This window comes from Panicum virgatum, chromosome 9N (genome assembly GCF_016808335.1).
Source record: "Panicum virgatum strain AP13 chromosome 9N, P.virgatum_v5, whole genome shotgun sequence".
In the NCBI taxonomy this organism is placed as follows: domain Eukaryota; kingdom Viridiplantae; phylum Streptophyta; class Magnoliopsida; order Poales; family Poaceae; genus Panicum; species Panicum virgatum.
The window spans coordinates 59898373-59958903 of NC_053153.1; the positions used below are offsets into that span (position 1 = coordinate 59898373).

The 60531-nt window shown below is 49.0% G+C and overlaps 2 protein-coding genes, 1 long non-coding RNA gene and 1 pseudogene across 3 annotated transcripts; 3 read left to right on the top strand and 1 right to left on the bottom strand.

Moving 5' to 3' along the window:
* The first annotated feature begins 7626 nt into the window (after positions 1-7626).
* LOC120693210 lies at positions 7627-11406 on the top strand (annotated as a pseudogene).
* Positions 11407-15459: 4053 nt separating this feature from the next.
* Positions 15460-17953, top strand: LOC120690866 (protein TIFY 10a-like). Its single transcript, XM_039973728.1, has 6 exons — positions 15460-15776; positions 16109-16241; positions 16876-17117; positions 17208-17265; positions 17359-17502; positions 17538-17953. Exons 1-6 carry the CDS (start codon positions 15659-15661, stop codon positions 17539-17541), a joined length of 699 nt encoding a protein of 232 aa, XP_039829662.1. The 5' UTR covers positions 15460-15658; the 3' UTR covers positions 17542-17953.
* A 10905-nt stretch (positions 17954-28858) lies between these two features.
* Positions 28859-30399, top strand: LOC120691272. Its single transcript, XR_005682163.1, has 4 exons — positions 28859-29018; positions 29308-29352; positions 30042-30148; positions 30250-30399. It is a non-coding gene; the product is annotated as an uncharacterized LOC120691272 (long non-coding RNA).
* A 13849-nt stretch (positions 30400-44248) lies between these two features.
* On the bottom strand, positions 44249-45433 carry LOC120691216 (FCS-Like Zinc finger 13-like). The gene has a single exon (XM_039974237.1). It carries the CDS (start codon positions 45265-45267, stop codon positions 44650-44652), a length of 618 nt encoding a protein of 205 aa, XP_039830171.1. The 5' UTR covers positions 45268-45433; the 3' UTR covers positions 44249-44649.
* Between the last annotated feature and the right edge of the window lie 15098 nt (positions 45434-60531).

Consider the following 60531-nt stretch of genomic DNA (forward strand, 5'->3'; position numbering starts at 1 on the left):
GCTCAAGTCCACTCCGGTGGCCCGCTCTGGCGGAGACCGCTCGCCACGGTCGCTCAAGTCTACTCCGGTGGCCCGCTCCGGCGGAGACCACTCGCCACGGTCGCTCAAGTCCACTCCGGTGGCCCGCTCCGGCGGAGACCGCTCGTCACGGTCTCCCAAGTCCACTCCGGTGGCCCGCTCCGGCGGAGACCGCTCGCCACGGTCTCCCAAGTCCACTCCGGTTGCCCGCTCCGGCAGAGACCGCTCGCCACGGTCGCCAAGAGCCGGGTCCGGGGAAGTGGTGCTCGCTCCCTGGGCGATCCGAGGTCCATGTAGCTGCTTAGCTTGGTTCCGTACCCTAAGCCTACACCTTCACCGCCTTGTGGAGAGTGCTCTAGTACCTGAACCTGGCAACAGGTACTCTGGCCTCCAGTGGGTCCGGTGCACCCGCTCTCGACATAAGTACGCCAACGCAACCAGGTTGCGTCAGCACACGTCACGGTAATGGCCCCACCTGCGGATTAGTACCTCCCCCGAGGTGGGCCTGGGGGCCACTGTCGGTACCTCTGGACTAGGGTACCCCCTCTTGCTGTGTCTAGGCGAGAGCCTCATAGTTATTCTTGACTACGCGCTGACGGCCAGGGCAGCCGGACCCCGCGGTCCGAAGCCCTTCTCCCCCAGTCAGCGGCCTCAGACCCATTCCTTGCTAGGGAAGGGTCCGGTGACGCCGCGTGTCCTGGAGAAGGGAGCGCTCAGCAAAAACAGCCGGGGGCCCCGGACCTCCCACGGGGTCCCGGACCCCCGTATACTATCCGGACACCTCAGCGGGGAGGGAACAGACACTCCGCCTGGGGCAGGTCCGGAGCCGCTGTAAGGATCACCGGGGTGTCCGACCCTAGAGGGGGAGGGGGTGAATAGGGTCGCTAATCACTTTTTAACCTAGGGCTCAAACTACTTGCATAAGATAAACCTAACACGTCCTACACATTCTAGTTATGACTAAAGTTTATCTATGCTACCCTCTACTTACTCCTAAAAACTTGCAACCTATAGCCAATCCTAATCAAACTTAACTAGGAAAGTAAAGGCATGCAAGAGAGAGTAAATGCGGAAACGTAATACGGTAAGTAAAGAGGTAAGTGCAAGAGGGATGCAAACTCCCGAGTAGACATGGTCATGTAACGTGGTTCGGCACAAACGCCTACGTCCACGGGACACCGAGGCTCTTCCAATCACCGTCTTGCACTACGCCACCAAGGCGATGCCGGCAAGCAAAGGCAAGTGTCCACAAGACACCGAGTCTCGTGCACCGCCACCGTCTCTCTCGGTCACCCGGCCGAAATCCACTACGGAGCTTCTCCACCAAGGAGGGGGTCTCCTCTTCCCCCGCACAAAGTGTCGTTACCACTCCACACCAAGTCGGAGGGGCACACGACAGATCACAAGGATTGCTTGCCGCAGCAAGACTTCTCTCAAGGGAGCTCTCGTAAGAACTAATCCCTATTACAAGCACTAAGCACTCTCACAAGTGTGCTTAAGCCTATATGATGTATAATGAAGTTCTAAGGTGGTTGGAGATGATCTTTAGCTCTTGTATACTTCCTTGGTCTCCAGCACACTTCAAATGGCCGGGGTGAGGCGTATATATAGGCCACCAAGTCTTGTAGCCGTTGCTCCAACGGTCAGCTGAAAATCTGCGTATCACCGGAAGAACCAATGCCTCTACCGGGGTAGCGTCGGTTCTTCCGGTCACTCATAAACTGAAGTAGCCGTTGAACTTCTGACAGCTGACGCGGTGATCACCGGTTGAACCGATGCTTTGTACCGATGCATCACCGGTTCATCCGGTGCTTAAGAGTCTTCTCCTGGGCGCTGACATTATTGCACCGACGCAATACTCCGATGCACCGTCGGTTGAATCGGTGCTAAAGAATCTTCTCCTGGGCTCTTGACATCGTCTCTGGAACATAGGACACCCAATGCACCGATGCCCCTTTTTGACCCGTCGGTTCATCCGGTGCCCATAAGCTGACTTGGCATTGATTTCCTTCTGCCATGGCGTCGGTTCTTCCGATAACCATCGGATGCACCGATGCTTCATGCGTCGGTTCTTCCGGTGCTTCAAACCGAAGAGCTTTCAGGGCGCTGCCCTGAGACCCGCGAGGGGCGGCTCCCCCTCGACCCCCGTCCGCTAACCGGGTAATGGAACCCCCATAGGGGCGGCCCTTCGGGCCTTGCTATGCCTATCTTCTCTTTCTCTTTGTGATCACTTGAACCTAAAAGACTGAGAATGGTCATCTTAACAATCATATTAGTCCAAGTATTGTATTGTCATTTGATCACCAAAATCACTCGAAATGGCATAAATGGTGCCATGTTCGTTACAGCCGCCACATGTCCGCAGGCGCAGGCACGCGCGCGGCCGCGAAGCTTCCTCGGGAAGACTCGCCCACCTACTGCATTCAATACGGGAGATGTAAGTGCGCTCTGCCACAGCAGAACCCGAGGCGACTTTTGCCAGGCTGCACTGTTGATCGCGCGTTACTAAGGCACACAGTGCAGCCACTGGCGCCGCCCACGCCACGCATGTCAGTCTGCTACGCCAATTGGACACGACGGCTCGCCTTCGCCCATCATGACGCCTACGCGGTAGACCCAACAGTCTACGCCGCAACCTACACTACCTCAACGGGCGCCTCGCCGACGGGACAGGTGAATCCACTCCTCGGTCAGAGAGTCCACAGGGCGATGAAGCGTATCCGGGGAGAGATTCTCAGCCACTGTAGCATCATTAATGCCTTCTGCGCAGTATACTATACATCCGCGTTGGACCCACCTGTCGGGGTCTCAATGCCTGTGTACGCGTCCCCTTGGGCTATAAAAGGGAGACACCCGTTAGAGAAAGGGGGGCCGAAGAAGTCCCGGCAGAGGCCAGTACCCAGCCTGGGCAGAGGATAGATTCATTCATATGCAAGAGCAATACAACTCACAGTGGATGTAGGGTGTTACGCTCCGGCGGCTCGAACCACTCTAAATCCTCGAGTGTTCTTGTGTTCTTGCTCCCTAGGTAGACCTACCGAATCGCTTAGCGCTTCCCCGAGTACTCACCCTCTGGGATTAGGCGGGTGCACTACGCCACCCGGCTGTGGGTCTCCACAAACCACAACAAAAAAGATGACCAAGCAACTGTGGAAAGAAAAATGAGAGCAGAAAAGAAGGGGTGAGGAGCCAAAAAAAACTTCACTTAGATTACAACACCTGCCATCATTCCACGCCTAGAGTAGCAGGTCACGATTCAAACTATTGTTGCCAGTCAGGTACATCAGTTTACTGGTTCCCATTTTCTAAGCATATGACTTGCACTGTTCAATACTTGACCAACGAATGGATCTTAACCGACATAGAAATGGCTATATCAAAAGATTACATGAACACAACCAACAAAAAAATCCCCACCCGGTCTCCATTTTCATCAAGTGAACACTATCAGGCACTTTTGTTGTAGATAACAAGATAATATATCTCGCGTGTGATAAGAAATCACTCGACTTCTACCGAGTTCTTAATTAGCAAAGCATTTCTCGCGACTTATGCGTACTAAGCATCTTAAACTATTTATGCATACTAGTAAAGACTCATAGGTTTCCAAACAAAACCTTCGGGGCTTATGCTTCGTGGCTTGCCTTACAACTCAACGGGGTTAGTAGCTTCTAGGCTTTGGGCCTACTCTACTTGCACTTGCTCCTGACTGGGCAATCTTTTACCAAACTGACAAAGAAAACATACTCATAAAGGAAATGGTTTGGGTGCTGGTGTGAGAGTTCATGTATCAATTTCTTTTAAAATGAAGTGTTTCCTTCCCTTAAACCTTACTAAACTTGTTTACAAAGACCAGGCACATACATAATGTTAGAAGGAGTAAACTATAGATTTTTTTAACTAACAAGAGATTAAAAACCAAGTTATTTCAAATGCATTCTAATCTTAATTGCAATAACATAAAAGGCAAACTGAACCAAGTAATTTGCTGAAAATACTCATGCAGAAAAGAATTTACTTTTTTAAAAAATGGGGAGCTTTATTAATTTCAAGACTATTACATCAAGGTGATAAAACATGCAGCCATGGCCGTACGTCGGCGAGCACGTGGCGGACGTGCTCTGCCTGGTGGGGGCGAGAGAGGTGGGAGCAAGAGATATGACTAGCAAAAACTTTAAATTTTATATTGAAATTTAAAAGAGATCCAAAATGAAAGTTGTAGAGGAAGAGAAAAACTACAAGATTGATGTTGGACAAAAGTTGATTTAAACTTTAGATTTGAGAAAAGGGGGATTAATAGCTGGGCCAAGGTTTAAAATTCAAACTCATTAAAATATGGGGTTTGCCCAGATTTTGACTTGGAGTCTTGAACCACTAAACAAAATTTTCACCGGAAAGGATGGTAACCACATTGAAGTACTGATAAGTTTTACATGGGCCAAAAGATAGGTGTATCGACAAAATAATTTAAACATGCCTCGAACATTGTTAAAATATCATCCTATTTATAATCATAAAGTTTTAACAATTAGGTTAAGCATGTAATTAGCAAGAATTGCACACGCACAATTAATTTGAATGCATATCATGACATGAAAATGAAAATATTATTATGCATGCACGATTAATGCTAATGACAATGTTTATATTCATGATTAGCAACTAAAGCAAAAGATTAACACCCGGTGTTCCACGCAGCCACACCAAAAGTGAGTGTGTGACGAGGTAGTCTTTTCACCCGGTCATCCTTGTATGAGGATGCATCTCACCCGATTTATGTCCGCCACGCGCGGCACGTGATGCATTATTATAGCCCATACGAGTACCATTAGTTATTGAGAAAGAAAGAATGATTACAAAATCTACTAACTTGAATACAGTCGATTTACACGACGTAGGACGGTGCAGATTTGAAGCAGATCCTCGTGCAAGATCGAAGATAAATAGTAGTATTATCCAGTCAGGTGGCCCTCGCGAAGCCACGACAGCACGCATTAATACTCCGGTTAATGGTTGTCATTATCCAAATTTCACCATCCTCTCACTGCTAGAAAAACTAGTATTAGTACCGACTGGCTGGTACTAAATGGAGGATCGTTTACTACCGGTTGCCGCAACGATACTAAACGTGCCACTTAGAAAAAAGGGAAAAAAGTTATAAGTCACACGAAATTTTCATGCTTAAATGCGCATGTGCGGTCATGAGAATTCAAACCCACAATATTCGGCCTCGCGCGTAGCTTCTTTACCATCCTATCTATACATTATATGTGATTGGATGGGAGATACTTTCTTTTCGAAGTAACCCGCAGATGATCATTTAGTACCGGACCAAGACAACAACCGATACTAAATACACACTTTAGTACCGGTCAGTATCATTGACTGTCACTAAATGGCTGCACCGTACCATTTTAGTACCAGGCCAAAACACCAACCGGTACTGAAAGGCGAATTTTAGTGTTGGTGGCGTTATAACCCGTTACTAAAATAGCTTCGTGTCATTTTATTACTGGATCAAATTATGAAAATTACGACCGGTACGAGCGGGTGATGGGATGAATGGCCACTCCAACCAAACTCGCCGTTTGCCCAATAGCACAAATAAAGACGCTGAGCACGAAAGAGCCATTAGCATTCTGTAACAGTTAGTAGGTAGGAGTTGATCGTTAAATATCTATTCGTTCCTCTAATTTATTCTGCGATCTATCGATTGGTTCAACCCTCCTAGCTTCTAGCTGGTGCAACATCCGGGGACTCCACGTCGTACTGGGGCTTGTCAGTCGATCCTCTTGGTACAGCTCCCGGGATCTGCACGTCTCCGTCTGTACACGAGATGAAGCAATAGATGGTACTTTAGAATTGAAGATAACTTATGCAAAATTGATGAAGAAGCTAGCTGCTAAACCTTTTCTCCACGATAAAATTGCAAGCCAACAAAAAAAAAGACAAGGCAATCCGATTTAAAGCAAATTTAAATTACAACCAACACAACAACAAACTTCTTTGACTTACAAAGTATTATTTGGATTTTATTTAATACCTTTATTATCTCTAATAGTTTGCTAACCATTTGTATATGTTGTAGGAAAAATAAAGATTAATTCTATTAAAACTTTAGCCTATTTTAAACATTAGAGATAGATTAACCCGTTTAATTAAATTTGGATTCATCTAAACTATTCTAGCAACAATTTTTTTCTTACATCAGGAACACATAAATTTTTTATTAATGATTTTCTGTAAACTTTATCAACTATAAGACCCAAAACAATTTGCAAACTAATTTGAAGGATAACAAATATTCTAAGATAAAAAGTAATTATTTTGAAAGGTTTATAAGTTTTCATCCGTAAAACATGTCAACGAAAACCTATCAAAATTGAGTCTACTATTTATGTATTTTCCCATGAGTTTTTTTTGTTGAGAAAACCGGGATTATATTTCACATAAGTTTCTGGTAGTTTACATCCCAAAACTTACAAAGATAATTCTGAAAGTAAAACAAATTACATCCAAATCCTTGCAAGTTTGTCCCGGTTGTCTCCGTCAACGACGGTTGAACCTGCCGCCCGTGAAGCCGATCACCTTTCCGATGAAGGACATCAGAAATTTTCATTGGCACCATAAGCAGCACATCGGGGACACCAACATACTTTGTGATCGCTGAACGAACAAGCCGAATCACATCGCCGGTGTATGGGCCTGTTTGGGACCGCTTATAATCGGATTCTCGACGGAGAGAAGCGAGCCGACGAAAAAATCCCGCCAAACGCCCGGCGTTTTTCTCACTTCTGTCAAACGCAGCGGCAGCAAAACGCGAAATTTGTACTGCGGCCGGTGAAAAGCGGAAAGCGACTTCTGGCTCGCTTCTCCGTGCCGCGCGTCCCCAGCAAGCGCGTCTCCTGGACGCGGAAACAAACAGGGCCTATAAAGGATCTGGCGCTTTAATCACCAACAACCCCTGCACGCCGAACGACGAGTTACCCAGAAGGGGAAGCAAACCACCAGAAGCGGTAGGATATGAAAACCAACCCGATTTCCCAGCGAGCCGGTAGGCAAAACTCAAAGTGGACCAATGGAACGGACGTCGCCATAACCACCAAAGAGGAAGAAAAAACTCCGACCTCTCGTAGCTATGTCGCTGGCATCAAGGCCGACGAGGCTGCTAAAAGCATGGGCACACCCGGCAATAAGAAATCCACTGAGGATGGGAGCGCTGACGCATAAAGAAAAACCAACGAAAAGCTCGCCGGTGCTGAATCCTCTGACTGAAACACCGAATCTGCGCTCCACACTCTCGTCAACCAACATCAGACGCCCAACGCCATCGACAACTATGCCACTAGAGCATCCAAGGAGGAAACAAAATATCCCTGATAAAGATCCCCCCAACCCTACGATTCTGGAGCAGTAAGAATCATGAAACAGCAACTCATGTATTTTCCCATGAGTTGTAAAGCATTTAGTGCAGTAAGAATCATGGACGGCCCAAATTTAGTCCGAAACAAACTGTCCTTTAGCCGGCCCAATCTACTTGACACACACCACACACGGAAAACATAGCCTTCTGTCTGGGCCTTTCCTCCTCCATCTTGTTGCTGGCCCAGTTTGTCATAGCATTCTAGGCCCACAGGCACATACTTGTTCGCCGGGGTCATCTTCCCCAACTCGACGCACGGACGCACGCCGTAGACAGCTGACGCTGCCGCCTGCGCTTGGGGTGGGGTTCTCGCCACTAGCCAGCCGTTGGTGTGTCGACCTCTGTACCCATCCGCCCGACTTCGATTGGTTTCTTCCTCCGTAGGTGAGTTACCCACGGACCGGGTTGTTCACGAGTTGGCTTTGCTGGCTGCGTATTTGCTTGCTGCCGTGTACCCAACTGATATGTTCCATCCATGCACTGGCTCGGATTAGGTTCTTAAGCCAACGAGATCGATCTATCAAGGACAATTCCGGGGATTCTTGGGCTAGCGTGGCGATGGAGGAGTGGATTTGGCAGGCTGAGGTCTGTGCAGGCCAAGCGGAGAGCTGGATCCGTCAACAGCCCCTAGAGCAGATCTACGTTGCAGCCGTGGTGATTGCTGTCACAATTCTGGTCCTTACCGCAGGTGTCATATCGAACCTAATTTCCTGTTACCCTGCAACCTGCATTGTGTGTCTTCGGTTCAGCCTGAACCGTTCAGGAACCTTTAGTTGTTGTATTCTTTTTTTTTTAAAGGAAAGTTGTTGTATTCAGTTGATGTAACCCATGATGCACCGAAGACCATCCGGAAGCTGACATTGCAATTAAATGCATGCCTTTTAGTTAACTGCTTGGGTGAAGCACAATTTCCTCTCCATTGCAGGAAAGGTTATAGTTATAGATTGAAGCTGGCTCAACTTTTCTACCTGCCTTAGATGTTGCTATATTGGCAAATAAGTTTGTTTGCACAGTTAAGCTGCAGTATGCTGTCACAGATTTCATTTGCAGTTGAAGTGTGACTATGACCGTGCCCTGTATCCTAAGGTAACCATTCTAGAAAATGACAAAGATGTTATAATCTGTGCAACTTAGCAATGACTGGCCGATTGCTAAGATAGCAATCCACAGTGGACATTTAATTAGTCAAGAAACAACACTACCCATCTGTGGACTGTGGAGGGTGTGAGTGTTTATTAGTTTTGTAAGTATGATTCTGCTCAGAAGGTAGGGAGAGGAGAATAGAAATTTTGGCTTTTGTTGACCTTTTGTTTTCAGACCGTCACAAATTGTGTCCAGTGTAGTTGTGAAGTGTAGATTTATTAATATGGGCATGTTTGGTTTAGAAAATTTTAATGCTCTTAGATGATATAAAAAGGTTCTTAAACATTAAGCTATATGATGACATGTATGGTTTCATGAAACCAAGATGGTATTTGCTTAGAGATAACTTGTTTTAAATATATTTGAATATTGGGGAAGCCACCTTCGCCAGTCGCCAAAGATAGCCGGCCGACAGGAAGGCGAAGGGATCCGGACTGGCGAAGTTAGCCTCAAAGTCGAAGGGGAACTCGTCCGAAGACCCCCGGAGTGAAGACAGCCGAAGACCGTCAAAGGGACGGAGTTCTCGACGAAGACGGAAGGCGAATCGAAGACATTTCTCCGGACCTCCCTTCGCTGAAGTCAGATAAAGCTGTCGAAGGCCCCAACGATGAAGGGGCGCGAAGCGAAGCAGGCCCACTGTCAGGAAACTGTACGGAATATCGAGTCCATCTGTAATCCACTACACGCTGTCGGTTTTGTAACATTACTAGAATACCCCTAGAATATTCCTAGATGCTGGCAGTTAAGGGGCGTTTATGGGTTTTTAGGCCAACGAGTAGGTGAGCCTTTGGGCTATAAATACCCCCTGTAACCGTGTGATGGGACATTGAATACAGAAGTAATTTCTCCCGTGCATTGATTTTTGTGCTGTCACTGTGGTTGTAAACTCTCTTCTGGGGCTTCGCCCTCATCAACCGGGCTGTTGTGATACTCCTTCACCCCGAAGGGTATCCTCCACCAACAGTGAAGTGCCCTCATGTTTGATTTGTATGGCTATTACATTACTTGTCAAGGTTTCGGCTGTTATGAGTAAGCAATACATGTGTTGTTTTCCCCCCTCAGCTTCTTGTCTGAAATCTTCAAAACCGAACACCATAGTGCTATCTGGGCTCAATGGAAGTGGCAAAACTACTCTTTTCTGCTAGGTTATTTCCTTTTATTTTTTGTTATTTCTGTGATGTTTAGGGTCTTGCAAGCAATGAACAATGAAATTATCTAATTTGCAAAAATGATATCATCCAAGTTTCATTTCACGAATTTCGGTTCAATAGAACAGCGAATGGCCTCCTAGCTCGACTTTGTTTCTGCTTGTTATGGTTATGGTGATTGGACTTGGTTTGACTGAATATGATGCCATTTGAATTCTACTTATAACCATTAAAAAAATAAAATATCTGATTTTCTTTCTTTTAATTTGGATTTATTTTGGGATATGCCTATGTAACGACTAGTTGAGTACTATCTTCTGTTTCCATGCTAATCTGCCATTTGCTCCCTGTCAGCTTCGGGATGGATCATCACATCAAGGAACTGTGACTTCAATGGAAGAAAACAACGATAAATTTGTGCTGAACTCAGAGAAGGAAAGAGTAAGGCAATTTTTAAATATAAATCTTTCTGTTTTTTAAGGTCAACAAACTTGTGTTTGCTAACCGCAACTCTTACCCTTTGCGCAGAAGGGAAAAGTGAAACCTGTTCATATTGTTGATGTTCCTGGTCATGCAAGGCTCAAACCCAAGCTCGATGAAGTCCTGCCTAAAGCAGCTGGGGTTGTTTTTGTTGTTGACGCTCAAGACTTCTTGTCTAGCATGCAAGCTGCTGCGGAGTAAGGATTCTGTTTTTTAGTAAAAAAAAAAGAGTATTGGTGTTTATTTGACTGTTTTCTTCCCTTCAATTGCATGCTCAATTGAAATTTGCATTGTAACTAGTAGCATGATATCTGGCTGTATCCTACCCTACCAGTTTCATTTTCATACTAAAGTAGATATTGTGTTACCGTATCATGGTCTTTGTTGTAGCTACCTGTATGACACTCTGACGAAGGCTTCTGTAGTGAAGAAAAAGGTTCATGTGCTAATATTCTGCAACAAGACAGATAAAGTTACCGCTCACTCAAAGGAATTCATTAAAAAGCAGTTGGAAAAGGAGATGTATGAACTACTTCCAACATTTAAAGCACTAGCATATTTATAATGCATCAACATTGTGTGTCATTTAATTAAATGTTATTATATGTGATTTCGGTCTAGATTTTATTGTGCACCTTCAGTATATCCAATCATTTTTTTTCATATTTAGAGTTCATTTGAGTGATATGGACCATAACCACCTGTAAGGGTGCATGCCAGAACCATGTGGACTAACTTGGTGAATATCTGCTGATTTTTTCCATGTTGTAGAAACAAGTTTCGGGAATCAAGGAACGCCATATCATCAGCTGAAATCTCTGATGAAGTCAACTTGGGGTACTTGGAGAGGCTTTTGAAATCAGTCAATGCCAGAACAAGGTGACAGTTACCGAAGGTGCTTGTCTGACTGGTAATGTTTCGGCTGTTGAGCAATTCATTCGCAAATATGTGAAGGCGTAGTAGATTTCATTAGATTGTTTATCTGAGCTGTGAATGATTCACCAAATCACAACCCACACCTTAATAGCTTCTGCTGACCTTGTTGGGTACAATACATCTTCTGTTGATTGATTCTGCTGAGTGCTGACCTTGTTAGTGGCATTACATTTTGCTAACTCCTGATGAGAGTTGGATATGCAAATGCAGCCTGTTAATGCACTTTCGCTGATTATCTTAGTGCTGTGTTTGTTCCCAGTTTTGACCTTCGACTGCCTAATGCGGAAAACCTAGAGTGCAAAGGCTGGCGTTGGCACTCTTGCACGCTTCCCAGCAATCTGTTTGTTGTCTTCTTTTTTTTAGAGAGAGAGAGAGAGAGAGGAAATCTGTTTGCTGTCAGAAAATCTTCCTGCTGCTCGGCTTCATCGAAGCCTTATTGCCCGATGTCTTTGAGGGTGTGTTTAGTTGCTTAGCTCGCACCAAACCTGGGCTGAAACTAAACTAGGCTGGCCCAAACCAGGACAATACTATGGTTGCAATGTGGCTTCTTTTGGCCCAAGTTTGAATTGGTTTGGTTCACTGCACTAGAGCTTTCTTTTTTTTGAGGATTGCACAACCGACACTGGTAGGCCTTTGATGTAAAGATAGATATTTCTACGTTTGTTTGATGTCGTCACAGCATCAGGAGGAAATCCATGAGCTGGAATTCTTGTCATGTTAGGCAACATCTCTCGACTCTCGAGGATAGATGGTGGGAACTTGCGGCGTTGTGAGCCGCAAGTCATGACGCCGCTCAACTGAAACTGAGTGTACCGAATGAACGAATCATATAAATTCGGAATTTTTTTTTGAAACGTAAATTCTGAACTAGTACTATAGAGAGAAATGTTACAAACTGAAGCGGGAATTCGAGTTGCTCGTCGCCTCTGCCTCTCTTCCTTAAACTCGTCTCTGCCACTCGCCAAACCCTAAGGAGCATCTACCTTTGCTGGTAGCGTGCATTCCTCTCCGATCATCTCAGGTGACATGTAGGTATTGATATTTAGCTAGCATGGCTTCAAAACCTTTTTTTCGGACTGGGATAACGCACGATCGGTCGCGCAGAAGCCAATCGCGCGACACTCCCCTAGTCCGTGTAAGCTGAGCGGGCAGAAATGCATCTGTCATAAGCTCCTACTGGCGCGTGTCTTGTACGATGTTAAATAAGGACGAGTCGTGCGGGGCGTGCAGCACGCGGCCTCTTTTCCTTCCACAAGCAGGATTGTGCTGCCAAAACTATATTTAGCTTCCGTTCTAAGCTCTAATACTATATAGTAACTTTTTATTATGAAATAACTTTCTAAAAAATGCTTTATCTCATTCGTTCGAGCTCTGTTTTGAATACCGATTGCACTGTTGTATTCTGCACGATGAGACGGTCAAAACTAGATCCCACTTGCATATATTTTGAAGATGTTTTGCACTAATAGCAAGTTACTATATGTTAAGTTGCACAAAGACACAAGGTTTCATACACATGAGTTGCCACAAATATAAGATATAATTTGCTACACATAAGATAAAAGTTATCATAAAAAATCTTATGAATTATCACAAAAATAAGTTGCCACAAAAGCATAATCTATTATAAACATAAGTTGGCACAAAAAAAATTTGTCATATATATAAGTTGTCACAATCATAAAATATCATACATATAAGTAGTAAAAAAAAGTAAGTATCAAGTTTATATATAAATTGTCATAAAAGTAAAAGTTGTCATATACTAAAATAAAAGTTCTACAAAAATAGAATTTATTATGCACATGAGTTGCCATGTATGTAAGATATAAGTTACCACACATATAATTTGTAAGTTGTTACAAAAACAAAGTTGGCACATAGTATAATTTGGTGTGAACATAAGTCGTCATAAATTAAAATTGATCATATACGTGAGTTGTCACAAACATAATATGTCATACAAATAAGTAGTAAAAAAGAACAAATTATCGTACATATAAATTTATATACAAACTGCTATAAAATTAAAAAATTTCACACATGTAAAATAAAAGGTTGCTATAAAAACATTTATTATACACATGAGTTGTCTCATATATAAGATATATGATGCAAGTTACTGCTAATAAAATCGATCATACACTCACATACATGAGTTGATAACAAAACAATACTCGTTATACACATAAGTTGTTACTACAGCAAAATGATATACACATAAGTTACTAGAGCGAAAAGAACAAGTCATCATATAAGTTGCAACTAGTGTAAAACATCATGAAAACATATGTAAGTGTGGTCTAGTTTTGTTCGTCTCGTCGCGTAGAACATATTAATGCAATCGGTTCTCGAAAAGGAGGTAATATGAAGTAGATAAAATATTTCTTAGGATAGATTATCGTATAAGAAAGTTTATTTTCTTCTCAGCGGGTGCATCCTGGCAGACCAAAGCATCACGCGGGGCGGCGGGGGTGGTGGGGCGTTGGGCCGCAAGCGCGCAGATCAAAATATAGGAGAATTGCTGGGTTGGGCCACAGGTGCCCCGGCGCGCGGTCGCGCACTCGCGTTGGCGCGCGACTGGTCGTAGGTTAGATTTTCCCCTTTTTTTTCCTATGAATATTCACAAGACTCTTTAAAAAATAACTAAAATAGATGCTTTGAAAATGGTCCGTGTAATTAAGATTTATTATTACTCCCTCCTTCCCTGTTTATAAGGCATACACGTATATCAAGATTCAAACCTTGTCATCTTTGACCAATAATTTGACTATTAAAATTTTATTTTTATAATGCAAATTTCATATGATTGGATTCATAATCAAATATATTTTACAATGATTATAAATTTATAATCAAAAGTGATATAATATATGATAAATAAATGGTCAAAATGTTGTTTAGAAGACCGTGTCATGTTCCACCATGCCTTATAAACGGGGAAGGAGGGAGTAAAATACATGGAAGAAATTAATCTTATTTAATTAGACATGTTGTACTTATCACTTACTTTTATTAGTCCTAGATACTTCATTAATTTCGGTGGGCGGAACACAACAACTGGGTTTCTTTAATGAAAACACGCACGTTGCAAAATGGAAATCGACACCCCAACACAATATACTAAGAAAAACAATGCAGCCCTTCATGACCACTTAGCCTTTGAAAGCTACCTCACGTGAATGCGAATCCTTTTGTTACAGCATACTAGTTTATACCTTCATTCTTTTAATGTTTTGCTTTCAGTCAGCTGTGTAACTTGTGTGGAACCCTAACCACAATTGTTATGCTGCCCATATTATTTTATCTAACGATGCAGGCCCATGTCCATATAAGCGGCACAAGAAATCTGCTGGTGTGGTATGATGGTGACGGTGATCCGATCACGGAACGATCGAGCGTGCTGCTCCGAACACGAAGCACCAACCTTTGCCGAACCATCAGAAGCTTGCCAGCTGGGGCATCCCCACGCCAGCCGCCGCTCAAGCTCAATCGCCATGGGAACAACGTGCTCAAAACATAAACTAACCGAGAAATAGTAGGGAGTACAACTTGCAGCTGCAGCACCGAAATAAAGGTCCTGTTTGGATGAGAGTAGCACAAGTAGCACAAAAATTTTGACTAATAATTAGATATACTAAATAAAAGTAATTTATAAAACTAACTCCACAGCCTTGTTCTACTTCGCGAGACGAACCTAATGAGGTCTTTGACCGCACGATTAGAAGATGGTTACTGTAGCATCACTGTAGCCAATCATCGATTAATTACTATCATTAGATTCGTCGTGAAAAGTTGCACCCATCCGTGAAAAGGTTTTGCAAATAAACTTCGTTTAGTATTTCATGCATATAAGATTTTTTTCTCGGGAATTGTGTGCTATGTTTTACTAGAGAAAAACAAACAGGGCCAAAGATAAGCTCATCCCTTCTGCCATTAGTCTTGTTTGGTTTCGTAGAATGTTACGAAATTAACACTTTGACCGTTAATTACGGTGTCAAATTAAGTTATTTATTTAAAACTAACTTCAAAATCCCTGTGCTAGGAACCCTAAAGAATCTAATGAGGTCTTTGACTGTGTAATTAGAGGACGGTTATTGTAGCATCACTGTAGCCAATCATCAATTAATTATCGTCATTAGATTCGTCGTGAAAAGTTACATTCATCCCTAAAAAAATTTTGTAAATAAATTTTATTCTGAACTTCATTCATCCCTAAAAAAATTTTGTAAATAAATTTTATTCTGAACTTCATGCATACAAGATTCTTTTCTCGACTTGTGTGCGGTAGGATTGTGGAATGAAACCAAACAAGGCCATTTATACACGCCGATCGCCAGCGACGACGGCCCAAGAAAGGGGAAAGGACACCAGAGGGGAGAGCAAGAAGAACACCTGGAGGCAAGCGAACCGGGGCGAATCGAAGCAAGTTTCGTGCTGATTCCGGTCGGTTCGGGGGCTTGCTTCCTCCTCTGCTTCCGTGCAGATTTGAGGTGCGCGCGCGGGGAAGATGGCTCCTGCGAAACCCATGGAGAGGGCCACCAGCTTCGCCATGGCCTGCAGCCTCCTCAGCCGCTACGTCAGGGAGAAGGGCGCCGCCGCCGGGGAGGTCGGCCTAGGCATCAGAGGTGAGCCCCTGTCTCCTAAATCTCGAGGAGGAAAAGTCGCAATCTTTAGGAGCTTGGGTCCGTTTTCTATTTCTGTCGGAGTTTAGAACTGCAGATGTTGGGGAGAGGTTGTAATTTGAGCTAGGTGCGTGCAATAAACTGCGATTTTAGGTGCTCCGGTAGTTGTCTTATGTTAGATCTGGACCCCAGTAGTTGTGATTTTTGAAGCAAAACTCTACCTTTTGGTTTCCTTCAAGAATTTGGGCGTCGATCAGCTCTAGTGTCTTGAATCTGACAACTTTTTGTCCATTTAGTGATCTTTTTGCTAAAGAAGTGTATTTTTCTGGTTTCAGCTGAAGCAGCAGATGCACAGAGGACGTCGGCAGACGCAGAGAAAGGGGACGCGAGGAAGGAGACCATGGATCTCTTTCCCCAAAACGCTGGATTCTGCTCCGATGCCGCAGGGCAGGGAGCCCCAGATGCCAGGTATTGGAATCATGAGATAAAGCACCACCTCTCGATATGTTTTGCTTCAGTTTAGTGCTGTTCTTGTTCATACAAACAACTGTTGTAGTTATTTAATTGACTAAGTAAATAAATCGAACTCTTGTGAGTAGGAAATGCTCTTGAGGGATCAAATCTTGTTTCAAGGAGCTATGGTTCCAGTCATGGCCCTAATTCTTTGTGTGAACTAGGTGATTCATTCATAGCAATATGGAGATCGATGTCTAGAAACGAATCAGTGATAAATATGCTCCCTGGTAGTTTCTGAATATATGATCTGAATCCAAATGCTAAAGTTTCCTACGCATGTTAGGTTGCAAACTACAATTTACCAAATTAGACATTGCAAAGTCTGGCAGTCCACAGTTTGTGCGCCAAACTTTCTTGTTATGAGGTTTGTGTGCCAAACCTTCTTGTTATGAAGTTCTAGTAAGTAATTCATTCATGGTGCGTGCTGAGAAATTAATGGATGATAAATAAGGGCAGCCCTAGTTCTGAAACATAAAACTTCAATTCAGTGAAATTGTTAGGCTGAAGACGATACATGCATGTGAACCAAAATTTGTGGTTCTAGTATCCGGGACTCAAAACTTTGTCTTCTCATGACTCTTATCAGGGAGAAAGAGAAGCATCAGCTGACTATCTTCTACGCCGGGAAGGTCCTTGTTTTCGATAACTTCCCTGCTGAGAAGGCGAACGACCTGATGCAGATGGCCGGGAAGGGTGCATCCGTGTCTCAGAACTCTGGCTTGCTGCCTTCTCCAGCAGTTGCAGCTGTTAATGTTACTGACAGTACTAAAGTTGCAGCTGTGCCAGCTGCACCGATTCCTTTGGTCAGTGCCCAGAAGTATGCAGCAGGTGATTGGTCCACCTCTTTTTCATATGTATTTGACATCTGAATGATCAATTTCTGTCTTGCTCATTGTTCCTGAAACGTATGTGCTGCAGATATACCCCAGACTCCGAAGGCGTCTCTTCGCCGGTTCCTTGAGAAGAGAAAGGATCGGTAGGCTTCTCTTGCTGTTAGGATGAAACGAGTGTTCGTTTAAATTTCTCAACTCGTTGACGATGATCTAACTTGTGCTCTTACCCATTTCAGCCTTGCTGCGAAAGCACCGTACCAAAGCTCCCCTTCAGATGCTGCGACACATGTGAAGAAGGAGATGCCGGAGAACCAACCATGGCTCGGGCTAGGACCTCAGACCGCCAACCCTGACCTGAGCTTGCGCCAGGAACGCAACCAGTGATCCGCGATCCAGCATCACCATCTTCAAAACTGTGATACCGATACTCCTGTGACCGGAGGACAGGATCACGGAGTCTCACCAACTACGTATCAAGTGTTTGTGTTAGGCCTATGATGATTCCGTTTTGTGATATCTTTCGCTCGGACACATAGGTGGTTTGGATGTAAAGAAAGTAGGTGATGATGAAACGTGCATGAGGATTACCGGTGCCGGGGTAAGCTTGCTGGCTGATTGACCCGTGCCGACCTGCCTGACCCATATTATACCACGGAAGAAAGAAGATACTGTGATGTAGTTGCTAGAAAAACTCCGTATTTTATTTTGGGCTGATGGGTCTGTGTCGTTTGGCTTTGGCACCGCAGCGTGCTACAAAGCTAGTGACTGTAACAGATACTACGTGCCGTATGATTATTTTAATTTTATTTTCATGTTAATATTGTTATCTTCTGATTGAGGGCTGGCTTATGAAGTGCCCCCTGCTCTAATTTTCATGCTCATATTGTTATCCTTTTCTAATTATTTTATTTTATTTTTCATGTTAAGTAATGTTTCGATGACAAGGAGCCCCTGATCGACGGCTGCCGTATTATTTTTTTGGAGTGCATATTATTCGTGGGCAAAAAAGAGTAGTACGTAAATAAAGTCCAGCATCCAGGACAGTCGCTCTTTTCCATCCAGGCTGATCGGTTCTCGGCTTATTTTCTCTCACATAATACTATTTATTCTACTAGCCGAATACTATTCATCAGATCAGCTGAAAGTGTTGCAAAACTACTTGATGCGTTTGGTACCCACCAAATTGAAGGACCAAGAAATTGCATGGAGCACGTTGAACATGGTTGGTTTCTTGGTTCTCAATCGGTTCTTCGTCCTCTCGCCGCAAGTCGCCGACGGTAGATCGAGTTACTCCTTGCAAACTGCCCGTCCCGCCGGGAGGGCAAGGTATGCTGCCGCCATACCTCAAATTTTGCTAGGAGTACATGCTCGACCTTGGAAAATATTCCTTCCATCTCAAAATAAATGCACTTCTAAAGTTTAAAATTTATCTGAAAATATATGCACATCTATAAATAGAACAACTTAGTTCCAGTTGTCTTTCTTTACTTTCTCTTCTCCCAACGTGCAATGATTACATCTTTATAGAGGTATATACATAATTTCTCACTAGCATTGATTTCCACATCCAAACTCTAGTTATTTATTTTATGACGAAGGGAGTATATGTTATATAGAAATGCGTCCGGTGTCTCAAAATTTTCCACTATTCAAAAGCTATCGGCATCCAATGCATGAGAGCGCCCACGCGTCCCTCGTCTTCACATCGGGCGTCGCCTCCTTTAGTTCTGCTGTGTGCTCGCATTTCATGGATTCCAGCCTCCTCCAGTCTACTCTGTTACTTCCGCGACCCATCGATACTGCACCGAGGAGATGGGAGAAACTCCTGCTTCGTGCTTCCATCCCGAGCATTAGAGGTGTTAATTAGTAACCTTTAGATCCACCTTTAACATTTTTTAGTTTAAAATTTTGTACAACTTCTCCACAATCATATCTTATTTTAAAAAATTAGTACAAAATTTTGAATTAAAGAGGATTAAAAATACATCTAAGAGTCACCAATAATTTGCACCCCTACAAAGCACCGATGTCTTCATCTGCCCATGCTTGATGCTCACCGCTAACTATGGAATTTGGCGCCTCTACACCTCTCCCACTGTGCCTCGCTGGCTGCGGCCGGCGCCGACGCAGGAGGAGCCCCCCCTCCGATGAGCCACTTCAATTTCTCGTAGCTACAACTTCTCCTCATTCTTCTTGACCGATTGGAGCCCTCACCCCTCCGGTTCGCCGCCTTGCAGGCCCTCCCTAGCGACGAGGTACGCCGCTACCGTCCGGAGAACGTCCTCATTGCCAAGTCTCCCCACCCACGAGCCCCTAATTGAGCCTGGTTGTGTCCCCGCGCAGCCATGGGTGCGCCCCTACCGTTTGAGCTGTGGCGGGCACGAACACGAGACAATGATGGAGAGATGGCAGTACCAGCAGGCAGTCGCGGGTGGGGCAAACGATGGGAACGGAAGGTTGGCCGTGCATGACTGCGATGAGATGAGATTCACTCTGTTCGCTGTGGTGGTGTTGATGGCTGGTGCTGGAGTGGTGTGAGAGAAAAATACTGTTGGCTGGCTGGTGGTTAGAAGCTGGTGCTGGAGCTGTATGAGAAAAAAATACTGTTAGCTGACTGGAGGAACCAAACAGCGAAGAGTGATTCACGAAAGGTAGACTTCAGCTGGAGCCTGCTGGGATGGCGCCATCCCGCCATGACGGTAGTAGCGTACAAGTGTGTGATTGAGTGCCTGCATATATAAACGTGCCTCCTGCGGCTCCTGGGCAAGACCGAGTCGAGTACGCAAGCTTCGGCACTGTTTCGTGCTACTATCTTGTTTAGTTACTCTAAAATTCCAAAATTTTACAAAATTTCACATCATATCGAATCTTTAAATATATGCATAAAATATTAAATGTAGCTAAATAAAATAATTAATTACACAGTTTGTCTATAATCTGTGAGACGAATTTTTTGAACCTAGTTAACTCATATCAGAACAATAATTACTAAATACAAACGAAAATACTACAATACTTTACATATCAGCAACCTGCAAAACTTGCAGGAATGATGAGTGCGAACTCTAGAAAAAAAAAGAATAATGCACCAATGGATAACGAAAAGGCGGGTTGGGCCAGAAACGCGATGGGGTGAACAAAAAAGTACTCCCCTCGTCCAAAAAAATTGCAGTTCTCGCTTTTCAATAAGTTAAACAGTTTGAATTTTGACTAAAGTTATATAAAAAAATAATAATATTCATGATACAAAATAAGTACTATTTGATTAGTTATAGAATATATTTTCATAATAAATTTATTTGGATATATAAACACTAATACTATTTACTATAAACTTGGTCAAACTTAAATTAGTTTGGCTGGCATGAATCTTATAATTGCATTCTTTTGTGGACAGCGGAAATAATTCTTATTTTTCGGTAAATCAAAAAGTTTTAACTTTGATCAAAGTTATATAAAAATTAATAATAATCATGATACAAATATGTAACAATACATTAGTTATAGAAAATATTTTTATAATAAATTTATATGGAGATACAAACACTAATACTATTTACTATAAATTTGATTAAATTTAAAATAGTATGACAAGTACGAGACTCATAATTATATTTTTGGACGGAGGAGAGCGTCACCAAAAGCACAGAAGATCTGTACCAAAAGGAGAGTGCAGAAAAACGTGGAGAAACTAAAGAAACCCAACCCGATCGGTGGCAGCTTTCGCTGTCCGATTGCCGATGATGGCCAGCAAGCAGCACTCCATGCCGGGATGCAAGCAGCTGCGGCCGGCGAGACCAGACCAATTCGATCAAGGGGCAAGAAACAGGAATTCAGAGCGACGACTCTCTGCTGCCGCTGCGGTTGGAGACAGAGACGCTAGACGGTACAGAATCAGGTAAACAAATGACCCGCGTGTAAACTTAACAATTGCGCACCGTTTTCCATCGCCACTTGGCGCATGCTTTTCGACCATGTGCACCGCGGCGGTCCCGGCCCACTTGCGATTGGTAGGGCCTACCCGTGTGCAGTGCATCGCCTTTTCTTTTATTTTTTTTTGAGCAAAGTGTGCTGTGCGTGTAGGCAAGTTCGTCCAATTATTGTCGAAAATTTTCTCCCATTATATTTAGATAAAAATAGGTAGCATCAAGTCTTAGAGAAAAGTATCCGAGCTGATGACAAATTTTATTGACTAACAACTCAAGAAACCGTTTTTTGGGTTATACTAGAAAAGGCCGCAGCGTTGTCGCGGGTGGCCAGTGCATGTACCTGTGGTACATTTTTTATTTCTTATGTGTAATCTTATAAATATTTTTTTTTGAAAATGAATGCCAAAGCACGTTGAATTTGAAAGTGGAAATATTTTAGATCTTTTGAATATTGAGTAATTTTTTTAAGTATATCTTCTGTTCAAATGTGAAAAATTATGCAAGAGAATTAGAAAATAGCATTGAATTGTGTTTGCTATGTATGAAAGTTATAGATTTCAGAATTTGGAGCAACATTTGTGTTGGAAAGTTTTTAATTTAAATGCGTTTCGGTGCTCAGATGTTAGTTTTGACGAAGGAATTAGAAAAGAGATTTGGATTTTTCAAGGCTGCTCTATTGCGAATTTGTTGGTTTTGAAGTTTTGAGCGACGTCCATGCTCAATGTTTTTTAATTCGAATATGTTTCGGTGTCCGAATCATATGTGCAACAGATGTCGATAAGCATTTATGCGAACAAATTATGAAAATACTTTGAATTTGAAATCTTGTTGTGTAGCAAAGCTTTTGGTTTTCAAATTTTGATTGTTTTTGTTTACTGAGCACTTTTTAGTTTGAGGATGTTTCGGTGTCCGAAATCGTTGGTGAAACGGTCGTATGTAAACATTTGGGTGAATGAATGGAGGAAACATTTTGAGTTTAAAATGTACTCTATAATAAAATTGTAGGTTTTGAAATGTTAAGCAAATTTTTATATTGGTCACATTTTCGTTCGAACGCGTTTTTGGTGGTCGTGTTGCTCGTGTTGAAGTTACGAATGGAATGAATTGTTACGTAATTTAAGTAAAATCCGAGGGTCTTTCTAACAAATTTTATAAGAGAAGATAAGGATGGCGGGTTGATTATGAGAAAACTCAGGGTTTGTTTTGTAAATTTGGTTGGGCCAATTTTGTTAGATTGCGGGTTGATTTTGGAAAACTATGAGGGCTTATGAGCAAAATTTCCTGAGAGAGAGGAGTGGACGGCGGGTTAGATTACTACGAAACCTGAGGTTTTTTTTGTAAAATACTGGGGGACGGCACGATCTCGGTCGTCCACGCGCCCGATCCGATGACCAGTAATGGCTGGCGACGTGGCGCAATCTTTGGCGTCCGAATTGGCCAAGAATAGTAAGTGAAGATATATATAAGAAAACCACTAGAACATGCTTATCCGGGCTCGGGTTTCGAGTTGCTCGGGTCCTCCACTCGAAACGGATACTCGTATTTTTCTCATATACGCCGCAACTCTTTCAATGGTAGGTGATGTGCCGGTCAAAAGCAGAACGTCTATAGTGATTCCATCAATTTCGATAGTCTGCTGGTTTAATCTCTTATATGTGCTCATAGAGGTAGGGTAGCATATATATCTATGTGTCTGTACTTTGTTTCGGAAAAGAAATTATCAAACTGGTTGGATCATTGGTAATCTTTTAAGGATCTATTTGACATGGCTCTAACTATACTGGAGCAGGTCCACTCTTCCCGAGTCCGCCAGCCTGCCGACGGCCCATCATCGATGCTCTCCGCGCCGCCGTTGGGCTCCGCCCCGGCGCCTCCCTGCACAGTTACCACACGTTCTTCTTCAAGGCCTTGGATGATGAGAGGCCGGTCGGCATAGCCCAGAGCCGCCAGTACATTCATCGCTGTCTCCATTGTTTGGGCCAATTTACCGCCAGTAAATATTGGGCCGCTAGTCCTTTCTGGGCTCACGGGCCCAAAATTTACTGGGCTGGCACCGCCCAGTCTTCACAGAACCTGAGCTCAACGTCAACGGGCTGGGCTCTTGTCATGTTGGACGGAAAACCCATACGGTCCATCCCTCAAAAACCGAAAAGATAACACCGGTGCCGGTCAGAAGAACGAAAAATATTCTCTTGCCGTCTCGTCAGTCATCAGGATTATTGGGTTAGGCTGGTTTTCCTGTAACTCCGTGCGGCATGACATGAGAGCCGAAGATTTCTTTTTTGAAATTAAAGAGCCGATTATTCGGAGGGCAGTGATTGGGTGTGGGCGTGTGCAGTTTTCCTATAGAGCGCGCGCCGCAAGCGATTGTAGCGAACGGCCCACGTGTTTCTACTGCTTAGAGATGGAGACGGTGGCTGGCTTTCCAATTTCTACCGCTTCGGATTCCACCGTCATTTTTGAAAATTCCAGACACGCTTTGTTTTATTCCCCTTTCCCCTATCCCCTTCCTTTAGCCTCGATGTGCAGGCGAAAGGGGATCCAATCGCCGGATTTGAGGTAGACAGGGCGGCGAATCATCGGAGACCCGCGTTGACTTGACGTCGTGCGCCGCGCTTGCCGTGCGATTCATCCGCGCCGAGGCGGAGTGCGCACGAGAAGCAAGCGGAAGCTGCGACGAGCTTGCCGCGCCTCCATTTCACCTGCTGCATGGGGAGTACGCCGGGGACGAGGAGGTAGCCACGCCGAGCTCTGCCGCGCTTCGGTCCCCTGCATCGTGGGGTACGCCGGAGTCAAGGGGGCAGCCACGCCGAGGACGCCGCCCGTCGTTTCGACTACATCGAGGCAGAGTACGCAGGAGAAGAGAAGGGAAGCCACGCCTCCGTTTCGTCTGCATCGAGCCGGAGTCCACTGGAGAAGAGAAGGGAAGCCACGCCGAGCTCGCCATGCACCGTCATTTCACCCGCACGTAGTGGGTCGAAGGGGATCGATGGCGAGGTGGAAGGGGATCGCAATTTCAGGTGAGCTGAAATTGACCGCCGCAACCGTCGCTGGCCTTCAATTTCAAGTGAGCTGCATCGCCCCCATCCTACCTGCCCCTCGAATCCATGGCATGTTTCTCCTGCACAGCACCATGGCATCTTCCTCCTGCACACCACCACGACAGCACCCTGCTAGCAAGGGGAAGCAACTGCACGCATGCACCCGTAGGATTTTGATTTTAGGTTTCCGCATCTAATTTTTTTTATCTTATCTTATCTGATGAGCTGCATGCGGAAGCCTAGGTTTAGTAGGTAAATTTTCATCACAGTGTTCTACGCATTCAGGCTTTTGGTAATTTCACTAGAGAGATTAAATTCAACATACCATTATACATATTGTTCAAACCAAGGATCATATGTTCTTTTTATTCACTCACATGGATGCCATCAAGGGTTTTTTTTCCAGAAACAAGCATGCATAGTTGTTTTCTCTGAAAATTTCAACTAGAGGCATCATATATTTTAATTCTGACCTATACATCACCTGCTACATATAGGGAAAGAAAATATCTGAAACTTAGAGAAAAGCTCTTGATTATCAGTATTCTAAGTTTCCAAGTAGTGTGCGCTGAATGTGTTTTTAAGCCTGTGGCTTCAAAAGCATGTGACATATGAAGTTTTTAGAATATGAGATTTTAGTTATTCAGTTTTCAGTTACAAAGTTTTTGTCATGTTACTTGAAAGTTCGCAACATCCAAAAATTTTTATTGTATCATTGTTCGGAAAGGTTTCTTCAACTTAAAAAAAAAACACCAACATGTTAGCATGTTCCCATTTTTTTGCTGGATTTTTTTCCTAGGCAGCTACAAACTTTACTGCTTTTTGGGAGGAGCAAATGCAATGTGCCATGGAGAAGAAGGTACATATGATTTCTTCCATGTTTTATAAAAATCTTTTCATTTGCCCTCAGGCTGGGATTTGCATAGATTCTCTTTTGTATATGCTATTTTTAAAAAAATATTTTCTTATTGATTATGTGCAGAATTTTAGCAGCAATTCAACATTACTTGTTCAATTGCTGCTAAAATATATTCTAGCCCATTGAGTATTGGAAAGATTTTAATTATATGTACAAAACTTCCTACTCGTATATCTGAAACTTACTACTAGCATATATTGAACATTATATTTGTAGACTAATAAATTTGTATAAAAACTCATTATCCTTTTAGTTGACATGCAGTAAAAAAATAGCCTAGTAGTATCTTGATATCTGAAATATACATCTAGCTAGTCCTAATGTCATGCATATGACAATGAGGGGGTGCTCATATCAATTAATCCATGATGCAGTAAAATAGAGATGTCAAAATAAAGGGAAAAAACTACTGTCGTAGCTGAATCTCATATATAACTTGCTTACATAGATATCTGCAAATCTAATATTGTAATTGAATCTTGCACATAAATCAATCTAAAATGAGAATATCTTGCATCCACCTGACGCCCAGATGTATCTTGCATCCACACAACTAGTAGTAGTACCAAAAATAGATAAACACTGACAAAATCTAACCTCAACAGAGGATTTGCTGATGGTCCCAAAACATGTTCGACACACACAGGCTGCGCCTCAATTTTTGAATCACCTTAGCTCCCAAAACTCTTTCAGCCTAGAACCTTGAAAACAATGTCGTGATGAACCTTGAAACAATTATAAGACTAGTCTGTCGGAAAAGAATTGAAGATTCGAGGGACACGGACCCAATAGATTGACGATGGACACTGAGCGTGAGGGAGTTCTAGATCCTCCCCTTCCGTCTCTAGTGCGAGCATTGGCCCTTCCGCCTCGTCGTCAAAGTTGCCAACCAAAATTAACGGGAGCTAAAATTATGAGATGCTTCACAACAATAGAAATCAAGAATACTGCCAAATCAGCATGCCTTTACAAGACCCTTTTATCATTGCTGATGTTCTTCAACAGAATTATGAGAAGAAGGTACATATAATTAAAATCTATCCTCCTGCTCGTCGACATCGACCGCAACAACCATCGATGGCCTTCAATTTTATGTGAGCTACATCGTGCCCCTTCTGTCTGTCCCTAGAATCCATGGCATGTTCCTCCAACACAGCACCACGACATCTTCCTCCTGCACACCACCATGGCAGCACCCTGCTAGGGGGAAACACCTGCACACATGCACCCGTAGGAATTTGATTTTAGGTTTCTACATCTGATTTTTCATCTCATCTGATGAGCTGCCTGCAGAAACCTAGCTTTAGTAGGTAAATTTTCATCACAGCATTATAAGCTTTTAGGCTTTTGGTAATATAACCAGGGAGATTGAATTCAACATACCATTATACATATTGTTCAAATCAAGGATCATATGTTCTTTTTTTGAATTCAGCATTATTCAAGGATTAAAATAGACAACCCATGACCCATTTAAGGTCTTTTCTCCACTATGACTTATGACCATGAAATTTCATTTTCATGGTACATTCCATTATCAACATAAAGCGGACTGTTTTAAATATTATGCCCAAAGCTGCCCCTAAAAAACATGAATATGGCTTTAGTCGTACCAGGGTAGAGTTCTGAATTGATAGGGTCAAAGTTCTATGTCACGAGCTTGATATATTCATTGTTTCCGGACTGAATTTTCTGGAATTCATTTTTTTGCAAAGTTTTCTATACATGATTTGAAAGTTACATAGTATCTGCACTCAAAGTTTTCAAGTAGTGGGTTCAAAGTTTTCTGAAATGAAGTTTTAGCATTTTTCCAAATTTTAAAATGCCCTTTGTAGAAAGTTCTAGAATTGAGTGTGCAAAGTATTGGACTTTACAATATAAACTTGAGAATGTTCAAACTAAAGTTTTGGATTTGTGAGTAGAAAGTTCAAAATTGGCTGCTAGCAAGTTTATGTATTCAGGCCCTATTTGTTTTGTTAGCGTAACTTGTGCTACAAAAAGAATCTTTTATGCATGAACTATCAAATAAAGTTTATTTGTAAAATCTTTTCACATATGAGTGTAACTTTTTGAGATGAATATAATGAGCCAAGTTCCACCATGATTGGCTACAGTAGTGCTACAATAACCATACTCTAATCATGCGGTCAAAGACCTCAATAGATTCGTCTCGTGGAGTAGCGCAGGGGTTGTGAAGTTAGTTTCATAAACTGACTTTATTTAATAACTTTAATTAGTGGTTAAAATTGTCTACAGTAGCTTGTGCTATTCAACTAAACAGGGCCTCAGAATGCAAAGTTTTGGAGTTCTACTTGTAAAAACTATTTTTTCCAATTGTTCCTAAATCAACTATCACATTCGGTGTGTTCTATTTCAATTCCTTAAATCTGGCGTGGCTTTTCTTGCATTTTGGTAGTAACGGTAATGTTATCAGCTACCCCCACTATCTGTTACAGAGTAACGATTCCTATATTTTGTTTGGTTTCCTCAGGTAATGTTAGTCAGTTTCTTTTCTGAGTTTGACTGGGAACAACGGTAACGGGCGATAGCATGCTGCTGATTTGAAATAAACCTTGCATAGCTGCTAGGGTAGTGCCATTCTGTTAATCTTGAAGTTGTTGGTCTATTACCAACTTGATCGAATGCTAGCACTTAGCATTTTTTTGTTGCAATTGTCCTAGAGTTGTTGCTTGGCATAATATGAATGTGTTAATATGTGATGATAGTTTGATGTTCATTACTGATCTCTGTCAATATGCGATGATAGTTATTAGTATAGATGGTTTTCAACTTTTCAAGGAAAATGGCCAGTTTATGTGTATATAAAATGTCAGTCTGAATTTCTTCTATCAATGTATATTTGTATAGTTGGATTTAATGAAATCTACTTCTTCACAAGATTATTGGGAACTCCTACTGACGAGCAGCTGCCTCTAACTTTTGAAAGTTAGATATGCAGATAGTTATCTAAACCAATATGTATGAATTTTCTTACTTACCCACATATGAAATGTAGTTAAAAGTTTCTAACATTTGTTTATAAAGTTTTATGACCTGCGGAGCACAAAGTTTGGCATGTGCTAGTACAAATTTCATGCAACTGTGATTGCAAAGTTTTGAACTACAAAGTTTTTGATCCAGGTGTATAAAGTTTATAATATGATAGTATACATTATTTCAAAGTTAATTAGTATCCACATTCAAAGTTTTCAAGCAGTGGGTTCAAAGTTTTAGCATGTGTCTTCAAATGTTAAGACAAACCAAGTTTTTGCTCATTACTTGCAGACTGAATATTGTGAAATTCTTTTTTTGTCCAAAAGTTTTCTATTCGTGATTTGAAAGTTACTTAGTATCCGCATTCAACGTTTTCAAGTAGTGGGTTCAAAGTTTTAGCATGTGTCTTTAGAGGTACAAAGCAAGTTTTTTGGTACGAACTTTTGTATCAGTGACTATAATTTTTTTATATAGTTGGATCATAAATTTTAAAATGTGCTTTTTTTGTACAAAGTTATTGAATTCAGTGTGCAAAATATTGGACTCGAGAATACAAATTTGAGAATGTTCGAACTAAATTTTTGGATTTGTGAGTATAAAGTTCAAAATGGACTGCTAGCAAGTTTATGAATTCAGAATGCAATTTTTTTTTTATTTTTTAAGATACTACCTTGTTGTGGCTTGCTGTTTTTGATTCTGCAAACACAGAGTCTATGAATAGTATTTTTAGATTTTTGAAGATCCTACCTTGCTGTGCCAAGCACTCTCCATCAGAAAATAAACTCATGCTTTGAGTTGCTAGTATTTTTGGCAATTTGTTAAGGCATTTGCGCAGTAGGGTTCCTTTTTTATTTTTCACTAAACCATGATGAAATTCATTTTTGTGAGACATGACCATGGTGTGTCAACATTAACAAGAAGCTTACCAAACTATCATTTTGTATAGGTGACACCAAAGCTCATTTAAAGCTTTGAAACAAGACTTTGGAGCACAACACTTCTCAAGCATCCAGGTGAGACCAACGCATATTGATTGCTGTGAAAAAAAATATTCTACACATGATTTTCTAAGTTTATAAGTTCATAACGATATATGCATGCCCTTATACTAGAGTCACCCGTATATGTTATAATAGAGAAAGTTTGAAAATATGTTAATAGAAAAGTTTTGAATTTAGTGTGCAAGCTTTGAATAAAAGTTTCAATATCCATGTATAAAGTTTCCTATCTAGTAGTAAAGTTTCTGAATTTTTTGTGCCCTTTTTATTCCACCTCATGATAGTGGTATATTTGTTTATGAAGCTCATGCAAAGCCACGATGGCAAGAAGCAGCACCTGTTCAAACCAGTGAGTACACTTTTTGGTACCCATATCTTTTTTTTATAAACCATGCCGTAAAGTAGTGAATGTAATTATTTCATGATTTTTTTTTTCATTCACAGTTCATGAGCAGTCATAATATGCTTTTATATACAAAGACCATACTTCGATATTTTCAAGTTCTACATCACGAAGTTTATTAGTGTGCTAGTATGAAGTTCATAGTTTTAGAATTGAAAGTTTTTTAGGAGGATGGGGGAGGTTACGAAGTTCATTACTGAGCTAGTACAAAGTTCATAGTTTTGGTATTAAAAGTTTGAGGGGGGGGGGGGGTGCACTGCAAAGTCTACTACTATGGTAGTACAAAGTTTGTTGGTGTGCTAGTACAAAATTCATAGTGTTCTGATTTTCAACTTTTTTGAAGCTGCCGATTCTATTACAATTCATTACTCAGCTAGAACAAAGTTCATAGTATTGGATTTCAAAGTTTTGGGTATGCGACTATAAAGTTTACTACTGTAGTAGTACAAGGTTTAGTGTGCTAGTACAAAGATCATAGTTTGCAGTTTTCAACGTTTTTTTAGCGGCTAATTCCATTACAAAGTTCACGGTTTCTAATTTTCAAGTTGTGGAAACAACAAACTTATCTGTGGCGTGTACAAAGTTTATAATTTCAAATTTTATTTTAAATAGATTTGTCTTTTTTTTTGCTACAGGAAGATGCAAAACCACTACGTGAATGCACATTCTACTACCTACTGACACACGCATGCAATAAAAAGTACAATACCCTTGTAGACATAAAAAAATACTAACCATGCATGTAAGTTTTCCTGTTGATATTTTTTTTGTTCATTCTTAAAACCAGTTTATATAAGTTGAGCACAAGAGTTACAAATTTTCTCATTTTTTCAATCTTTTCAGGGTGTCACCATTGGATTCTATCAGTGAAGATGTTGTTTATGGTTTAAAATAATAGCTATATTCGATGAAGAATATGAACAGAGCTATTAGTTTTTAGATTATTATATGTTTTAGAATGACAGTCAATCAGTCTTCTTTTATTTATTTCTACTGTAAACCTAAATTTAGAGTTTTTTTTGAGATTTACTTATAAATCTGAGTTGTTCTACATTCATACGGATGTGAAACACCCCGCCCATTCACTCACCCACACACCCGCTGTCCCGTAAAAAAAAATAGAATAGATTAGAAGGCAAAGTAGAGCACGGAACTAGCAGTGACAGACTGTAACACTAGAGCAAGTCAAATGCTCGTTCGCTACTACCACTGGCATTGCACGTGCGCTGCTTGCTAGCTCCAGCGCTCGTTCGCTGCTTTGTTGCCGCGGCGCACGATCGTCAACTAGCGCCCCCCGGGTGTGTGGCCGTGGAGTCGAGTCTTGCTAGTGCAGCCAAAACTCCAAGCTGATTTTCGCCTGGGCATGGCTGCTAGGCTCTTGCAGAGAAAAGAGAAGGGCGACATGAAAGGGGAAAAAAACTACAAGCTCGCCGAGGGCTTTGTTTGCTCTTTGCAGTGTGGCGCAACCATCTTTGTGTGGTACTGCAGTCCCTGTCGAGAGTGGGCATGGCGTCCGGGGCACACTGACACCCACGTACAACGGCGCGACGCGTGTTACTCGGACGAGAGCATGAGGAATGAGCAGTACTCACTCATGGCTGTGATGAGTGAATTGTCAACCGTGCGGTGTGATCGTGTGCTTGGTCTTTGGTTGCAGGTACACAGGCGTTGAGTGTCGACGGTGAGCTGCCGTGGAGGTGCTGTGGCCGATGGACCGTGCGGTGGACGGCGGTGAAGGGCAGCCGGGACCGGAGCTCGGGCCGGGCGGTAGCTATGGCGTCCGCTCCTGGATCGAGGGCGCAAGCACCGGTGGATGGTGGGTTTCTTGGTTTGCGCCACAAAACCAAGCTGGCGGATGGCGGTTGAAGACGCCAAGTCGTGGAGGCACGGGCGTCGGTCTCGGAACTGGCGGAGGTGACGGGCGTCGATGGCATTTAGGGCCTCGCTGCGGGCGAGGAGGTGACGGGCGTCGGGCGGCGTCTAGGGCCATCAGAAGGCCGAGGCGGGAACGGCGTCAAGGGCCACGGAGTGGAGGCGGGAATCTTCCCGCGCGTGGAGTTTTGGCGGTTTTCTCAAAACCGGCCACCTCACCAGGTTTCGCGGACCCCTCAAAACCGCGGATCAGATCTGCATCGACGTGGCGGCATCGCGGAGAAGGCTTCGAGTCGAAGAAAGAAACTCCGCTGTCGGATGAGATCTTGTACCCTTTTCGGTTTTGCCCCTATGGGCGTTTTAGTGTTCGAGTCAGGGTGGAGGATATTTTTGGGAAGGGACCGGTCTGACCGGTCTGTGAGACCGGTCTGACCGGTCGGCCCCGAGATGGTATAAATACCTCTCACCTGCCCCCTTGGACAGGTGAGCCTCCAAGCCACGAGTCCTTTCTGTTTTTCCTTGCTCCTCTCTCTGTTCTAGAGTTAGGCTGAGGTCTCCATGGCAAAGTGGTCTAGATTATAGCTAGGTCCACAAATTTGAGAGAGTGGATGAACGGGTGGAGATCTAGCTCTTGTATAGGTGAATTCCTCTGTAAATCACGATGAATTTGAATGAAATCGAGGACCCTTTTGAGCAGCTCTCTTGTGTTCCTGTTCATCTTTTGTTCTTGGATTGATTTCCTCTCTTTTGGTGGTTTTTGGGATCAAAGCTCTCTCTTGGTGGGTTTAGGGACTCCATGATTTGCATCTTGACCATCTAGCCTAGAGCTAAACCCCCGAGAATCACGAGTCCCTCGGATTGAGGTTTTTGGAGATTTTGGAAGACCCTCTTTTACCTCTTTCCCCACGAAATTCTTGTGATCCTTTGCGTTTTGGGTTGATTCCTTTTGTGAAGAGGTTCGTCTCTATCCCAGGAACCTCCCTGCAAATTTTGAGACCATTTGGTGATGATTTGAACGAGTAATCTTGAAATCACCTTGAGTTCGCGGGCTGAAATTCTGTTCTGGGCATAAGCGGTCTGACCGGTCGCAGAAACCGGCCTGACCGGTCGGAGCAACCGGTCTGACATGTCTGGAATTTCAAATCCAGCCAGACCGGTCTGACCGCCCAGAGCGAGCGATCTGACCGGTCCCTGACTGCTATATCTGCATTTTTTCTCGATCGCTTCCGTATTTTCTCTCACTCATTTCTGGGGGTGATTTTGTGTTGGTTTACCTCTTCTATAGCTACTCCATACCTCATCTAGGATTTGAGGGTTTGAGGTGATTTTCGGGATATAGGCCGATGGATCGATTTCAAAAGAAATTTTGATCGGCTCCCATTCACCCCCCCTCTGGTCGCCAGTTTCGGTCTCTCAATTGGTATCAGAGCAAGGTTGAGGTTTTCAGTATCTTAACCGGTTCGAAAACCACTTGGCGACCATGGCGAGTCTTGGTAAGATCCCAGTGTTTTCCGGCGAGGACTATACTTATTTGAAGGTTCGCATGCGTGCCTTCTTGCAAAGCATGGGAGCTGAGGTCTGGGATATCACCAAGAACCAGGCTTACGAGTTGCTTGCCGTTCGGACCTCTCCTCTTCAGGTGTCCGAGCACGAGGCGAACGCCAAGGCTGTCAATGCCTTGTTCACTTGTGTTTCTCATGCGGAGTTCTCACGCGTCCAGGGTTTTCAGGAAACCCACAAAGTTTGGACGTGCCTAGAGAACTACCACGAGGGTACACCTCAGGTGAAGGCTAGACTGTTCGAGACTCACCGGCGTGAATAAGAGAACTTCACACAGGGGCCGAGTGAGAGCATTGGCGACATGTTCAGTCGGTTTCAATCGATTGTGAACAAAGTCGGTGCGAACAGATCTGCTGATGCCCTTGACTACACAGAGCACGAGAAGGCTCTCAAGTTGCTCTACGCACTTGACCGCTCTGTGTGGGATCTCAAGGTGAACACGATCATCGAGTCTGCAGGCTATGAGACTCTGACCGTGAATGAGCTTTTCAGCAAGCTCAAGGCCATTGAGGTGGATAACCAGACGCGAGCCAAGCTCAATGGTGCCCCTCCTTCCAAGAGCATCGCTCTTGTGACTGGCCTAGGTGGATCGAGCTCTAACGCTAACTCTGCTCTTGGCTTTTCTCTTGCCTCTTTGCCTTCTGTTACAGATGAGCAGTTAGAGACGCTGGGCGATGACGACTTGTGCCTCCTCATCAACAAGTTCCAGCGTGTCTACCACAACAGGCAGAGGAAGAAGAACCCCCGGTGCTACCACTGCGGCGATCTGAACCACTTCATCGCCGACTGCCCCAAAAAGTCTGGCGGTGGCCAGAACAACAACTTCGACTAATACCGCCACCGCGACCGCGACGAGGGAGGCTCCAACAAGGAGCGTCGGTGCCACAAGCACCGCAGTCGTGACCGGGACAAGGGAGGACGCTTCGACAAGGAGTCGCTCAAGTAACGCTTCCAGTACAAGGCCAAGAAGCGGGAGAAGGCTTTCCTGGCGCAGCTCAGAGACCTCGACAAGAGCTCCTACACCGACCACTCTTCTTTACCGACCTCTAACGACGACGACAAGAAGAAGAAGAAGAAGAAGAAGAAGAAGAAGAAGAAGAAGAAGAAGAAGAAGAAGAAGAAGAAGAAGAAGAAGAAGAAGAAGCGGGACAAGGATGCCACCGGCTTCATCGGCCTTTGCTTGGCGGCCGGTCAGCGCAAGGGTTTCTACACCATGGCGGGTGAGGCCAATGGTGCTCGTGCGTCTCTAGGTGGACATGCTACACCGACACACGATGGCTCTTCTCCTGGATCCGAGAGTGATTCAGAGGTAAACTCCACTGTTGACCTGCTTGATACTGAGGATAGGGAGTTGTACGCCGCTCTCGACAACCAGAAGAGGCTGCTTAAGGAAGCAGCTAGAGAGCGTAGAAAGCTTAGGGCTGAGCTAGCTTGTGCTAGAGAGAAATCTGGTGAGGATGAGTGCGCTGGCTGCATATCTCACATGAATGATCTTGTTGATCTCCGTGCGAAGCATGATGAGAACGTCGCGAACTTAGATGTTGCTAAGACTTCGCTTGCTGACGTGTCTCACGAGCTAGCCAAGGCCAAGCATGAGCTTGAACTGGTCAAGGACGCTCCCATAGTTAGTGATGTGCTTGAATGTGATGAGTGTCCCATCTTTAAGTCTGATCTAGCTGCTTTGCAAGCTAAATTTGCTACTGTTGTGTGTGAGCTAGAGGAGATGAAGTCTAGGCCAGTTTTGCTTGGTGCGTGTAAGTTTTGTCCCACACTTAGGTCGGAGCTAGATGAGAAGAACGCCTTGATTAAGTCTTTGGGGAAGACTAAGCTCGAGGAGTCTAGCCCACCTATTGATTGTCATGTTTGCCCTGGTCTGATTTCTGATTTGGATAATTTTGCGGTAGAGAAAGCCAACTTGGAGAATGAGAACACATATCTTAGGGCGATTCTGAGTTAGGTTTCTAGCAGTGAGCCGCAGTTGGGCATGATGATCAAGCAGTTTAAGCGTGGTGATGGTTTTGGGGTCGGTTACACATACACGAAGTCAGACTTTGACAAGTTGTATGGTAAGATCGGCAAGGCTGCTGGAGTTTCAAGTGCTCTAAACACTGCTAGCACGAGCACGCAGCCTTCGCTTGTTGACCCCGTGGATGGTGTGCTGAAAGAACCACAAAAAGCACCTCCACAGAAGCAGGTTTGGGTTCCAAAGGCCAATGAGCTAAGGAATTCCCTCGATACGCTCCCTGCTGCCGCAGCCCAGGTTGCCCCGAAGAAGGGGGCTGCTCCTCCCCGTCCAAAGGCGGGGCCTCCACCTCCCAAGAGAGAGGTGAGGTACCACTGTGAGTTCTGTGACAGAGATGGTCACTTAGAGGAGTTTTGCTTCAGGATGAAGCAGGCTGTGAGGCGTGAGCAGGAGAGACGCAACTCAGACATGTACTCTGCTCGGGTGCATGGTCCTCCTCGGCGTGGTGGTAGGCAAGATGCTAGGGCGCGCCGTGTAGGTGGAGGACAGGGAGACGGTGGTGATTACCGTGCTCCAGCGGATGGTCGCTTTGCCGGTCATGTCCTGGTTGTCCTCAGTACGGCCATGGACCACGAGACCGAGGCTTTGTAGGAGGTTACGATGCACCATGCTTTCCTCGCGGTGGTGGTCATCAGCCTCGCGGTAGACGAGACGGGGGTACGCTTTTCCTGATTTTGCTAACCCTTCTATAGAGCAAATGGCTCGACACTGGTTTTCTTCACACTTTGCTAACCCCAGTGTTGAGACATTTGCTCACCCTTTGTCTCACTACTGATGTGCATGTTGGAGGCTTGGAGAACAGGTGGATCATGGACTCCGGTTGTTCGCGCCATATGACCGGGAATGACAAATGGTTCTCCAGCCTCACCCCAACGCGCCACAAAGAATACATCATATTTGGGGATAATGGTAAGGGCAAGGTACGTGGTGTTGGCGCTGTTAGAGTTTCTGATCGCTTCACCCTGAGAGAGGTTGCTTTGGTTTCGAATCTTGGCTTTAATTTGCTTTCGGTTTTGCAACTTCTTGAGGATAGGTTTGAAGTTCGCTTCAAGGAGGGTTGTTCTCGAGTTTTGGATTCCAGAGGAGACCTGGTTTGCCGGATCGTTCCTTGTGATCGAGTTTTCTTGGTCGATTTCTCTGGAACTCCTTTTGGCCCTTCTTGCTACTTGTTGGCTGGTCCTTCTTCTGATCTGTGGAAGTGGCATAGGAGACTTGGACATTTGAGCATTGACTTGTTGTCGAGACTTAGCTCACTTGGCCTGATTCGAGGATTGCCCAAATTGAAGTTTGAAAAGGACCATGTTTGTCATCCGTGTCGCCACGGGAAGATGATTGCTACTTCTCATCCGCCTGTTAATCAGGTGATGACCACTCACCCAGGAGAGTTGCTACACATGGACACAGTTGGTCCTTCTAGGGTGATGTCAGTTGGTGGGAAGTGGTACGTTCTTGTGATCGTCGACGGCTTTTCTCGCTATTCTTGGGTTTTTTTTCATGAGACCAAGGATGAGGAGTTTATTCGAGACTTGATCTTGAGGTTGAAAAACGAGCTACCCCAGGCCATGCGGGCGATTTGCAGTGATAATGGCACAGAATTCAAAAACGCTCGTTTTGACACTTTTTGCAGTGATCAAGGGCTTGAACACCAGTATTCTTCTCCCTACACTACACAACAGAATGGGGTTGTAGAGCGGAAGAATCGGACGCTGGTGGAGATGGCTAGGACGATGCTCGATGAGCATAGGACTCCTAGAAAGTACTGGGCTGAGGCGGTCAATACCGCTTGTTATGTGTCCAACCGCATTTTCTTGCGTGCTTTCATGCACAAGACTTCTTATGAGTTGTGATTTGGATGCCAGCCCTGTGTTGACCATCTCAGAGTTTTCGGTTGCCGGTGTTTTGTGCTGAAAGGAGGAAATCTTGATAAGTTTGAGTCTCGTTCGTCTGACGGCATTTTTCTCGGTTATTCATCTCATTCCAGATCATACCGTGTGTTGATTATTGATACTAACATCGTCAGAGAAACTTGTAAAGTCACTTTCGACGAGACTGCACCGTGCAATGCTTCTGTCTTTGAAGTTGCAGGAGATGATGAGCTCGGAACCCCCATCTTTGAAGATGAGGAGGAAGAAGGTGCGGAGGGCGATGCTGTGGCTACCACGCGTGCTGTGGACCCAGTAGCCTCCGCCATGAGCTCGGACGATGATAACGGCCCCGATCCTACTACGTCTACTTCCCGCGGGCCGATCGAGTAGGTGACTCAGCCTTCCCCAGCTGCACATGAGGAGACACTAGCTTTGGTTGAGGAGGAGGAGACTTCGACAAGGGAAGCACTGCGACACATTCAGCATCGTCACCCACCTCAACAGATGCTAGGTCACCTCAACGAGCGAGTCACACGGTTCAAGGTAACAAGTATCGCTGGCTTTGCTCATTCAGCATGTGTTGCCTCTTTTGTGCCCAAAGATATTGGACACACTCTTTTTTATTCTAATTTGGTCAATGTCATGCATGAGGAACTCGAAAATTTTAAAAGAAACCAAGTTTGGGTTTTTGTCGAGCCTCCACCTGTTTGTAATCCCATCGGAATGAAGGGGGTTTTCAAAAACAAGCAGGGTGAGGATGGGTTGGTTGTTCGAAACAAGGCTCGTCTTGTTGCCCAGGGGTTTTGCCAAAAAAGAAGGGATTGATTTTGAGGAAACTTTTGCCCCAGTTGCTCGTTTGGAAGCGATTCGGATTTTTCTTGCATTTGCTGCTTCTAAGGGTTTTAAAGTTTTCCAAATGGACGTTAAATCTGCCTTCTTAAATGGTTTTATCGAAGAAGAGGTTTATGTGAAACAACCCCCTGGTTTCGAAAATCTCAAGTTTCCAAACCGTGTTTATAAACCTCAGAAAGCACTTTATGGTTTGAATCAGGCACCTAGAGCTTGGTATGATAGACTGAAAATATTTTTGCTGGCTCAGGGTTTTAAAATGGGATGTGTGGATAAAACTTTGTTCCTCATGCGGTCTGGCACTGATTTTCTATTAGTTCAGATATATGTGGATGATATTATCTTTGGTGGCTCTTCTCACGCTCTTGTCTCCAAGTTTTCTGAGCAGATGTCCAGGGAGTTCGAGATGAGTATGATGGGTGAGCTACAGTTCTTCCTCGGGCTGCAGATTAAGCAAACTCCTCAGGGCACGTTCGTCCATCAAGCCAAGTACACCAGGGACTTGCTGCGGAAGTTCGACATGAGTGACTTGTCTGCTCAGCCGACTCCGATCAGCACATCGACGGCGCTTGATGAGGACTTGGACGGTGAGGCGGTGGACCAGAAGGTGTTCAGGAGCATGATCGGCTCTCTCCTGTACCTGACGGCGACGCGGCCGGACATTCAGTTCGGCGTCGGCCTTTGTGCGCGGTACCAGGCTTCTCCGCTCACCTCCCACAGGCAGGTGGTGAAACATATCTTCAGGTATCTGAAATTCACCCCTAAGTTTGGTCTTTGGTACTCTGCGGATTCTTCTCTGGTTTTAGTGAGCTTTTCCGATGCCGATTTCGATGGGTGTCGGTTGGATCGCAAGTCGACATCCGGCACTTGTCCATTTCTCGGTACATCTTTGGTGTCTTGGTCCTCTCGCAAGCAGGCTACCATAGCGCTTTCTTCCACAGAAGCTGAGTATGTTGCCGCTGCTAGCTGTTGCTCCCAGATACTTTGAATGAAACAAACCTTGCAGGATTATGGACTGAGTTTTGATAGGGTTCCCATCTTTGTAGACAACATGTCCGCTATTAGCATTGCAAAGAACCATGTCCTACTCTCCTGAACCAAACACATAGATATCCGGTTCCACTTCCTGCGAGACAATCATGAGAGAGGCCACATAGACTTGATCCATGTCCCTTCAGAGAGGCAAACCGCAGATATCCTCACCAAACCACTTGAGCAGGACACCTTTGCTCGCTTGCGAGGGGAGCTTGGGGTTTGTTACCCCTTTTGATCGCTGACTTTTCCTTGGTTAGTCTTTGTAGGACTTTGTTTTTATTTCTCTTCGCTTTTTAGGTTCTGATAGATGCATTTGCATTGTACATGCTTGCATTCTGCATTACTTCTCTACACTGGCATTCTTGTATACACTACTATGATTCTCTAGTGCTTACTAGTGTAGTTTCTTAGACTTGATCATGTATAGCTTGCTATACAGTATATGTCATATCATCTGAGTTAAGCTGTTTTGATTTGAAAATCTGAAAACATGGTCACCCTGTCTTGGCTACTAGCATGTTAGGATGTATTGATATGCTTTGCTATCTTATTCATGCTAGTGTGGCTTTTGATCTTTGACATGAGCGAAAATTGTTAAATTTGTTTAAAATTTGTCTGAAATGGAATGAAAAGATCCAGGTGGGATTGCTTGTCGCACTGATCGAGCTTTCGGGACGGCTCACATAGCACTAGTGAGAACCCGGGCAAGGCTGTGCATGACTGAAGCGAGTGCCTTAATCTCCTGACTGCCTTTGGCATAGGCTTGGCCTCGCTGCTAAGTAAAACATGACAAGCTTTCAACCCCTGGCAGAATCACTTGCTTGATATAACTTGTTAAAATTCTCATGCAAGTTTTAAGATGCAGAATTGATTCATGATAAAATATGTTTGCTGCTTTGGATCACCCTGTATGAGTTTGGCTAGCACTGCTTTCTTTCTCCTACTTGCTGTTGCTAGATCATGGGTGATGCTTTTATTTTTGCTGAACTGAACTTGCTAGCTCTAGACTTGATGGATATACCCTGTTGAGCTAGATTCATTTTCTGTTTATGAAGCACACATGCCTGTCACTAGATGATCATATATGTGTATGCCTGAATGTTTCCCTTACACCCTCTGCACGACATTCATTGCATAGCATGATTTCAGGAGGAGATTTAGGCATATTTTAGGCTTGATGTGTGCATGTGCCAACAAGGGGGAGACGTTTTTGGGGAGAGAAGTGATCGAACAAGGGGGTGTTTGATTTTTGAACTTGTTGTGCACAGGGCTTTGAGAGTGCATCATTTTGTGAGAGTTGCACGTGTGAGGGGAAATGCATTTCAGGGGGAGTTTCTGCTTTGTTTGGCTCCTCGTATCCTTATTTCCTTGTCATTTCTGCATGACTGTGTCGAGCCCTGCCTCTGTCTTTGAGGAGTCATGTTTTGGCTTTTGATCGATTGCGTCGAGTCGTTACCCTTGTCGTAGGGAATCGATCTTTGCTTGAGTAAGTGACTGTTCTTGCCCTTCTAAGCTTTTTGTCACTTGCTTGAGTTCTTCACTTTATTCTTGCCATTTTTTATTTTTCACTTCTCTGGTTACAGGTGGTGTGTTGACAATGCACTCATCAAGGGGGAGATTGAGGAATGAGCAGTACTCACTCCTGGCTGTGATGAGTGAATTGTCAACCGTGCGGTGTGATTGTGTGCTTGATCTTTGGTTGCAGGTACACGGGCATTGAGTGTCGATGGTGAGCTGCCGTGGAGGTACTGTGGCCGATGGACCGTGCGGTGAAGGGCAGCCGGGACCGGATCTCGGGCCGGGCGGCAGCTGTGGCGTCCACTCCTGGATCGAGGGCGCAAGCACCGGTGGATGACGGGTTTCTTGGTTTGCGCCACAAAACCAAGCTGGCGGACGGCGGTTGAAGACGCCAAGTCGTGGAGGCACGGGCGTCGGTCTCGGGACTGGCGGAGGTGACGGGCGTCGGGCGGCGTCTAGGGTTGTCAGAAGGCCGAGGCGGGAACGGCGTCCAGGGCCACGGCGTGGAGGCGGGAATCTTCCCGCGCGTGGAGTTTTGACGGTTTTCTCAAAACCGGCCACCTCACCGGGTTTCACGGACCCCTCAAAACCGCGGATCAGATCTGCATCGACGTGGCGGCATCGCGGAGAAGGCTTCGAGTCGAAGAAAGAAACTCCGCCGTCGGATGAGATCTTGTACCCTTTCCGGTTTTGCCCCTACGGGCGTTTTAGTGTTCGAGTCAGGGTGGAGGACATTTTTGGGAAGGGACCGGTCTGACCGGTCTGTGAGACCGGTCTGACCGGTCGGCCCCGAGATGGTATAAATACATCTCACCTGCCCCCTTGGACAGGTGAGCCTCCAAGCCACGAGTCTTTTCTGTTTTTCCTTGCTCCTCTCTCTATTCTAGGGTTAGGCCGAGGTCTCCATGGCAAAGTGGTCTAGATTATAGCTAGGTCCACAAATTTGAGAGGATGGATGAATGGGTAGAGGTCTAGCTCTTGTATAGGTGAATTCCTCTGTAAATCACGATGAATTTGAATGAAATCGAGGACCCTTTTGGGCAGCTCTCTTGTGTTCCCGTTCATCTTTTGTTCTTGGATTGATTTCCTCTGTTTCGGTGGTTTTTGGGATCAAAGCTCTCTCTTGGTGGGTTTAGGGACTCCGTGATTTGCATCTTGACCATCTAGCCTAGAGCTAAACCCCCGAGAATCACGAGTCCCTCGGATTGAGGTTTTGGAGTTTTTGGAAAACCCTCTTTTACCTCTTTCCCCCACGAAATTATTGTGATCCTTTGCGTTTTGGGTAGATTCCTTTTGTGGAGAGGTTCGTCTCTATCCCAGGAACCTTCCTGCAAATTTTGAGACCATTTGGTGATGATTTGAACGAGTAATCTTGAAATCACCTTGAGTTCGCGGGCTGAAATTCTGTTCTGGGCATAAGCGGTCTGACCGGTCGCAGAAACCGGTCTGACCGGTCGGAGCAACCGGTCTGACCGGTCTGGAATTTCAAATCCAGCCAAACCGGTCTGACCGCCCAGAGCGAGCGGTCTGACCGGTCCCTGACTGCTAGATCTGTAGTTTTTCTCGATCGCTTCCGTGTTTTCTCTCGCTCGTTTCTGGGGGTGATTTGTGTTGGTTTACCTCTTCTATAGCTACTCCCTACCTCATCTAGGATTTGAGGGTTTGAGGTGATTTTCGAGATATAGGCCAATGGATCGATTTCGAAAGAAATTTTGATCGGCTGCCATTCACCCCCTCTGGTCGCCAGTTTGGGTCCCTCGGACCAGAAGATAAACCCGGGGCGGTTGCTGTCAGCACTGCTGATCGCCACACGGCGACAGTGACGCCTGCTTCATTTCCTCCTCCTTCCAAGTTCCAACCATGTGGCCGCTGCAACTGTTGACCAGCATAGTATATAAGAAAGAAACCGCAGGTCGATCGATCAATGGCGACGATGATGCAGGCCGTCCACTGTTCGATGACGCCACGATCGAGCTGCGCGTTCCCTTTCTTATCAGGTCTGGCGGGATTAGATTGACTGATTCCACCGCTTCGTTGTTAAGTATGGTCAGGATCGTCATTCGTCCGCTAGTTGCTTACTAGATAATTGACGGGGAGACCGTAAGATGAAAGTGACGGGACAAGCTAAAGCGACGCGGTTGAACTCGGAGGTGTCAGGGCGTAGCGGAGAGAAGAGGAGTCGATCCTTTCAAGTACTAGTCAGCATTGGCTAGCTTTTTGGTCATGGATAACCCCAGCTGTACATGTAGCAGGATCTTTTTTCACGATCCTGAAAGTTAGGCTCTTCGCCCCTTCTTCCACTTCCACAGGTATCATCGATCCTAGTGCTCGGATGGCGATCATATATAGAGAGCCTGGGAGCATGGAGCTCAAGCAGCAGCAGCTGTGCCTGCTAGACCATGCGGGCATCAAGGTGGGAACTCAGAGGCTGTTCGGCTGATCTGATCTATAGTGCGGTTTGGTTTATTTCGGTTTATTTTCTCTCACACAATACTATTCATTATACTAGTTGGGCATTATTTATTCTATCAGCCGAACAGGACCTCAGCGAATGAAATTCGTCTCATGGTAGGAAGTTACTAATTTGTACATGAGCTCATCGCGCAACCAGCATTGTATTAGCTACCTTCACTAGAACGGGCTGACCACAAATCACAAAATGGAAAGGGAAGTATAGTGAATTGCCTGTCTCTTTCTATAATGTTAAGCTTTTGAGTTGAATTAGTTGGTACATACAACTCAATAAAAATAACAGAAAAGGTGGTCGCTTTCCTCCATGACATTCAAGCAGATTGCGATCTAATTTGCTTACCCATCAAGAGCAAAACAATTCCTCCCTATTTTTCGTCTTCTTGAGAGAGAGAGAGAGGAGCTAAGTCGTACTGCCCATGTCATCCAAGTCCACGCGACTGTTTCTCACAGCATAGTGCCGTCAGATACAAATGGTAGCCCATCCACGCGTGTGCATGCGTAGTATTAAGAAGATCAATGTCATGGTTGCGTCTGAACTGAAAACGGTGTCTGCAGTTCAGCAAGAAAAACGACCTTCCTCTTCTAAATCCAAAACTTTGCAGCGCTGCAAGTTCCCTTCAAACACCCATACACGTAGGCATACATAAACCGCAGCGATCGAGCGATGTCAAAGAACCGTAGTGTTGATCCCTCGTAGTGCCAGTGCGCGCAGGCGGAACTGAAACAAAGGTTCAGAGACCGATGCCGTACAGATCAGAGGCCCATCTGCAGGCACACGGTTCTCGTCACCTTGGACACTGGCGTGGCGTGGCGCTGAAAGAAAGGGAGAACGTACATGACGCGGGTGAGGAAACATCCAGAGAGATTCCGCGCCACGCCGTCACTGATCTCCCTGTTCCCCAATCCCCATCGGCAACCTCCTGTTCCCTTGCCTGAATTCCTCCGATCCAGCTGCCAGACGCGCCAGAGAAATGTCGATGGATCCACCCATACGTTAGTACAGTAGCAGACTCCCCAGTGCAGTAGGTGTACACGAGCAGATCCCATGGGAAGACCCAACCCAACCACCCTCTCCGTATGGAGTATGGTGCCATGGTAGATGCGTCCATTCAATTATTGGTTGGTTTGGAAAAAAAACTCTCCTCTTTTCTCCAACCCAGCCCTCGTTTAGTTGCGTGGGTAAATTTTTTGAAATGAAATCTTTTTATATTTAAAGTATTAAATATAGACTAATCACAAAACTAATTACAAAACTCGTCTATAAACAACAAGAAACAACGAGACGAATCTAATGAGCCTAATTAAACTAGCATTAGTGCAAGGTTACTATACAAGAGGCCAACCAGATGCAGCAGCTTGCTTGACTGCAGGGACCATTATGCTCGATTAAAGCAGCTCTGCTTCTGTTCGGGCAGGAAAAACAAGCACGGGAGCAGGAGCAGGACCCTCAGTTCATCGGAGCGTCAGATGAGATCTCTGAAATCCTACTGCCATCCGATTCACGCTCTTCACATCCGTCGCAAAAGTTCATCTGGAACCGGATGACATGCGAGCGCTTGCTTACTTGATGAGAAGAATAAAGCTCTTGCAATTTCTTTACCACACGAAAAAGGCGCAGTTCGATAAGATGGATCATCATTGAACGCCGTGGAACAAAGGAGGACAGAAGGTGATGTTATTCCTTTTGACAGTGGAGAAACAAAAGGGAAGCAACAATCCTTGGAAAACTTGCCATCATCCCCTTCCCTTCCCTCCTGCTACAAAAACATCCCCTCCTCCCATCGCATGATCATCATCATCATAATACTACTAGTAATACAAAAAAAATCAAGATCGAATAACACCAAAACCCCGTGCTTCCTCCTCGCCAAGAAAGAGAAACAGCAAAAATTCCCCACCCCCATCTCTCTCTACAGACACACGCACGCACCCTTATTTTCTCTTCGTTTTTTTTATTGTTTTTTCTTGTCTTGTTTATGTTACAGCCGGCCGCCGGTTCCTCTAGCTTGTTTTTGTTTTGGTTACTAGAAAGATCCGTCGCGTCGTCCATCAGGCGGCGACGATGCCGGTGGTGAAGAAGATCTGCCCGCCGCCGCCGCCGCACGGCGACCCGGCCATCTCGGCGGCCGCCGCCTTCTTGGGCAGGCCGTCGGCGGCGGCGGCGGACACGGCCGCGCGGCGCTTCCGCTCCTTCTCCTCCTGGAACTCGTCGCTCACGATGGCTTGGTACCGGCACTCCATGCTGCAGAAGGCGCGCTCGCCGCGGTACATGAAGATGTCCTTCCCGCCCAGCGGCCGCCGGCACATGTCGCAGCACGACATGAACTCCGCCACGCGGAACGCCGGGCCACCGCTGCCCGACGAGGACGACTTGCCGCCGCCGCACAGGCTGGTGGCGCACCGGCCGCTGCACCCGAGCTCCGACACCTCCAGCCGCGCGCGGCGCGCGATGGAGACGGGCGCCGACACCCTCGGCACCGCGGCGCCCGCGGCGGGCTGCGCCTCCAGCGCGGCCAGGATCCCGAGCCCGACCCCTCCGACGGCGTCGCGGTGGCGCCACCCCCGGGGCGACGCGCGGTCCAGCGGGCTCGTGGGCGACGGCAGGCCGTCGGGCTTCCACTGCGGGATCTCCAGCTTGCGCGCCATGGTCCTCGCCTTCTCCACCATGCCTCGCTGCTGGACGCCGAAGAAGAGGTCTTGTTTGCCGTGCTCCGGTGTCCTTGGCTGGCTGCTTCCCCCCTGGCTTGGTTTGTCCTCTCTGGCTGGGTTGTCCTCCAGAGGAGGAGAGGGGGAGGGAGGGAGGTGAGGGAAGTGGGAGAGAGGCCGGAGCGGTTTCCTGTATTTGTAGCCCTGCGAGGGCGGTTTCTTGGTTTGTGGGTTTTGGTTTCCTGCATTATTTTTTGCTATTTCTATTTCAGAAAAAGCTGTTTTGTTGGTTTCCTTAAGCGGCTAGAGGAACCCGGAGTAGTTGCAATACCTGTACGCCAACTTGCAAAGCCAGCTTATTTGGTGATGCTGCCACTATTCATTATCTCTATTTGAGTTTTATTTACGAAGGATTTATCTTAAAACAGTATGCAAATGTTTAAAAAGATGTAACATAATATTGTTTTTTGAGTTATGAGATGTGTCGGTACCCCAGGACTGGGGTACCCCCTCTTGCTGTGTCTAGGCAAGAGCCTTAGTAGTTATCCTTGACTATAACCAAACAGCCGGACCCCTGTGGTCCGAAGTCCTGTCCTCCCGACAATGGTCCGGACCCGATCCACGGCCGGGGAAGGTCCGGGGACGCCACGTGTCCCAGGAGAGACAGGCGCTCAAGCGCAAGCAGCCGGGGCTCCGGACCTCCCGAGGAGTCCGGACCCCCGCGGGGTCCCGGACCCCTCATAGGGTCCCGGACCCCCCGCATAGCAATCGGACCCCTCTCCAAGGGAAGGTTTCGACGCCCCGCCTCAGGATGGTCCGGGGCCGACACGTGTATGAGGCCCTTGGTCTCCATATTGAGGTCCACCTACCTTCGCATTTATTGCGGTAGGTGGACGTCCGCATTGATATAGCAGAAGCCGAGGCGTTTGACTAGCCAGGGGACACTATTGATCGCGTATTACCAAGGTAGTGGGGGCACTGGCGCCGCCCACGCCGCGTCTGCAGTCTGCCGTAACAGATGGATACGACGGCTCGGCTTCGCCCTTTATGACGCTACGTAATAGCCTCAGCAGGCCACGCCGCAAGCTACGCTACTCCAACGGGCGCCTAGCTGACGGGACAAGAAAAGACCCCCCTGAGTCAGAAGAGCAGCAGTGCGCATATCGGAGGAAAGATTCGCTACCACTGTAGCCACAGTCACGTTGGGCCCACCTGTCGGGGCATCAACGCCCTATGTATCCGCTCCCCCTTGATCTATAAAAGGGGGGGACGCCGCTAGAAAACCTCAGGCTGAGCAAGAGCCAAGGCCAGCAGAGGATAGGTTCATACACACCTCAAGAACAATACATCTCCCAGTGGACGTAGGGTATTACGCTCCGGCGGCCCGAACCACTCTAAATCGTGTGTTCTTGAGTCCTTGTCTCAGCGTAGATTCAGCCCCATCGCCTAGTACTTCCCCGAGAACTCTCTCACCGGGAATAGGCGGGTGCGCTCCGCCACCCGGCTGTGGGTACCCCTAGAAACCCCACGACATTTTGGCGCCGTCCGTGGGGAAGACAGGCGTTGGCTGGATTTTCGGGCTTCTGGGCCGTGTTCATCCTCTGCAACGACGAGCGAGAAGATGAAGGAAGGCAGCGCCACACTCACTTCACATGCCACGGCACCGGCGCTCCAACGCCCTCGGTGCGGCGGCGCACGGCAGCGGCGCCTGCTGTGCGTCGCCACTGCGACACCCCAGAGCCGGCGTAGCAGCGCACAGCGGAGGCGCCGCTGCGCGCTGCCGCCCCTACGTCGACTCAAGGTTTTCTCTCAAGCGACGGCCACGCCTCCTCTGCGGTGGCATGGCGTCGGCTCAAGGCTTTCTCTCAACATGGAGCCTGGAGCCGACGGCCATCCCGGAGGAAGTTGACTGTGTCGTCCTGCCGTCTCCAGCGCCGGAGATCCACCTCAGCGTTGCTCGGCGCTGCTGCAGACAGGACCCCGCCTCCTCGTGCGGGGGCCCCTGGCGCTAGCACCAAGGACAAGCCGGCGAACGACCACACTTCTCCACGCGTTGCGCCGGTCCATCTGCTGCGCAAGCGCTCTGGTTTCCATCGGCAACGACGACGGCAGGGAGAGGGGGCCTCTTCCATTCAAAGCCAAAGAATTTGTCTCATGCCATGTAAGCATGTGACAGCTCTTAGGCAAGAAGGGGTCCCCCGAGCTCCCGAAGTGATGCTGGATGATGCGGCTCAGGCACGACCAGGGCGCCTTCACCTCCGAAGAATACGCTGTATAGCATGCAGCCGTAGGTTACTCCTAAGAAAAAACTAAGAGAATTCCTCCTTTGTAATAGCGTGGCGTCTACGTGTGTGTCCAGAGCGGTCAAGGTCCGACCTTGTAAACCCGACCTCTGGCCCTATCACACAAACAGACAAAAGCGGTCCGGAGCGGTGGAGGTCCGACCTCGTAATCCCGACCTCCGATGTATACCGTGACAACCACAATAATAAAGGAGACTCTCTTTTTCAGTTTTACCTAGGCTCCACCCTGATTACATCTATTCGCCTTGGTTTAACTATTCTTTTCTCTTGACCGGAGTTTCCCTTATTGCTATCAATCCAAGTTAAGTTGCTGGCTTGTGGTCAGGTGGAGACACCCCTTCTAGCTGGAAGGCGGTCCGGACCCCTAGGGACCTGCTCTGGGGAAGTGGTATTTGTATCCTGGGGTAGAGAAGCTCCGCGTGGCTTAGCCTGGTAATGTACCCTAAAGTTTACGTACTTCACTACCCTGTTACAAGTACTCTAGTATCCAAGACTGCTGTCTTTAGAGGTCCCGGGCTCTCTTCTAGTATAAGGCTTGGTTTCTTTGCACCTTACTATGAGGTCCGGTAACATGCTTCAACGGATTGTCAGCAAACGGTCGCTCCAAGTCCACTCCGGTGGCCCGCTCCGGCGGAGACCGCTCGCCACGGTCGCTCCAAGTCCACTCCGGTGGCCCGCTCCGGCGGAGACCGCTCGTCACGGTCGCTCCAAGTCCACTCCGGTGGCCCGCTCCGGCGGAGACCGCGCGCCACGGTCGCTCCAAGTCCACTCCGGTGGCCCGCTCCGGCGGAGACCGCCCGCCACGGTCGCTCCGAGTCCACTCCGGTGGCCCGCTCCGGCGGAGACCGCTCGCCACGGTCGCTCCAAGTCCACTCCGGTGGCCCGCTCCGGCGGAGACCGCGCGCCACGGTCGCTCCAAGTCCACTCCGGTGGCCCGCTCCGGCGGAGACCGCTCGCCACGGTCGCTCCAAGTCCACTCCGGTGGCCCGCTCCGGCGGAGACCGCTCGCCACGGTCGCTCCAAGTCCACTCCGGTGGCCCGCTCCGGCGGAGACCGCTCGCCACGGTCGCTCCAAGTCCACTCCGGTGGCCCGCTCCGGCGGAGACCGCTCGCCACGGTCGCTCCAAGTCCACTCCGGTGGCCCGCTCCGGCGGAGACCGCTCGCCACGGTCGACAAAAGCCGGGTCCGGGAAGTGGTGCTGGCTCCCTGAGCGATCCGAGGTCTGTGTAGCTGCTTAGCTTGGTTCCGTACCCTATGCCTACACCTTCGTCGCCCCATGGAGAGCGCTCTAGTACCTAAACCTGGCAACAGGCATACCGGCCTCAGGGGTCCGGGATGCCCGCACTCTCCAAAAGCACACCAACGCAATCAAGTTGCGTAGGAACACATCACGGTGGTGGCCCCACCCGCGGGTTCGTACCTCTCCCGAGGTGGGCCCGGGGGCCACTGTCGGTACCCCCAGGACTGGGGTACCCCCTCTTGCTGTGTCTAGGCAAGAGCCTTAGTAGTTATCCTTGACTACAACCAAACAGCCGGACCCCTGTGGTCCGAAGTCCTGTCCTCCCGACAATGGTCCGGACCCGATCCACGGCCGGGGAAGGTCCGGGGACGCCACGTGTCCCAGGAGAGACAGGCGCTCAAGCGCAAGCAGCCGGGGCTCCGGACCTCCCGAGGAGTCCGGACCCCCGCGGGGTCCCGGACCCCTCATAGGGTCCCGGACCCCCCGCATAGCAATCGGACCCCTCTCCAAGGGAAGGTTTCGACGCCCCGCCTCAGGATGGTCCGGGGCCGACACGTGTATGAGGCCCTTGGTCTCCATAGGTTTCGACGCTGTGATGGCGGTAACGTACACCTGCAGGAATTTCGACGGGTTAGTAGTACCGTCGTACTTTTCCGGCAGGTGGGGGCGGAACTTGGGTGGCCACGCCACGGCGCGGAGGTGCTCCGCAAGCGCAGCACAGCCCACCCCGGCCACCGGTGCGCCCGACTGAATCCGGGCGTTCACCGGAGGCCTGGGTGCCGCCGCGTCCAGATCAGCATTGAGGTTGCGTCCCTCAAAGTTGAGGCGGCGCTCTCGCGCCCTCTCGACAACGATGCGGGCATCCCCCCCCGCGCGCCGGCGGTTGAGCTCCGCCCGCAAGTCTTCTGTTCGTGCACCCCTCACGGTAGGGGAGCGCACAGATGCCGATGCACCGCCCTGACGCTGGTGGTAAGGTACCACCGCGTTGCCAGGCGGAGGTCGTTGCCCAGTCTTTGCAGAACTGGGGGAGGCCTGAGCCAGATGGAGGAGACGATCGACGTCGTCCCGCCACTGCCTCAGGGCGTCTGGCGAGGCTGCCTCAGCCGGGGGGTTGCGAAGCAACTCCCTAGCCGCTGCCAGCGCTCCGCCGCTCGCAGCCTGTGAGGGGACCCTTGACGGGCGCCCTGACTCTTGCCGGCGGGCGGCACGCGCCACCGCCAACGGTGCCTGCTCCACAGGCACAGTTGCCCCTGGAGCAGGGACGCGAGAGGCATGTGGCGTGGAGGACGCCACCCCCTCCGTCATCTCCACGTCGTCTACGCGAACCATGGGGACGAAGAAGATGATGGAATGCGACCAGCTAGATGCCCCTACCTGGCGCGCCAAATGTCGTGGTGCTGCAAACCACAGCCGGGTGGCGGAAGGCACCCGCCCTAGCCCAGAGGGTGTGTACTCGGGGGTTAGCTAGTCTTAGATCAATCTTCCTCAAGAACTCGATGAACACAACGGGATTTAGAGTGGTTCGGGCCGCCGGAGCGTAATACCCTACGTCCACTGTGTGTTGTATTGCCTTCCCACGAGAGTGAGAAGGTGCGAGAGTTTCAGCCTGTCTGGATTGCGGAGATTGTCCTGTGCACTGCGGGCACCTCCCTTTTATATCTCAAGGGGGCACGTACACGGCTGTTGGATCCCCGACAGGTGGGCCCAACAATGCGATATAAAATAACGAGGTGTTCACACATTATGGCGTTGCAGGCGAAGGAGATCTCTCTCTTGGATTCGCTCGCCTGCTCCCGGAGCCCTCCGTCCATCATGTCTTGGCGCTGTCTTGTCGAGACGGAGCGCGACGCAGCTAGTAGCATCGCCTGTTATGTAGCTGAGCGGCTGTGTAGGGAGCGGCGTAGGCGGCATGATGGAAAAGTGCCGGGCCGTCGTATCCATTTAATGCGGCAGACGGGCTCTGCGCGGGCGCGGCTCAGGCGGCTCCACTGTGTTCCTTGGTAATACGCGGCGCGCAGCGGGTCCTGACAAAAGGCTGTCTTGTGTACCGCGGTGGCAGAGCACGCCTTGTCCATCGCATTAAATGCGGTAGGTGGGCGAGTCTTCCTGCGGAAGACTCGCGCACAACCCCACGTCTCCGGGACACGTGGCGGCTCCGGACCCCTACATTGTGTGGGCGTCCGGACGGGCGCAGGAGGTCCCGGACCCCTATGGGGGTCCGGGCCCCGGCGGTTGGCACGGGGCTTCCCTTCTTTAGGGATACGTGGCGTCTCCGGACCCTTCCCCAGGCAGGGAGCGGGTCCGGGGCCGTTGGCCTTGTGAGGGGAGAGCCTGACCGGTGGGGCCTGGCTACTCCGCCGTTCCCGCGCAGCTATGGACAACTACGCGGGTCCTGCCTTGCTGCAGTAAGAGTGGGTATCCCTGTTACAGGGTACCGACAGTGGCCCCCGGGCCCACCTTGGGGAAGGTACGAACCCACAGGTGGGGCCACTTCTGCGATTTGGCTCTGTATGGCTTGAAGCTCCTTTCTGCAGGGGTCTCGACCGGCCTTGACCACCCGTCGGGTTGGATACTGCCTCATCACGTCGCAACGGATTACTGACTAAGGGACCCACGATAAGTGGTTCACCTAGTCACACGCGCGACGCTCGGCATTGTTGCGGCCGGAGTAAACGAATCATTTACCACCGGCGCAGCTCCCGAAAAGCTCGGCCACGCCTACGATTAATGCGCGCACGTCAGCTCGGCTTCCGCCTTGCTTCACGCGCGCGGGCGACGGTTTGGATCCCGCCCTTTCGCACCCTCGTTGATTACCCACCCTCCTTGACAGGTGGGCCTGGGCCCCCACGTCATGGACTGGGCGGCTAACTCCGGGTACGGGCGTCGCTTGAGTTCCGGCGATGGTTCCGGGGCGCGCTGGTTGAGTCAGGCTTTATAGCGGGGCATACCGCATTCCACGGTTGCCTTCCCGCATTCGTCTTCTTCCTCCAGCCCTTGCGCCCCTTTGCCTCCGAGCCTTCCTCGCTCTTCTCTCCCCCCTACACAAGCTCCTTCCTCACCCGCCAAGAGATGGCGTCCCTTGTTCATCCCCGTCGCTTCCAGACCGAGGGAGAACTGAACACGGTGCGCCGCCTGCTTGGGTGGAGCGCTCAGGAGACCGGCTGGGGCGTGCGAGCAGGCTCGGTTCCCCTTGGCAACCTCCGCGCCGGGGAGTTCGTGCTATTCACCTCGCACATCTCCGCCGGCGTGGGACTGCCGATTTCTTCATTCTTGCTGCTGCTGCTGGAAGACTTCGGCCTCCAACTTCAGCATCTGACACCGCACTCCCTCCTCCTGACGTCCATCTTCGTGCACCTATGCGAGATGTTCGTAGGAGTTCGGCCCTGCGTCATCCTCTTCCGCTACTTCTTCATTCTGGTGAGGTCCGGAAGGAGCAGGGGCGAAGTGGGAGGGTACTACTTCCAGATAAGGAGCGACCTGCCGACTCCTTACATTCCCGGCCTTGCTGGCGGACGGTGGGAGGAGTGGCGCAGGGATTGGGTGATCACCACCACCGAAGCCAACGAGCGCCTTGCCCTGCCGACCGCGGGGCCCGCCACCGACAAAGCATCTTGGAGGGCCAAGCCGTCACTGCAGCCGGAGTTCGACTCCGTGCTGGACAAGATCAGGTCGCTGGCGGAGAGCGGCCTCACCTCATGGCACGTGCTCGGCGACTTCGTGAAGCGGCGGATCGCCCCCCTGAAGCAGCGGCCACGACCGGCGTGGAGCTTCACCGGCCTCAACGACTGCAGCAGGACCCAGCGCGGGGAGGGAAGCGACCTGACCCAGGAGGCCTTGGAGGTCCTGGTGCGGAACGTGACGGGAGACACCTTCATCCCGGAGAACCTGATCCCCCCGCAGGGCATAGTCCCCCTCTGCGAGGACTCCGCGAGGGTGGCAGTGCTGGCAACCCTGCCGACTCTGGACGACGGGGGACTGGCCCCACGCCAGACCGGAGGCGACGCGAACCGCGGGCTCCGGATCCCTGGCACGTCCGGGGATCAGGCTACGCTGGGCGCTGCGGGGTCCGGCGTCACTACGAAGGGGAAACAGGCCGCGGCTAGCAGCGTGGCCGCGGCCGGCTCTAGCCGGGCTCAGAGCAGCTCCGGTGCGTCGTCGGGGGACGCAGGCCGGCGGAGGCTACTCCGGGGCGACGGGACCCTGGTCTCGGAGCCCGCCGCGAAGCGCCATAGGTCTTCTGAGGGCGCAGGCCAAGGTAGCTCCCGGGCTGCCGGCCCCCACGGGCCCTCTGGCGCAACTGGACCACCACTATCGCCGCCGAGGAATTCATCGCGCCGGCAGCAAGAGCAGCAGCAGCAGGAGCAGCCGCAAGAGCAGCGGCAGCAGGCACGCGGACGGCAGCAGCAACAACAGGTGCGACCCCGGGTTGCGCCTATGCCGCAGCCGCAGGAACAGCAGCAACGGGTGCAGGCCCGGGTTGCGCCTGCATCGCAGCCGCACGGGCAACAACAGCAACAGCAACAGCAGCAGCCACAAGAGAAGAGGCCCGGGCTCCGGGGACGCTGGGTACCCGGTACTGCTGGGTTAGTGTCATCCTGCTCTCCTTGCCTGCGCCAGTGTTCTGTTTGTTTTTTGTTGATGGCTTTTCTGCTTTGCTACCAAGGCTTCCCGCCCCAGCGGTTCTTCTACCACCGTTGGCACATCAGCAGGCGCCCGGGCGGCGGCGACCTCGGCATCGACAGCGACGGTGGCAGTAGGGGAGGGACCCTCAGGTACGGCGTCCTGCTGCTTACTCCGTGGCACATGATGCGATGCTGACTGTCATGCCATTTCCAGACTCTGCAGTGCTCAGTGCAGCAGCGGCGGCGGCGGTGGCGCCGGTGCTGGGTGCAGTCACACCCGACACGGTGGTGGAGGTGCCAGTGCAGAGCGCAGCCGCTCCTGACGCATCGGTGGAGGGGGCACCCGATGCTGCCGCGTCCGCTACGGCGGCAGCGGGAGTGCCGGAGTTAGGCTCGGCCGCGCCCGACTCGGCGGCAGCGGGGGCGCCAGAGCTGGGTCCGGCCGCGCCCGACTCGGCAGCAGCAGCGGGGGCGCCGGAGCTGGGTCCGGCCGCGCCCGACTCGGCAGCAGCAGGAGCGCCGGAGCTGGGTCCGGCCGCGCCCGACTCGGCAGCAGCAGGGGCGCCGGAGCTGGGCTCGGCCGCTCCCGACTCGAGCGGCAGCATGAGACGCTGGAGCTGGGTCCGGCCGCGCCCGACTCGGCAGGCAGCAAGGGGCGCCGGAGCTGGGCTCGGCCAGCTCCCAGCTCGGCGTCATCGGGGGCGCCGGAGCTGTATCTCGGACGCCCCGCCTACCGTCAAGCAGTCGGGGGCGCCGGAGCTGGGTCCGGCCCGCGCCCGACTTCGGCTAGGCGGCGGGAGTGCGCCGGGAGAACTAAAGTGCCGCAGGCATGAAGCCCTACCTCCAGCTCCGGTCCTGTTGCGGAGGAGGAGTTGGAGTGGTGTTTGGCAGACGCTCCCTGCAGCTCCAATCCCCGGAGGAGGATGCGACTCCGCTTCCTCAGGTGCTGTTGCGAGTTCGGCTGGTCGATCGAGAGGCAACCTCCTCCGCCGAGGCGGGCCTTCCGGCGGGAGTGGTCTGCACTGGAGAGCGAGCGCCAGCGCCTCTCCGACTGGCACACCCGCCTAGAAGCGCACACGAAAGGCAGGAAGCCTCCCGCGCTGCGGAAGCTCGGTCGAAGCTCAAGTCGGACCAAGAGGCCTACCGAGCCAGCCTTAAGAAGGTGTTTGACCGAGAGCTCGCAGTGTCGACCCGGGAGAAATCCTTGGCGCAGCGGGAGCAGGACTTCACCCTGGAGGTTGTTGGCTTCGCTGCTCAGCGGTCCGACCTCGAGGCTCAACTCGCAGTTCAACAGTCCGAGCTGGAGACTCGCAGCGAGGACCTCGAGTTCCGGAGGCAGGAGCTCGACGTCTTCTCTGCGACTCTGCAGGGATGGCGCGAGCAACTGCAGGAGAGAGCCAGCCAGCTGGCTGCCGACGAGGCGGATCTGGAGGAGGGCCGGAAGTCCCTCACTAAGCGGGAGGCCCACGCCACCGGCATAGAGAAGGAGCTCGGGCGCCAGCGAGACTCGCTCAAGAAGCAGAAGGCATCGGTGGAGCAGAGGGAGGCCAAGCTTGAGGAGAGGTCCCGCGAGCTCGAGGAGAGGTCCCGCGAGGTGGAGGTGGCCAAAGCGACCCTGGACACCCGGGTGCAGGAGGCTGTCCGGGAGGCGGTCCAGAAGCACCAGGAAGACCAGCGCGCTGGAGCTCAGCGGATCGCTGACTGGGCGGCCGAAGCGAGCCTCGCACTGGTGCCACTTGGAATGAGCCCGATCCAGGTGGCGGAGCCGCCAGCTTCGATAGCTGACGCCCTCCCAGTATTGAGCTCTGCTTCGGATAGGCTTCAGCGCCTGGGGCCGGTCCTTACTGGACAGCTTGAAACCGAGGGCCGCGAGCTGATCCGGATGGTGGCGGAGCACATCCTGACCTGCCTCCGGAGCCACGACCCGGCCATCTCGCTTGCGCCCGTGGTCGATGGCCCTGTAGCAGAGACGGAGGCCGCCGCTCGGGACAGCGTGCGGGAGGTCGTTGACTTCGTCGCCGCCTACTTCAAGCGAGAGCCTGCGGACCCTTAGGCTGGGGATTGTATCTTTTTTCCTTTGCATTATGTAACAAACATTGTATTAGTTGAAAGTTTTTGAAATAGAAGAAACTTCAACTTAGCTGTTTGTCGATTGTTGATTTGCGGTATGCGGCATCCTGGCGCCCTGGCCCCTGTCTGATAGGTTCAGTTGTTTGGACCTGTCTGCCACGTGAGCCGTAGAAGATACTCCGGACCTCCTTGGGCACAGGTGTCACATAGTTTGTAAGACAAGCAAGCGTCTTGTTCCCTGCGTAGCATACAGAACTACAGAGAGAAGGATCAAATTTGCTTATATGGTAGCACTGATACTGCAACTTAGCTGTTTGGCGCATGCAGAATCCATTCATGGTGTCTGGGACAAGGTGGATGCTCGGGCCCCCTGGGAGATAGACTCAGTTGTTTTGAGTCTGTCTACCATTGAAACCAGACCTTGGTCTGCATGAAGGCTTTGAAGCGGATGCCAGGACCCCCTGGTAGGTAGGCTCAATGGTTTGAGGCTGGCTACCACCCTAGAGGCGGCTTAACCTGTGTACCACTTCAAATTCACAGCTTAGTAGCAGGCCCGCGGGACTTATCCCTGACCAGTGCCAAGCTGGTACAGGGTCCGGGGCTCAAGATGCGCAGGTCCAGGTTGGTCAGTGCTTGTTACAGAGTGGTGGAGTGCGTAGGCTTAGGGTCGGAACCAGGCTAAAGCGCTACGCAGGGCTCCGGACCATTTCAGGAAACAGCACGATCTTTCCGGACCTGGCTCCACTGTCCCAGACCCTTCGCAGCAGTGGGTGAGGCCACTTTGCTGTGCTCGATCCTTTGAGATATAGTGCTGGACATGCCGTGTTGGACTTAGGAAGCCAGCTCTTGAGTTGGGTCGAGGTCCGGGCCCCTAATTACCCGGCTCCAGGTACTAGAGCACTCGTTACAGGGTGGTGGAGAGTGCAGGCTTTTGGGTACGGAACCAGCTAAGCGGCTACACTGGGCTCCGAACCGCCCCAGGAAACAAGTACCCGCTCCCCAGAGTAGGTCTCTAGGGGCCCGGACCCCTCTCCAGCAGCAAGAGGGTCCGGACCTATACGGTAGTCCAGCAGCTCAATGCGGATCTTAGTTGCAGCAGCAAGAGTGGAGGTCCCGCGGGGGTTAGAAAAAGGCGAAAATTCCGAGAATCAAAATACGTAATTTAACTTTGACACAAAGATAGGACTAGGAGAAATTCTTTCCTTTGCAATCTCGATGTACATGGCTTGCACGATGGATGTCAGAGGCCGGGTTTATGAGGTCGGACCTCTACCGCTCTGAGCCGCGCGTTAGCCGACGGTGCGATGGATGCCAGAGGTCGGGTTTACGAGGGTGGCCCTCGACCGCTCTGGGCCGCACGCTGACTCTATCTTATTACAAAGGAAAAGTTATTTCCCTGCTCTGCCTAGGTGTAAAACTTACGCAGATGCTCTATGTTCCACGGGTTGGGCAGCGGCACTCCGTCTTCTGTGGCGAGGCGAACGCATCCGGGCCGGCATACCTCCGTAACCTTGAAAGGCCCCTCCCAGCTGGGGGAGAGTTTGTGGAGCCCCGCTCGGTTCAGGATCCGCCTGAGGACGAGGTCGCCAGCCCGGAGCTCCCTACTGTGCACGAACCGTTGATGATAGCGCCGGAGCGCCTGGTTGTAACGTGCATTTCGGATTGCTGCTCGCCACCTTCGCTCGTCAACGAAGTCCACGTCATCGCACCGCAGCTGCTCCTGCATGGATTCGTCAAAGGCCTGGACCCGTGGGGAGCCCAGGTGAATTTCTGGGGGAAGGCATGCTTCGGCCCCGTAGACCAGGAAGAACGGAGTCTCCCCGGTAGCTCGGCTGGGTGTGGTCCGGTTACCCCATAGTACACTCGGAAGCTCGTCAACCCATTTGGCTCCATGCTTTTTCAAGCAGTTGTAGGTGCGGGTCTTGAGTCCCCTGAGGATCTCTGCATTCGCCCTCTCAACCTGTCCATTGCTGCGGGGATGTGCCACGGACGCAAAGCATAGCTGGATGCCAATGTCCTCACAGTACTCTTGGAAGAGTCTGCTTTTGAATTGGGTCCCGTTGTCCGCGATGATGCGGTTTGGGACGCCAAATCTGCACACAATGGACCTGAGGAATGCGACTGCTGATTTCTTAGTAATATTCACCACAGGAGTAACTTCCGGCCACTTGGTGAACTTGTCGATGGCGACATAGAGGAACCGGTACCCGCCGACAGCCCGGGGGAAAGGCCCCAGGATATCCACACCCCACACAGCGAATGGCCATGAGGGTGGAATCATCTGCAGGGCTTGAGCTGGGGTGTGCATTTGCTTTGCATGGAACTGGCATGCTTTGCAGGACCTTACCAGCTCAGCCGCATCCTGGAGTGCTGTTGGCCAGTAGAAACCATGCCGGAAGGCCTTGCCAACAAGCGTGCGAGAGGAGGAATGACTTCCGCACTCGCCTCCATGGATATCCGCGAGCAGTTCGCGGCCCTCTCTCTGGGAAATGCATCGCATGAGGATTCCGTTGGCGCCACGGCGGTAGAGATCCCCTTCTACCACCGCGTAGCGTTTAGTCCAATCGGACTATGCGCTCAGCGGACACATCGTCATCAGGGAGGATGTTATCCTTCAGGTAGCCCCGGATCTCAGGAGATCCATGCATCGGGGGCTCCCAAAGCAGGTAGGAGTGGCTCCGTGAGGTCACCAGGTTCCTCATCAGAACACACAGCCCCGGTTGGGCACCATAGGTGGAATGCTGCCGGGATCGCTAGCTTCGAGGTGCCAGCTCGGTCCCCCTCACCCGGCTCGGTAGGCTGGGCGGTAGGTTTCAGCAGCCGTCTTTCAAAGACACCCTCGGGCACAGGTGCCCAGGTAGATGCTCTCGCAGAGAGATCATCTGCTGCTGAGTTGTGCTCGCGGGGAACGTGTTGCAGCTCCAAGGCGTCGAAGTCCTTCTCGAGCTTCCTCACGTGAATGAGGTATGCCGCGAGCTGGGGATTGTTGCAGTTGCAATCCCCTCGGACCTGCTTGATGATCAGCTGGGAGTCCCCCTTCACCAGAAGCTGCCGGACCCCTAATGAGAGGGCTTGCGTCAGGCCGAAGATCAGAGCCTCGTATTCCGCCATGTTGTTAGTGGCCTTGAACTCAAGGTGCACCATGTACTTCAGCTGATCTCCGTTTGGGTCGATGAGGACCACTCCAGCCCCGGACCACTTCTCGCGGGCGGACCCATCAAAGAAGAGTGTCCAGTGAGGCTTCGGTGAAGACTGGTGTCCTGATTTCCGGCTCCGGGGGTCCAGCATTTATGACCGGACCCCCAGGGTTGCTTGGGGAAGGAGTCCACTCCGCTATGAAATCAGCCAGGATCTGGCTCTTGACCGCGTGGCGTGGCTGGAAATCCAGTTGGAATTCTGCCAGCTCTGCTACCCACTTGGCGATATTGCCTGTGGCGTTGGAGTTGTGTAGGATCGCTCTTAATGGGTAAGAGGTCACTACAACAACTCGGTGTGCTTGAAAGTAGTGGCGCAGTTTCCTGGACGCAATAAGTATTGCATAGATAAGCTTATGCGTCTCAAGATACCTGGCCTTTGCCTCGTGGAGGACTTCACTGACGTAGTAGACTGGCTTTTGGACGGTCCGGACCCTAGTCCCTGGGTCCGGCTCGCCCTTGTCCATCACATCCGTCCCTTGGGCCCCCAGTGGTTCTGGGTTCCCACCGGAATGAGGCTCCCCCGGACCTGCCTGTGCAGGGCCCGGACCTTCAAGCTGGGCGAGGCTGACGGGCCCCCGTGTCCGGGGTCCGGCTCACCACCCTTGGCCAAGGAGTCCTTGGTGCTCCCCTGGGGAGTTTGCTCCATCCTTTCGGCGACCAGCACCATGCTGACCGCCTCCGCAGATGCAGCAAGATACAGAAACAACGGCTCACCGGGTTCTGGAGCCACCAGTACTGGCAGCGAGGTGAGGCGCTGCTTAGCTCCTGGAAGGCTTGTTCAGCCTCTTCGGTCCATGAAAATGGACCGGACCTCCTCAACAGCTTGAAGAAAGGAAGGGCCCTCTCAGCCAGCCTCGATATGAAGCGGCTAAGAGCAGCGAGAGATCCAGTAAGCTTCTGGACATCCTTGATACGGCCAGGAGGCCTCATTGCTTCGATCGCCTTGATCTTGGCTGGGTTTGCCTCAATGCCTCGATGTGAGACCAGGAAACCTAGCAGCTTCCCCGCTGAGACGCCGAAGATGCACTTCTCTGGGTTCAGCTTGGTGCGCGTGGCGCGAAGACGGTAGAAGACGAGGGACAGGTCCTCCACTAGTGTTGACCCTACCTTAGTCTTGACGACAATGTCATCGACATAAACCTCAACAATATTCCTAATTAGATTACAGAAGGTTTTGTTCATAGCTCGTACAAACGTGGGTAAGGCATTCCTTAGACCATACGGCATGACAATGTAGCAATAAAGCCCATCTACTGTTACAAAGGCAGTATGCTTCCTATCCTCTCTAGACATCTGAATCTGGTGGAAACCAGAGTATGCATCTAGGAAAGACAAAAGTTCACACCCGGAGGTGGAGTCCACGATCTGATCGATACGCGGAAGAGGATAGGGGTCTCTTGGACATGCCTTGTTGAGGCTGGTGTAGTCGATGCACATCCGGAGCTTCCCGTTGGCCTTTGGGACGACGACCGGATTGGCCAACCACTCGGGATGGTGGACCTCCTCGATGAAGCCGGCGTGTAGGAGCTTGTGGACTTCTTCGCGGATGAAGTTCTGCCGCTCCACGGACTGCTTCCGAGGCTTCTGGCGCACCGGCGTGGCGTCAGGGTAGATCCTCAGATTGTGCTCGATCACTTCCCTGGGGATCCCGGGCATCTGTGACGGTTCCCAGGCGAACACGTCGACATTTGCCCGGAGGAAAGCGATGAGCGCGTCTTCCTATTTCTCCTCCAGGTTTCCCGCGATGCGGGTGGTCCTGGTGGAGTCTGTTCCAATCTGTACCGACTTCACGAGAACTTGGTCCGGGTCAGATGGTTGGACCTTGGGAGCCTTTGCAGGCGCCCTGGGTTGC

Coding starts and splice junctions, on each gene's coding strand:
- LOC120690866 (XM_039973728.1), top strand. CDS start 15,659: ATGGCTCCTGCGAAACCCATGGAGAGGGCCACCAGCTTCGCCATGGCC. Junction 16,242..16,875: donor CAGGGAGCCCCAGATGCCAG/GTATTGGAATCA, acceptor GACTCTTATCAG/GGAGAAAGAGAAGCATCAGC. Junction 17,266..17,358: donor CTTGAGAAGAGAAAGGATCG/GTAGGCTTCTCT, acceptor TACCCATTTCAG/CCTTGCTGCGAAAGCACCGT.
- LOC120691216 (XM_039974237.1), bottom strand. CDS start 45,267: ATGGTGGAGAAGGCGAGGACCATGGCGCGCAAGCTGGAGATCCCGCAG.